Here is a 72089-nt window from a genome sequence, read left to right as displayed (position 1 = left end):
AGAAAGAAGAAAATAAAGAGAGGGGATAGGATGGAGGAACATACCGTTAGCAATAGTAACTGTGAAAAACTTGCACCAAGTTTCTCTGATAGAGGCCTCCCTTCTCAAACATATAGAGAACTGAGTCAAATTTATAAAAAATAAAAGCCATTCCTCAACTGATAAATTATCAAAAGATATGTTTTCAGACAGCTATCTAGAGTCATATGAAAAATACTCCAACTCACTATTGATTGAAGAAAAGCAAATTAAAACAATTCATACCTATTAGATTGGATAATTGGGCAGGAAAGGCAAATGACAAATGTTGGAGGGGATGTTGGAAAAAATGAGACAATGCACTGTTGGAGTTGTGAGCTAATTCAACCATTCTGTAGAGCAATTTCAACTATGCCCAAAGGACTATAAAATCATATATGCCCTTTGACCTAGAAATGTCACTATTACGTCTGTATCCTAAAAGAGATTTAAAAAAGCCTAAAGGACCTATACATACAAAAATATTTATAGCAGCTCTTTCTGGGTGTAAATAATTAGAAATTGAAGGGATGTCAATCAATTGGGGAATGACTGAACAAATTATGGTATGTGATTATGGTGGCATACTGTTTAACTAAAGGAAATGAGTAGGATGCTCTCAGAAAAACCTGGGAAGACTTGCTTGGGCTGATGCAAAGTGAGAAATGTACTGTATACAAAGTAACAGCAGTATTGTAAGATGATCATCTTATGAATGTCTTAATGATTCTCAGCAATGGAGTGATCCAATACAACTCTGAAGGACTTATAACGAAAAATGCTATCCATCCCTAGAGAAAGAACTGTTGGTGTCTGAATACAGACTGAAGCATAATTTTTTAACTTTATTTTTCTTGAGTTATTTTTGTTTATTTTTCTCCCACAACATGACTACTATGGATGTGTGTTCATCCTTCCTTGTTAAGGATACCATACCATCAGAGAAATAATGACATGACTTGCACTTGGTTTTGAGTGAGGGAGGTCTGTGCAGGCCAGCAGCCTCACTTCTTCTCCAGAGCCATCTGAATCCAGTGACCAGATATTCATCAAGATGACTGGAGATGACACAAGATGAGGCAATTGGGGTTAAGTGATTTGCCCAAGGTCACATAGCTAGTGAGTGTAAAGTGTCTGAGGTGAGATATAAACTCAGATCCTCCTGACTCCTGCACTGGTGCTTTATCCACTGCACCACCTAGCTGCCTTATTACTATGAATATGTTTTGCGTGAATACACAACTGTAATTTTAAGAAAAATGAGGTCAACTTCAGCCTTAATCACTTCCTATCTGTATGACCCTGGACAAATAACTCTAACCTTTGTTTACTTCAGTTTACTCAGCTATAAAATAGAGATGGTTAAAGCATTGACATCCCAGAGCTGTCGTGAGGGTCCAATAGGATGCCATTTGTAAAGCATTTAGCATGGTGGCTGATACATCACTGTTGCTTAATAAAATCCTTGTTCCTTTTTTTCAATTTTTCTTTTCTTTCTAATCTTTTTCTTCTCTTTCTTATATTTAGTATTGTCACACCAAAATGTGAATGTCGTTCTTCTATGTCAAATACCCTCATCCACTTACATATCTGGAATTTGGTTCAATGCATTGTAATGATAAAATGTAATTGATACTACTTATAAATTTATAGATGTGGAGATGGTTTCATGTAAACATTGACATGTTGTCATTTATGAATATTACTCCCCACTTCATGAAATTGCCTGTGACTTCACAAAGTTGTTCATAAAACCAAAAATCACAGAGAATAATGGAGATGTTATAATTTCCCTGCCTTTCTTATTCTGCTAGTTAAGCTGAGCACATACTTCTATTGAATTTACTCGTCCAGAATCAATGCTTTGGTCGCAATAAAGAGGATATTCCTGTTGTATTTTTTTTCAATCAAGTAAAATGGATAATAATGAAACAAGTGTTATATATGACCGGTCATCCCACTCTTAGTTTGAAAGGAAATGTCAGATGTTTAGAGTGGACCACAGATGATGACTGACAGGGGAAAAAGGATTGGAGGTGAGCTGAAGAGAAGTGGGAAATCATTGCCACCAATTAAAATGTATTTTCATGAGGTTTTCAGGAGAATAAAAAAGTGGAAGAGAATAGACAAGTAAGTAAGAATATACCGTTCTTTGTCACAATCTAATGGATTTCAAACAATTATCAAAGTATACTTTGATATACTTCTCACATATTTGAGAAAAATTGCATTGATTTCTGAGTATAAAATACCTCTTGTTCTCTTGGAATTTAGTCAATAAATGTGTGAGTGATTTGATTTTGGAACACAAATATAAATTCTGATTTTCTTTTCTCCTATCATTAATGTTAACATGAAAGCGTTTGCTACCAAGTTTAAGAATTATTTGCTGTGGAAAATTAATCAAGTTCCTTAAATAACATGATATTTTGATAAAGAAAATTAGGAGTATGGTGCTTAAAAACCTGATGATCTGTAGCATTTTTCTGCCAGTCACTAGGTAGTTCTTTTGCAAATGAAGTGTGATATTGATATTTAGGGTGATGAAACTTCAGAACTCCTGTCCAATGCAAGATCATCCAGTAATGGTCAAAAGATTATGATAACAGTAGAGTTGATTGCTGACTCTTTGCTTAGGTGTATTGAAGCTCTTATTTGAATTGTCATTTAAAATAGAAAATTTGTTGTCTTCTCTGGGAGTTTCTCCAGGATATGACAAAGAACCTTTTAAAACTTATCAAATCTAATGATTAGTACAGCCTTCTAGTGATCCATATAGGCATAAATGAAATTTTTGGAAGGAACTGAGGGAAAACAAACTATTAAGGATAATAAAATTTGCAGTCCGAACCTGAAATTCTCAAGGACACAGGTGGTATTTTCATCAAAGCATCTGAATGAAGACTAGGGCTCCAGAGGGGTAAAAGGAAATTGTACAAGTGAGAAGCTGGTTAAGAAAACAGTATTTGAGAAAAGATTTTGAATTTATGACTGCTTAAAATATAGAAGTGATGACCTTTTGGCTAGAAATAGAGGGGAGCTATGGAAGGTTCATAAAATATATTTTCTAAAACTTCTCCTAAAACAAAAGAGTGAGTGGTTACTTCCCAGCAAGTTTCTTGCCTTCAACATGCAAAAATAATAAAAGTAATTAAAGTAAAAAGAAAGTAATTACAATTATAACAAGATGATAGGAAATCTCTTCAACAAGATAATAGGAAAGGCCCTGAATAAAAGTACAAGATGTTGTGAAGCACCTACTTACATAATCAATAATAACTTATTAGCCACTTTCTATGTCTGATGAGCATAGATCCTAACCCACTCCTATGAGCACATGTACACAGATACACACATACGATCAAGCGTGAACCTGACTATACATAAAATGTGACTAATTAGAATAGTCATGCATTTTAATCTTTGGCTTTACTGTGACAAAGTCTGATCCTATCTACATAGCTTTTAAGCCTGGTGATCATAGTGAACTTGTCTTGGCCAACACTTCTTAACCCAGAGAAAGTTGGCAATGAAATAGAAGGAGAAACCAATCAGCACAAAGCAATAAATAAGTCATCTTCAAAATTTTGATAAAACCTAAGAACTTCTTCCCATCATAACGCTTATAAAATACATAGGAAATAGTGTTTGGAGGAATATAGGCATTTAATATCTGCTTATATTTTCAGATATTTCATTGGGACAGGGAGAAGAAATAAATATTTTCCCTCTGTTTCTTTTTCCATATGAATGATATATAGGTCTTTCTCCAGGTATGTTCCCAGCCATGAACATGACAACCTATAGTACTATAAAATAGGCCATTTTTATGGGAATAGATGAGTTATATTACATATGAGTACTGGAGAAAAAGAGGACAGGAAATTTCTAATGTATTTGAGAAAGGGAATGTCTTCAATGAGGAGGCATGAATAATTAAATTGCCTTCCAATACGATTCACTTTGAATTTGCAATCTCAGCTGGGACTTTGTAGCAGTGTTAATGACTAAAGCATATTCTAAATTCTCCACTGTAACCATCTATCACTTAAAAGAATAGAGCAATTATTGTTTTTAAACAATTTGGGAAATCTAGCCTACCTGCCCTATTCTTTGGATTCAGGTTGGGTGGGTGATGAATATTAACTATTATTTTTAGGTATTCATTCATTAAAGCTTAATTCACTCTATTCTTTACATGATTAATAATATGAAGTTGAGAATAAAACTCTCAAAGTGGGAGATAAATGATACAATTCTTAACCTCATATTTTGTTTTGTTGTTGTTGTTTTCAAATAAGTTTGTACCATCCTTAATTTAGGAGTTGCTTTTGTCAGTGCTGATGTCAAGCAGTTGCTGTGTATCCTTGGAGATTAAAGTAAGTTTACCTATTTATTTCAGCAACAAACAAATAGAAATTTCATGCAGGGAATAGTGTGGAGAAATGTAATTTTGTAATGAAATTTGATGTAATTTTGCAATATCCATTTTTTTAAACATGTAGTTATTTTATTGTTGGCTATTCAGAAAAAAAGGTGGCTTTGAGTTGATCAAGAACTATATTGGTGGAATTTTAAGAGGTCAAACCCAGGTCTATGTGTCAGCAATAGTAGCCTAAGTGGGTACCATATTTAAAATTACTATCTGCAGTAGGTGGAGGCAGTCTGATTCAAAATGAAGTAGATATGGATTTCAGGTTAATTGCTGCCAGCTCTTTTCATTTACCTTTCAAAGAAAAAAGACAGCAATCTCTAGCAAGTGATTATCTCATTTCTTTAAAGATGTTATGTGTGTTTGTTTAATAATAAGACTCCTAAAGCAATGGTACAGAAATGGCCGCTGGGCAGATGCACTGAGTTTAACTATAAACCACACAAAATTTACAAGAAAAAAATAGTCATTTTTTTTTTGTCGTTGTTGTTAAGTTGCTTCTAAGCAAAAGTCTTTGATTATGCCTTAGAGATTCTCAATTCCAACTTTTATCCTTCAATGACCACTTAAAGTATCTCTGACATTTGTAAGTAAAAGTTACAGGGAAGTATGGCCCAGATGGCACTGTGAAAACAGTGCTGGAGTTGGAGGCAGGAAGGCTTGAGTTCAAATAATACCTCATATGCTTACTAACCATCTGATTTTGGTTGTCACTTGACTTTTATTTAACTTATTTTGCTCATTTCTAAAACGGGAATTATAATAATGCCTACCACCTAGGGTGATAATGAAATGCAAATAGTTAATATTTCTAAAGCACTTAGTAATCCTTTAAAATGTTGTATAAATGCTAGCTACAGCAACTACTACTACTACTACTACTACTACTACTACTACTACTACTACTACTACTACTGTTGCCATTGTTGCTGCTATTGTTACTAGTACTAAAGAGTCTTCAAGCTGGTAGAAATTGATTGAGAGTATAATTTGTAAAACTGGGCTACTTCATTGACATTATTTCTTACCAGCCTTCATGTAGATGAAAAGTCAACAGTATTTCATTTGAACCCTTTAATTACTGAAAATATGCAATGTCTATATTGAAAACTTGACTTGTCTATATACTAGCTAAGTGATTCTGGTCAGTTTATTTAATTTTTCTGGCTACTAACTACATATGTAAAGTGAGGATGAAATTAGATCCAGAAAACTTTCTTACTCTAGATTTGATGAAACTTATGGGATAACTATTTACTTGAAGGTCTGGCAACACTTTTCACTAATTAGCTCAGTGATCAGGGAATATCAATTTTCTAACCACTGTTACTAAGCTATCCACTGAATCATGGGGCATTTGGTAAGACTGAGTCTGGATGCCTGATATAACTGGGTTCACCTTTGTGTTATGCCATTGTTTTGAGAGTGGCTATCTAGTCAATACGTGAACTCTACAAGAATTTTGGCAATTATTTTATTCACACATACATTACATACATATACATACATATGCATGCATGTTTGTATATATATTGTCTATATATAGCATATGTATATATTATGTATAAGTATATATAATCTGTGTATATATATGGTATGTATATACAACATATGTTTGTATATATGAATGTATGTATGCATGCATATGCATGTATATATGTATACATACATGTACATGTGTATATATACACAGAAACACACAAATATGTATATATATACATACATATGTTTATTGTGTATATATATACACATACATATTGTTATGAAGAAGATTAAAAAGCACGGATTACGCAAAAATGGTATCAGGAGGATTTATAAATGATTGGAAAGTCAGACTGAAAAAATACTTGTTAATTGCTCAATGTCAACATTTCAAGAGGTCTCTAAAAAGTACCTAGAGATCTATACTTGGAACTGCTTTGCACAATTAATTAGATAAAGGTATAGATCTTATAGTAATCAAATTTGTAGAAGAATCAAAGCTTGGGAGGATAACTAAAACAAATAAACAGAAAAATCCCAGAATATAAAGTCAAGATCAGAGATGACCTAGATAAAGGAGTATTGAATTGAATGTAATCATATGAAAATCAGTAGGGATGAATGTAAAATCTTACATTTGACTATAAAAACAACCATCTTAATGAATACAAGATGGTGGAGGCTTACTTATGCAGCAGTTATTTTGAATAAGTTCTGAGGGTTTTAGTGGCATTCATGTCCATTATGTTAGCAGTGTGATAACACAGTGGCCAAACTGCATTAAGAGAGACTTAACTTCCAGCATTAGGTTGGCAACAGTCCCACTCTCCTCTGTCCTTGTCAAACTCCATCTATAATAGTCTGTTTACTTCTGATAAACATGGTTTAATAGGGACACTAATAATCTGGAGAGTGTCTGGAGGAAGTCAACCAGGGTGGTGAAAAGCTTTGAGTCTTTGTCACAGCGGGATCAGTAGAAGGAGCTGTAGATATTTAGCCTTGAAAAATGAAGAAGACAGTGATGTGTAAAAGGAGTCTTTAGATATGTATGGATTGTGTTAATGAAATATTAGACTTGTTCTTTTTGACCCAAAAAGGCAAAATGAGAATTAAAGAGTAGAAATTTCAAAGAAGCAAATTTAAGCTTGATATTGGGCTATCCCAAGAGTTGGTGGGTTCCCTTTTCTTGGAAGTCTTGAAGTAGAGTTTGGGTGTACATTTGTCAAGTATGTTACAGTGGGATTCTTCTATGTGGGATAAACAAACCAGCTGCTGAGGTTTCTTACAATTATTCAATTGGTGGATTTGTGATTCAGGGATTCTTTTCTATTAATATAAGACTTTTTTTTAAGCCAAAGAAAACAAAGTTTATTAAAGATTCACCAAATTGGGTTGTCTCTTAAGGAGCCTAAGCATTTGTAACGCTTGTATTCACAAGCGGGCCAGATAGAATCCCAGCTAGAGAGAGTCTGAGCTGGATTGCATCTGAGTGCCTTCATGGAGGCAAGATGGAACTTAAATACAGAAAAGAGTATAGGAGGGATCTGGGGCGGGGGGTGGGGGTGGTCTTCTACTCCAGGGTGATGGGAGGAGGGGTTTAGGAAGGGTCTTGAGGAGAAGTCCAAGGAAGGAATCCAAGGACAGTCAAAGGCTGGAAACATCTGGAGCCTATCAGGAGATATCAGACTGGGGGTGCCTAGGTGGGAAGCAGGTGCGGCAATCAAGAGATAACAGACTATGGTCACAGATATGAGTATGAAAGGCCAGATTCTGTGAGGAGACACAAGGAGAGCTCAATTTGAGTATGAAAAGCCAGGTTAAGTGAGGAGATTCCAGGAGAGCTCAAGGAAGTTCCCAGAGTCTGAACCCTATCATCCCCACCTCAAACAGATTGAACGCAAATTCTTTTGGAGTAAAGGGTGAAGGTCTCAGCTTCTGAAACGTCTTCCTGCTGGCAAGGGGAGTAGAGCTGTCCCTGCCTCGATGGGTCCTGTTCAAGGGGTCAGACTTCAGAACCTGGGTGGTGCCAGGTCCAGTGGGCTGGAGACCTTGGATTCAGACGGAGGTTGGTATGGAGCATGGTCTGTCATCTGGAAGTTGATGGCTTGCACTCTAGAAAAGACAAACTTGGCAAGGAGGTTAGGAAAACACACACCAAGCAGGTACAAAAGGAGTATGAAGAAAAGACAATTTCCCTGGCATAAAAGATAATTTCTCTGGAGAGAATTAAAGATGACTGTGGCAAGGCCAAAACATAGAAGGGCATGTTTGATAGAGGAGTTTTTTTCCTATCAGATATCCCCTTTCTTTCCAGATTGCTCCATGGGTATGTAGAACAAGGAAAACATATTTTGAGTAAATAAAAACATCAACTGGCCTGGGATCAGGTCCTAAGGAATGGGTTAAGACTCCCGAAGGCTGTCCTCTCCTTTCATCAACATACAGAGTGAAAGGCTTTCCCAGATTGTGTAGGTCTAGTGATGGGTTGGTGGTCAAATTAGTTTTCAGAGTCTCAAAAACTTTAGCCTGGTCTGAGTCAGTACCCTGAGTAGGGTCAGAGAGGAGTTTAGCAATAAAACCAAAATTAGGAATCCAGAGTCTACAAAATTCAGCCATGCCTAAAGACACTCAAACTTGTTTCTCAGTGGCTGGAACAGGGATAGACAGGATTGTCCTTTTTCTCTCAGAGGTTAAGGAGAGAGAGGTGGGCTTGAGTTCATGGGTCAGATACTTTATGGACTGTTATTCCACTTGGACTTTGTTCAAAGAGACCCTCTAGACTGGAATGCCTGAGAAATTAAGGGCTTCTGTGGCAGCAGCCAAAGAACCTGCCTGGGTGGGGCTACAAATAAGACTATCATGCACATACTGATTTAAGCTACTGTCTGCTAGTTTCAGGTGCCTTAAATCCCTTCCCAAAGCCTGGCCAAATAAATGAGGGTTATCTGGAAAGCTTTGGGGCAAAACTGTCCATGTTAGTTGATATAGACTTAATTCCCCAGGAAAAGAACATTCAAAAGCAAAAATAAATTGTGAATATTCTCCATTAGGCCTTTTTGTGGGAAGGGCTGCAGTGTTCCAAGGCGATGAACAAGGGACAAAGATTCTATGCTTAAGGAACTTTTACACATTAAGGATTGATGCCCCTTCTATGGAGTCAGGATCCAAATTTGTATGCTTTATAATAGCTTCTACTAGCCAGTTTTGAAAAAAGGCAGGGTTTTCCTTTTCTCTCTGAGTATCCATTTTTCCTTTCAGAGGCAATATAATTGTAATTGTAAAAGGATATTACATTGTAAGGTCCCAAATATGGGCCACACTTCATTGTCCTCCAGATGATACTGAGGCCAAAGTGTGTTGCAAAACAATATCAACTTTTTCTTTTTAAGGTCTTTAGAGAAGTTAAATTTTTTCCAATTTTGTAAGAGACAGCCCAAAGGAAAATTCTTTGGAAATGATGAATTTTGACCCATTTCTTGCTGTGGGGCTGGAAGTCCCCCCCACCCCAAAGGAGGATGTGGAAGTAAGCCCTGAGGAAAAAAAAAAAACCACAAGAGGACAAAAATAACCGAGTTTTCCCTGATTTCCTTATGTCCAGGAAACCCAAAGAATTGGGCACCCACTTACCTGATGTTTCTCTAACCTTCTAGAGCCCAGAAAGTTCAGAGAATTGTTCTTTGGAGGGTATGCCCAGGTCCATGGCCTCAAACACAGCCACTGGAACCACAACTTGAGTCTCTAACTCTCTAGCGCCCAAAAAGTTCAGAGATTTTGCCTGATACTGGGATCTATAGCCAGGTCTGAAAATCTGCTTCCAAGGTGCTTGGAGAGCAAGTAGGGGATAGAGAGAGGGGGAGGCTTACATACCTTCCAGTTTGAGCAGAAGAACTTGAGATTAGCAGCTTTTCGGGATCAGGGAACCATAAATGAAGAGGTTCAGGGGTGATGGTGGACCCCAAAATACAGACAGTCCAGGTCGTGCTCGAATGAATTTGACTCAAGTCTTCTTAAAGCCAAAGAAAACAAAGTTTATTGAAGATTCACCAAATTGGGTTGCCTTTTAAGGAGCCTAAGCATTTGTAATGCTTGTATTCACAAGCTGGACAGATAGAATCCCAGCTAGACAGAGTCTGAGCTGGATTGCATTTGAGCCATAAGACTTTTCTTCTACCTCACTTATAGACAGTCTGAGTTACTATAAATGAATAGTGGTTCTTTAGGCCATGTTGACTCATTAGATGGGTTGTATTTGCAGAGAGGTTAACTAAACCCTATTCTTTCTTTTGGTTTCTCCCAGGCTTCATGATGAATTTCCTTTATGTGCCCCTACATGTTAGATTACTCTAAGACCATGTATTTGCTTTACTTCACATAGGAGAGCATAATTTGGAAAAATACAAGCAAAAATCATTAAGAGATATAATTAAGTATGATGGAAAGTAAGCAGGCCATAATCACAGAACTTTGACAAGAAGTTCTCTCTTTTAGGCAGTAAATCAATTCATCTTGTTTTTTCCACGCTTAATAGGTTTTCAATTACATGTAAAAATAGTTTTCAACATTAACTTTTATAAAATTTTGAGTTCCAAATTTTTCCCTTTCTCTTTTCTCCCCTCTGCAAGATGACAAATAATCCAATATAGGCTACACATGAACAATCATATTAAATATGTTTCCACGTTAGTCATGTTGTGAAAGAAAAATCAGAAGAAAAGGGAAAAAAACCACAAGAAAGAAAAAAAAAAACAACAAAAAAGAGAAAATAGTATGCTTCAATCTGCATTAAGACTCCAATATTTTTCATCATGAGTCTTTTGGAATTATCTTAGATCATTGTATTGTTGAGAAAAACAAAAACATGTCTTTCAAAGTTGGTCATCACACAATGTTGCTGTTGCTATGTATGATATTCCCCTGGTTGTACTTATTTCACTCACTATAAGTTCATATAAATCTTGAGTATTTTTTTTCTGAAATCCACCTCCTCATCATTTCTTATAGAACAATAGCATTGCATTATATTCATATAACACAAATTGTTGATCCATTTCATAATTATTGCACATCTCCTCAATTTCCAATTGTTTGCCTCCACAAAAAGGGGTACTATAAATATTAATATTTTTCTACATGTGCATCCCTTTCCCTTCTTTAGAATCTTTTTGTGGTACAGACCTAGTAGTGGTATTGCTGAGTTAATGAGTATGTACAGTTTTACAGACCTTTGGGTATATTTACAAATTGCTCTCCAGAACAGCTGAATCACTTTACAACTCCACCACCAATGCATTAGTTTTCCACTTTTCCACATCTCTAGTATTTATCATTTTCCTTTTCTTGCCACATTAGATAATCTTATAGGTGTAGTACAGTATCTCATAGTTGTTCTGATTTGCATTTTCCTAATCAATAGTGATTTAGAGCATGTTTACATGACTACAGATAGCTTTAATTTCTTCATCTGAAAACTGTGTTTTTATCCTTTGACCACTTATAAATCAGGGAATGTCTTGTATTCTTACAAATTTGACTTGATTCTCTATATATTTTTAAAATGAAACCTTTGTCAGAGACATTGGCTGCAAAAATTATTTATTAGCTTTCTGATTCCCTTCTGATCTTGGTTGCATTGGCTTTGTTTGTCCAAAAACTTTTTAATTTATTGTAGTCAGAATTATCTGTTTTGCATTTCATAATTTTTCCCTATCTCTTCTTAGGTCATAAATTCTTCCCTTCTCCATAGATATGCTTGTGATATCATCCCTTGTATCCAAATCATGTTCTCATTATTGAGTTTCAAAATGTGCTGTCATAAAACTCCAAGAATGCACTTATTATTTTAGCACCTTCCCACTCAACAAGGAACAAATACATCTTTATCAATACATTCTATCCTATCTATTCATTTCTTTCTTTTTATTTATTCATTCATTCTTTCTTTCTGTCATTCCTCCACACATAATGTAGGCTTCCTAGTTCCTTACCTCATACTATTTGCCAAAAAGAATGTGGTCCTGCAAAGTGACACTCACACTAATTGCTTTGTAGTGTATTCTGCTGAAGGGAGGTACCGAACTCTCCATGATGCTCATAGGGCAGTTAAGCACTTTTATAACCATTCTCTAAAGTATACTGTCACTGGCAGGAGCCTATGACTACTTTTTTGTCATCATTACATCATGTTTATGGGCAGAGGAAATGGGCTCACAGTAAGCTCCTAACAGAGAAATCCTCTGCCATATCATGTTGGGATCTCTGTGCTCCCCAAGTTCAGTTTCTGACCTCTAGCAAAATGGTTTATTATTGATCCCATTATACTGTTCCCTCTCCTCAGGTTTTTGCTTCATTGGAAGAGTCTGCTTGAAGTACAAAGATTAACTCAGGAGAGTAGAAATTTTCTCTATTTAGATATTTGTTTATTCATTTATGCATGCCCACGAACAGAGATAACTATGTATAAGATTTTTCTCTTTTATGGAAGCTTGTCTTCATTACTAGATGTTCACAAAGTGACGTTCTCTAGTTGCATGAATATAGACCAGAATACCAGACCTAAATTTTTTTTTATGTGTTCTCCTCTAACTTCTATTTCCTCTATTGCCATGCTGGTTTTCAGAGATTTTAACAAATAGAACATTAAGCAAACCTCATTATCCATTCTGGGATGACCCCATCTTTGAAAGGACTGCCCAGTCACCAAAACAAAAAGAATTTTGAATGTGATCATTATACGTAGGGCAAATGATTTCTAGAAATGCTAAGTTGTCATATAAATCATCTTAATAGACCTTCTATTCTTTGAATTGTAGAGTTAGATTATAAGGAATAAAATAAATCATTGTCTCTCTTAATCAAAGCCCTGAAAATCAAGTCTCAAAAGGCTAACTGGATTGCAATCAGAAATTTACAATGACTCAAAGTAGCTGAAGTATTTATATAAAATCATAGCTAAAACATTATAAATTTTCTTACTTCCAATTTCATTATCATAACTAGTATGGGAGGGGGAGTTGCTTCTGTTTATACAAAATGTGGTTGGGTGCATCTTCTTAGTTACACCATGATTTTATCTTAAAATTATCTCCCCATTTGAATCAGTTTTGACTCTCTGGATTCTTCACATTGATGCAACCAAATCAGATGATCTGTAATTAAATATGGATCACTTTTTACCTACCTTTGTCTTTCTGTTCTCTTCTGTGGTTCTCCCCTAATATGTGTCTGCCCTATCTTCTGTTACTGTTGTTGTTTTCATCTCAGGAAGATTAAGATGCCAATTTTAAGAATTTTAATGTCTGACCCTCATATTGAAATTGGGAGGAGATAATTGATTAGGTGACAAGTCTGTATATTGGGGGAAATTTTCTGCTTTGTTAAATAAGGAAATGATATTTACATTGGAGGTACAAAAGGACTGATTTTGTGATTGGTCTCTGTACTTCAGAATCTCTTGGGTATTCTGGGTTTGGTCTGGGATCAAAGACATAGATTAGTTCTGGGGACAGCAATAAAAATAATGTCCCCAAAACTGAAATGTCTGGATTCCTTTACTGTCTACATTTGCTGCAATCCCTTTACATCATGAAACAAAAGAAAGAGGTCATAGTCAGGGGTGAAACTTATAATTCTTGGGCTTGGAAAGAAGGTTATGAAATAGATTGTTCTTTTGATCTGAGATGTTCTTCAAGGAAAAAGTGACAATAAAAGTAATTAATGATCAACTTTTTCTGAGTGTAAAATGTTTTCAATTTTGGGAAAAATGTGATTTACAGGAATTTTAAGTAGCCATATACATAAAAATATTCAGCAAAGGTTGTTGAAAGTATTGAGACAGGCAGATTGTATTTGAGATTTTCCCAAAATCTAGAGGTACTGCATCAGAAGAAATGGTAGGCTTCACTTGGACTCACAAATACCTAGATTTAAATCCTCTATCTGATACTACTAGCTGAATAATGATGAACAACTCAAAATCTCTCAGATAGAACTGCACTTTCCAATCTTTTCATCTCTCCTCAAAGGTCGACATGCACAAACAATCCCATTTCGTCTCATTCTTCCATTAGACTCTGTTCTTTGACATCCATACTTTCTCACTTTTTTCAATTTCTTCCTGTCCACTGCTTTCTTTCCTACTGTCTAAAAACACAGTTATGTCTCCTCCATTCTAAAAAGAAAAATCTACACTTTATCCTATCATGCTATATTTCTCCTGCTTTTTGTGACCAAATACCCTGAGAAAGTCATCTACAGTAGGTGGCTCCATCTCATTTTCTCTTATTCTCTCCAACAGAATATTGTAACCTGATAGGAAATGAGGAGCTATGAAAATAAAGTGATGTGAATTCGGAAGTTAAATGCTTATTGATCAGCTGACCTAAGGGTTCTAACTATATTTGAAGTTCCCTACACTAATTAAATCATAGGTCTTGGCATAAATAAAAGAAAAAAAAAACACAATGGATATCAAGAAGGTTGTTTTTTGACTTACCTTTTAGTATGGTTTAGTGTTTTGCTCTAAACCCTCTCTCTCCACACTTTCCAACTCCTACTGAGAAGGCAAGAAATATGATACCTATTATACATAAGAAATCATTTTCATATTAACCATATTGAAGATAATATGTTCATCCATATTTCCTTTTGTACTTTCTCCAAGTGACCATTTTGTTCTCAGTGGTAAATACGGTATTTTGATATATTGGACCAGGTAAAACATGCAGTCAGTTACTCAGTCTGTTTCCTTGGAACCTTCAGTGGATCTCATCTATTTACAGTAAAATACCTCATAAACCCACCTTGAAGAAAACCTGTGGAGTAGCAATAGCATCCTGAGCTCTTGCCAGTTATCTTGATTTTTGTCCTGCCATTGGACCTTGATGATTTAGGAAAGGAGAGTGAGGTTGTTGACATTTTGCAACTCTGTCTCACTTAAATCTACTTCATGCACAAGTCAAGACATCACCCATGATGTCACTGGTCTTCTTCAAAAATAAAAGATGAAAAAGAATAACCAAGATTTGGTACCATATTTTATAGTGTCATTACTCAGAGATAGTCAGTGTCTTCCAGGGATAATTTCATACCTATCCCAATCTTTGAAATTTTTTTGAAAATTCTTTTTATTTCATTATTTCCTAATTGCACACAAAATTTTAATAACCTTTTTTTAATTTTTAATTTTAGATTCTCTTTTTTAACTTTAGCCTCCACTCACTCATTGAGAAGATAAACAATTTATTATTGATCGTAATATGATATGCGAAACATATTTCCTTATTAGCCATGGTGCAAAACAAAAGAAAAAAGTAAGCAATAAGGAAATTAGAAAAATTTGTTTCAATCTGAATTCAGGGTTATCTCTCTGAAGGTGAATAGTATTTTTCATAATACATTCACTGGAGATGTCTTAGATCATTGTCCTGTCCTGATTAGAGGAGCAAAGTCTTTCAGAGTTGATTGTCCTTATTACTATGTACGGTATTCTCTTCATTCTGCTTATTTAAATTTTCGTGAGGTCATTTGATCTTTCCAGGTTTTTCTGAAAACATCATGATTGTCATTTAATTTTTTAAAATCTATTTTTAACATTGTCTTCTATTGATATTTTGAGTTCCAGATTCTCCTTTTCCATCCTACCCATACACAGTCCGATGAGAAGGCAAGCAATACGATATTAATTACACGTCAGAATCCATCTCATTCCCAAATCATTATCTTATCATGATGTGGGGACTTGCTTATTAGCTTAATGACATTATGAGCTATGTCATGCAGGGTTAACCAAGACAGACAGGTCATAATGAAGAGTGATCCAATAGAAAAGGGAATGGCAAACCACCACAATATCCTTTCTAAGTATACCTCATGGACAGTACTAATAAAAAAAAAGAAAAAAGATGACATTGGAAGATGGACACTTCAAGTTGATAGGTATCCAATACATTGCTGGAGAAAAGTAGAGGATAGCTACAAGTAGTTCGAATGCTACTAAAGTAGTGGGACCAAAGTTAAAAGGAAGCTCAACTGTAGCTATGTGTGGTGATGAAACAATGATCTGATGCTATAAAGATTAGTATTGCACAGGAACCTGGAATGTAAGATCAGTGAACTAAAGTAATTCAGATGATCACTACATACACTACTATGGGCAAGGATCCCTTAGAAGAAATTGAGTTGTCTAGATAATAAAAGAATGATAAGGTATATAATACCAAAAGTGACAGACTGATATATTTTCAAATCCATGACAAACTATTCAATACCATAGAAAAAAAAATTGTGCTCCAACCACTGACACTGAAGAGACCAAAGTTGGTCACTTCTGTGAAAGATCTACCACATCTTCTGGAAAACCCCCACTCTACACACACACACACACACACACAACAACAACAACAACAACAACAACAACAACAACAGCAACATAAAGTGAACGATATCACATTTATCAAAGAGAATTGGAATGCTAAAGTAGGAACTTAAAAGATAGCTGTAATATTACCAAGTATATTCTTGGAATAAAAAGTGAAGCAGGACAGATAATACATTTTTGTCAATGGTACTTGCTGATCATAGAAAACACTCTTTTTCCATGACCTAAAAGGCAACTTTACACATCAACATCACCATATGGTCAATACGGAAATCAGATTGATTATATGCCTAAAAGAGAAATCATTCTTTCCTTCTGACACCTCCCATCTTCCAAAATTCCATATTACTGTCAGGGTCGTCACCATCCTCCCAGTTACTCAGGCTTACAATCTAGCTGTCATCCTCAATTACTCAATTGCACCCACTCCACAATTCCAATCTTTGTTGAGTCTGCTTGCTTCTAACTTCAATATTATCTATTAATATACTTTATTATTATTACCTTCTAGACATGATTACTCTATTCCCCCTTCTCTCCAATCTCACAACCATCACCTTGTCACAGGGCTTCATCTCCTTCTGTCTAGATTATTATAGTAGATTTCTACATCAAGTCCCTCCTTGCTCTAGTTCATTCTTCACTAATTTATAAATGTGATCTTCCTAAAATGAGGGCATCAAATGTCGTTCCCCATTCCGATGCACTTGAGTGGTTCTATATTAATCCTGGGATCAAATGTATCATTCTCTCTTTGTTTTAAATCCCCTTATAACCTGATCCCTTCCTCCCTTCCAGAGTTCTTACAAATTATTCTCTTTCAAATAGCCTTTGATTCAGTGATATTGGCTTTCTTATATGCCCTCCCAACTCTGTCCTTTCACTGTCCCTCATACTTGGAATGCTTTCCCTCCTCCCCAATCCCAGTCCCATGCCTCCTAGTTTCCTAGCTTCCTTCAAGAATCAACTCAATAGAAAATAAGGAAAATAGTGTAGTTTAGCTAACAGAGGGATAAGCTGGAAAAGAACTGAAGAAGTGGAGACAATGTAAGGCACATTGAGAACAATTTGATGTTTTCTTTTCAAAGGTACTGGAGTGGTATGCTCCTTCCTTCCCCAGCTCACTTTACAGATGAGGGACTGAGGTAAAAGGGTTAAATAATTTACCCAGAGTCACACAACTAGTAAATATCTGAGGCCAGATTTAAACCAATGGAAATGAGTCTTCCTAATCCCAAACCCAGTGTTTCATCCACTGAGCCATCTAGCTGCCCTTCCTCTTACTATATAAATTAATATTGGAATTTGTGCAAATATAGGTGAAATATTTGTGGGGAATGAAAAGGTTAAGGGTATGACCAAATTAGTCTATAGATGAAGTGAGTGAAAGTGTTAAGTCATGGGAACTGAACAGATTGAGGGATTTTACTGCAATTTGAGAGGTCATCAATATGTATTTTGTGAAGTACCTAATGTGAAGGTAGAAGAGGAAAATTAGGATTTTTCTTTGTGGATCTAGAGAACCAAGTCATAAAAAATACATTGAAGATGCAGAAAATGGAACATTTAGGTTAATTTTAAGGAAAATTTCCTAATACTTTGTTGTTGTTCACTCATGTCTCACTCTTTGGGACCACATTTGAGGTTTTCTTGGTAAAGATACTGGCACAATTTGCTATTTCCTTCTCCAGTTCATTTTACAATTGAGGAGTTGAGGTAAACCAAATTAAGTGACTTGCCCAGGGTCACTCATTATATAAGTGTTAGAAGTCAAATTTGAACTCATGAAGGTGAGTCTTCTTGATGCTAGGCCAGGTCTGCATAACCTATGTCCCACTAAAGGATTTAAGATGGCCTGAAAAAAATGTAGAGACCTGAAACCTGTTGGTGTGCTTGCAGGCCATAAGGAACCCATGGGCTACAGGTAATGCAGGCCTGTACTAGGCCCACTACTCTATTTGCTGCACCACTTAGCTGTACCTACTAATAACTGGGTCTGCCCAAAAGTAGAATAGGTTGCTTTGAAGGATAGAGACTCTTCCCTTTTCTGATGACTTTGTGCAACTCTGTCTCCCTTAAATCCAATTCACATGCAAGTCAAGACATCATTTCATCATGTCACTGGTACTATTCTAAAGGAAAAGATGAAAAAAAATAATAATGAGTAACTATCATTTTCCAACATAGGAATATAAACAGTTGAACCTCATTAAATTCCTTATGATTCCTCATTCCTGTTTACCTCTTTATGATTCTCTTGAGTCTTGTATTTGAAAAACAAATTTTCTATTCAGCTCTAGTCTTTTCAATAGAAATGCTTGAAAGTCTTCTATTTCATTAAACATCCCTTTTCCCCCTGAAGGATTACACCAAGTTTGGCTGGGTGGGTGATTCTTAATGATAATCTTAGCTTCTGTCTTCTGGAATATCATATTCTGAGCTGTTCATTCCTCTAGTGAAGAAGTTGCTAAATCTGATATTTTTCTGATGCTGGCTAAAAAATATTTAAATTGTTTCTGACTGCTTAAAATATATTCTCCTTGACCTAGAATATGCTCTGAAATATGGCTTATAGAACAAATTAGATACATACATTATATGAAATATATTGCTCTATAATAATCCTGAGAGTTTCCATTTGGGCATATTTTTCATGAGATGATCACTAAATTCTTTTCATTTTTATTTTACCTACTGGTCCTAGTATCAGGACAGTTTTCATTGGTAATTTCTTGAAGGATGATGTGCTCTTTTCTTGATCATGACTTTCAGATAGTCCAATAATCCTTAAGTTATCATTCCTGGATCTATTTTCCAAATTAGTTGTATTTTCAATGAAATATTTCACATTTTCTTCCAGTTTTTTTTTATTTTTTTGACTTTATTTTATTGTTTCTTCATGTGTTATGTAATAATTATCTTCCACTTGCCCCATTCCAACCATTAAGGAATTATTTTGTTCAATGAACTTTTGTACCTCTTTTTTTCCATTTGGCCAATTTTATTTTTAAGGAGATATTTTTATTAAAAATCTGTACATATTATTTTCCATTTGTTTAATTCTGATTTTAAGGTAATTCTGCTCTTCGCTCATTTTTGTGTTTTTTTTTACCATTTGGCCCATTTTAAAAATTGACTTTTTCTTCAGTATTTTTATGCCCCCTTTACCAAGTTATTGACTTATTTTTATGATTTTCTTACATCACACTCATTTATTTCCCCATTGCTCCTTCTGCCTCTTTTATTTGATTTTAAAAATCCTATTTGAGCTCTTCCAGAATTCTTTTTTAAACTTTAGATGAATTAACATTTTTCTTTAAGGCACTGCATTTAAGGCATCCTTTAAGGCATTGCTATTTTGACATTTTTGTCTTCTGTGTTTGTGTTTTGATCTTTGTCACCATAATAAATTTTTGTGGAGGGGTGGAGTCAAGATGGCAGAGTAGAAAGATGCATATACTCTAGCTTTTCCCCCACAGCACATAAAATACTTGTAAAGAATGACTCTCAACAAATTCTAGAGCAGCAGAAGCCACAGAAAGATGGAGTTAAGGAGATGTACAGCCCAAGGTGAGCAGAAGACCAAAGGGTAAAGTCTGTTGCACCATATGTGGTGTCTGTCTGCATGTATGCAGAATGGAGCCCAAGCCAGCCTTGACCACATGGGCAGGGAGGAGGACCCATGCAGGCCTGGAGGGTGGAATCCCCAGAGGCAGCAGCAGCAGTTTGCCAATCCCTCAACCCACAGGCGCCAAATGTCAGTGAGAGGGCTTTTACAGCTGCCTGACAAGGGAACAGGGTCCCCTCTATAGCTTCAACCTCAAGTGGTGGCAGCAGAGGCCTCAGCTTGCAGCAGCAGCTCCCAGGGAAGGCAGCAGCCAACATCCATTGTTGGAGGCCTCATAGTAAAGCCCCTGGGGGAATGGAGCAGCTGATCTGAATCTCAGCCCTGAGTGATGGCATGCAGAACTGGAGGTGAAGCTGTTGTGGAGAGGAAATTCTACTACTCACAGATTCTTGAAACAAAAGTTTCTGGTTGCTCCTAGATCAGTGTGCAGGCTTCATTGTGCCACCTTGGAGGAAGTGAGATCTTGAAGAGTATACCCAACACTTGAAAATGAATTCAAAAGTCAAGTAACTGGTTTGGAAAATGCCCAAAAAAGGGGAAAAAATAAGACTATAGGAGGTTACTTTCTTGTTGAACATGTATATTCTCCCAACCTTTCGGATGAGGAAGAACAATGCTTACCACCAGGGAAAGACATAAAAGTCAAGACTTCTGTATCCCAAACATCAAAAATAAATATTCAATAGGCTCAGGCCATGGAAGAGCTCAAAAAGGATTTTGAAAATTAAATAACAGAGGTGAAGGAAAATTTGAGAAGAGAAATGAGAGAGATGAAAGAAAAGCATGAAAAGCAGTCAACAGCTTGTTAAATGAGACCACCAAAAATGCTAAAGAAAATAACATCTTTAAAAATAGGCTAACTGAATTGGCAAAAGAGATTCAAAAAGCCAATGAGGAAAAGAATGTTTTAAAAAGCAGAATTAACCAAATGGAAAAGGAATTTCAAAAGCTTACTGAAGAAAATAATACTTTAAAAATTAGAATGGAACAGATGGAAGCTAATGACTTTATGAGAAACCAAGAAATTACAAAACAAAACCAAAAGAATGAAAAAATGGCAGATAATGAAATATGTCATTGGAAAACAAGTGACCTGGAAAACAGATTCAGGAGAGACAATTTAAAACTTATGAGACTACCTGAAAAACATGATCAAAAAAGAGCCTAGACATCATCTTTCGTGAAATTATCAAGGAAAACAGCCTTGATATTCTAGAATCAGAGGGCAAAACAAATATTAAAAGAATACAACTATAAACTAATGAAAGAGATGCAAAAAGAGAAGCTCCTAGGAATATTGTAGCCAAATTCCAGAGTTAACAGGCAAAGAAGAAAATATTGCAAGCAGCTAGAAAGAAACAATTCAGGTATTGTGGAAGTACAATCAAGATAACACAAGATCTAACAGCTTCTACATTAAGGGATCGAAGGGCGTGGAATATGATATTCCAGAAGTCAAAGGAACTAAGACTAAAACCAAGAATCACCTACCCAGCAAAACTGAGTATAATACTTCAGGGGAAAAAAATGATCTTTCAATGAAATAGAGGGGACAAATGGGGAGAAAATTTGGAACCCAAAGTTTTGTGAAAATGAATGTTAAAAGTTAAATAAATAAATTAAAAAAATAAAAAGAATGCTTGAAAGTGGGGGGTAGAGCCAAGATGACGGAGCGGAAAGACACACATATGCAGGGTCTCCCCACACAGCCCATAAAATACCTGTAGAGAGGGGCTCTCAACAAATTTAGGAGCAGCACAAGTGGACAACAGCAGAATGGAGCAGACTTTCAGCCCAGGGTGTCCTGAAAGGCCCACAGGAAATGTCTGTTGCACTGGATGTGGTGTGGAGTCCAGCCCAGTCCTGGATGGGCAGCGAGGCTAGTGAACAGCCCTTGGGAGCAGAATCTCTAGTTGTGGAATCCCCAGTCCTAGCAGTAGCAGGTTTGAAGATCCTTCAACCCACAGGTGTCAAAGGTCAGTGACGGGGTTTTCTCAGCTGGCCAGGAAGGGAGAAGGTCCTTCCATAGCTCTGGCCTTAGGTAGCTGCCACAGAGACCGCATAGGCAGGCGGCCACACAAGCAGGCAGACCATTATTAGAGCATAAAAACCCCTGAGGGCATTGAAGAGCTGAGTCTTGCCTCAGCCCTGTGTGGAGGCCCAGGGGGAGTTGATCTTTATACCACACTGAATGGAGGCCCTGCCCATCCAGCTTATCTGAAAATCAACCCCCAGTGCTGACTTGGTGGAACTGGAGGCCAGGTGGCTATGGAGGGGTAACTGCTAAGATTGCGGGCACAAAAATCCCTCAATCCCCACAGACCAGTACACGCTTGATTGTGCCACCTTGGGGGAACTGAGATCTTACAGATTCCCAGAGTATACCCTGCTCTTGAGAAAGGACCCAAAAAGGGACATAGGACCTTGACATAAAAGTCAAGTAACTGGTTGGGAAAAATGCCCAAAAAAGGGGAAAATAATAAGACTATAGAAGGTTACTTCTTGGTGAACAGATCTCTTTACCCATCCTTTTGGATGAGGAAGAACAATGCTTACCATCAGGGAAAGACATAAAAATCAAGGCTTCTGTGTCCCAAACATCCAAAATAAATATTCAATGGGCTCAGGCCATGGAAGAGTCAAAAAGGATTTTGAAAATCAAGTAAGAGAGATGGAGGAAAAACTGGGAAGAGAAATGAGAGAGATGCAAGAAAAGCATGAAAAGTGGATCAACACCTTACTAAAGTAGACCCAAAAAATGCTGAAGAAAATAACACCTTGAAAAATAGGCTAACTCAATTGACAAAAGAGGTTCAAAAAGCCAATGAGGAGAAGAATGCTTTAAAAAGCAGAATTAGTCAAATGGAAAAGGAGTTTCAAAAGCTCACTGAAGAAAATAGTTCTTTAAAAATTAGAACTGAACAGATGGATTCTAATGACTTTATGAGAAACCAAGATATCACAAAGGAAAACCAAAAGAATGAAAAAATGGAAGATGATGTGAAATATCTCACTGGAAAAACAACTGACCTGGAAAATAGATCCAGAAGAGACAATTTAAAAATTATGGGACTAAAAACCTTGTTCAAAAAAAGAGCCTAGACACCATCTTTCATTAAATTATCAAGGCAAACTGCCCTCATATTCTAGAACGAGGGGACAAAATAAATATTGAAAGAAACCACCTATCACCTCCTGAAAGAGATCCAAAAAGAGAAACTCCTAGGAACATTGTGGACAAATTCCAGAGTTCCCTGGTCAGGGGGAAAATATCGCAAACAGCTAAAGAGAAACAATTCAAGTATTGTGGAAGCACAATCAGGATAACACAAGATCTAGCAGCTTCCACATTAAGGGATCGAAGGGCATGGAATATGATATTCCAGAAGTCAAAGGAACTAGGACTAAAACCAAGAATCACCTACCCAGCAAAACTGAATATAATACTTCAGGGGAAAAAATGGTCTTTCAGTGAAAGAGAGGACTTTCAAGCATTCCTGATGAAAAGGCCAGAGCTGAAAAGAAAATTTGACTTTCAAGCACAAGAATCAAGTGAAGCATGAAAAGGTAAACAGCAAAGAGAAGTCACAAGGGACTTACTAAAGTTGAACTACTTACATTCCTACAGGGAAAGACAATATTTGTAACTCTTGAAACCTTTTTTAGTGACTGGGTAGTTGGTGGGATTACACACACACACACACACACACACACACACACACAGAGAGAGAGAGAGAGAGAGAGACAGAGACAGAGACAGAGACAGAGACAGAGACAGAGAGAAAGGCAGAGAGACACAGACACAGAGAGTACAGGTTGAATTGAATTGGATGGGATCATATCTTAAAATAATGAAATTAAGCAGTGAGAGAGAAATATATTGGGAGGAGAAAGGGAGAAATGGAATGGAGCAAATTATCTCTCATAAAATAGGCAAATAAAAGATTTTTCAGTGGAAGGAAAAAGGGAGGAGGTGAGAGAAAAAACATGAAGCTTACTCTCATCACATTTGATTAAAGGAAGGAATAAAACACACACTCATTTTAGTATGAAAACCCATCTTACAATACAGGATATTGGGGTTAGAAGGGGATAAGCAGGGTGGGGGGGATAATGGAAGGGAGGACAATGGGAGGAGGGAGCACTCTTGGTGAGGGATACGATCAAAAGAGAGAATAGAAGAAACGGGGGACAGGATAGGATGGAAGGAAATATAGTTAGTATTACACAACATGACTGTTATGGAAATCATCTGCAAAACTACACAAATATGGCTTATATTGAATTGCTTGCCTTCCCAAAGGTAATGGGTGAGGAGGGAGGGATGAAGAGAATCTGAAACTCAAAGTTTTAAGAATAGCTGTTGAGTATTGTTCTTGCAACCTAGGACATAAGAAGTACAGGTAATGGGGTATAGAAATTTATCTTGCCCTTCAGGACAAAACAGAAGATGGGGATAAGGGAAGGGAGGAATGTTAGAAGGGAGGACAGATTGGTGATAGGGGTAATTAGAATGCTTGGCATTTTGGGGTGGGGGGAGGGGAGAAATGGGAAGAAAATTTGCAACCCAAAATTTTGTGGAAATGAATGTTGAAAACTTAAATAAATAAATTTAAATATATATTAAAAAAGAGTGCTTGAAAGTCCTCTATTTCATTGAAAGATCATTTTTCCCCTGAAATACTATACCCGGTTTTGTTGGGTAGGTGATTCTTGCTTTTAATCCTAGTTCCTTTGACTTCTGGAATACCATATTCCAAGCCTTTTGATTCCTTAATGTAGATGCTGCTAGAACTTCTGTTATCCTGATTGTACTTCCACAATACCTGAATTGTTTCTTTCTAACTGCTTCCAATATTTTCTCCTTGACCAGGGAACTCTACTTTCAAACATTCTTGATGAAAAGAACAGAGCTGAAAAGTAAATTTGACTTTCAAACACAAGAATCAAGAGAAGCATGGAAAGGTAAACAGGAAAGAGAAATCATAAGGGATTTACTGAAGTTGAACTCTTTACATTCCTACATGGAAAGATAACATTTGTAACTCTTGAAGCTTTTCTCAGTTTCTGGGTAGTTGGTGGGATTATACACTCACACACACATACACACGTACACACACAGACACACACAGACACACAGACACACAGACACAGACACACACACACACACACACATATATATATATATATATATATATATATATATATATATATATATAGTGAGAGAGAGAGAGAGAGAGAGAGAGAGAGAGAGAGAGATAGCACAGGTTGAATTGAATAGGAAGGGATCATATCTAAAGAAATAAAATTAAGGTGTGAGAGAGGAACATATTGGGAGGAGAAATGGAGAAATGGAATGTGGTAAATTATCTCTCATAAAAGAGGCAAGAAAAAGTCTTTTCAATGGAAGGAAAAAGGGGAGAGGTGAGAGGGAGAAAATGAAGCTTACTCTCATCACATTTGGCTCCAGGAAGGAATAACATTCATGCTCAATTTGGTATGAAAACCTATCTTACTGTACAGAAAAGTAAGGGGGAAAGGGAGAAGCAGGGTGGGGAGAATGATGGAAGGAAGGGCAAATGGGATGAGGGAGCAATTAGAAGTAAACACCCTTGGGGAGGGACAAGGCAAAAAAGAGAGAATAGAAGAAATAAGGGACAGGATAGGATGAAGGGAAATATAGTTGGTCTTATACAACATGACTATTACGGAAGTCATTTGCAAAATTACAGATGCATAGCCTATATTGACTTGCTTGCCTTCTCAGTGGGGATGGGTGGGAAGGGAGGAAGGAAGAGAAGTCAGAACTCAAAGTTTTAGGAACAGATGTTGAGTATTGTTCCTGCATACAACTGAGAAATAAGAAATACAGGTAATGGGGTATAGAAATCTGTCTTGTCCTACAAGACAAAAGAAAAGATGGGCATAAGGGAAGGGAGGGATTTTAGGAGACCAGATTGGTGGAATGGGTAATCAGAATGCTCGGCATTTTGGGGTGGGGGAAGGGAGAAAAGGGCAGAAAATTTGGAACTCAAAATTTTGTTGAAATGATTGTTGAAAATTTAAATTAAATAAATAAATTAATAAGTTAAAAAATTTCTATGGCAGATTATATATTTTTGCTCATTTTAGTTTATTGCTTGGCTTTTAATATTATGTTAAAGTTTCTTTTCTGCTTTTGGCTTTGAGGAGGCACTGTCCCAAGCTTCAGGATTTCTGTGTAGCTATTTTCAGACCTAGTTTTGTGGGTTTGTATGTTTTTAATTATTCCGAGGTATTATGATCTAAAAAGAGATATAGTCATTCTTCTCCTGACCTGTATTCTGGTCTATGAGCTAGCACATTAATTTTTTTTTTTTGACCTTGTACTTTTAACTAGGGCCTTCACACTTGCTAGTTCTCCTCTTCACTCTGGGACTATGACCTGGACCTCCTTATGGGCAATGAAGCACAGTCTTGTACTTAATGCCAGAAAAGTGTTCTTTGTAATATCCTACTGACCAGCTTTCATTCCCCTTACTGTCTTTGGGCTGATTACTTCACAGGCTGACTCAGTCACCCCCCAAAACCTGCTGCTTGCTTGCCTATCACAACCTGTCCTAGATTGTGCTCCACTCTCACCAGTTCAACAGACCTTTCCTGCTGACCTTCCAAATTGTCTTGGACTGGAAAAATTATTTACTCTATCCTTTTCTGGGTTCTGCTGCTCTAGAATTTGTTTCGTAGTATTATTTTAAAGTTGTTTGGAGGGAAATTTGGCAGATTTTAGGGAAGTCCCTATCTTTACTTCTTACTTACTGTTGGTTCTGCCTCTTGTAGATGTTTTAAGAGAGGCTTTGTTTTAAAGTTTTATCACAACTTGAAAAACAAATGTGAATGGGAGTTATAATTACTTTGCACCTGATGAATTATGAATCCTATGTTTCAGGTTTACCCTGACAATAAAAAGAAAAACAGACTGGGAAGGGAAACAAAAATCAATGAACAAAGGAGTGAGGATTGTTCTGGGGTGTGTATGTGTGTGTGTGTGTGTGTGTGTATGTGTGCATGTGTGCATGTAAGTTTAAGAAATTGGTGTTATAGGTATAAAAATTGTAGACATATAGGCATAGATAGCACATGCAACTTGGGAGAGAAAAAATAGAGAATAAATCAAAGAAAAGGGACCATCAAATCAAAAAGATCCCACTTTGGCCCTACAGCTATCTTCCCAGAATAAAACTAGTGCCAAGATACACAACTGGCTAGCCAGTTGTGGTTCACAGGATAAGGAGCCTCACATGGAAGAGGATAGAGGCATGGCCAGAGGGGAATTACTGGTATGTAGAAAGAGAGGACAAAGGAGGAAACCTTTTTTACTTATGGTTGCCTCTAAGGAAGATGTAGACAGAGTGGAATAGTCTGGATACTGGGTTCTTCAAGTAACTTCATGGTGATCTTTCAGGAGTGTGTGAGTGGGAAAGTCACTGGGGAAACATACACTAGGAATGGGGAAATTTGGGTGATGTTTCATAAATTCATTATTTAGGAATACCTGTAACTCTAAGTGACAGAAACTAAGTCAAAGCTTTTGAACTTTGTTGGGGAACAGAGGGTTTGCTTAGTTCTTAGAGATTCTTGGATTCTGCTCTTTTTGGGACCCTACTAGTTTAGATTTGATTCTAGAACAAAATGATACTAGCAGGTTATTCAACAATCAACAAAGTGAAAATTTAGCTATAGCAAGAGGAGAGTCAACAAGGTTAGGCAATGATTCCCTCCTGAATTGATTCAGCTAGGCAAAACTCCCACTGATGTTTGCAAACCAATCATATTAGACCACTCTTGGCAAGTAACTTGATCTCTGCCTGCCTCAATTTCTTCATCTTTAAAATGGAGACATTAATAACCCTTTTTCTCTGCGTTATTATAATGATAAAATGATAAAATATTTGAAGAGCACTTTGCATACATTAAAGCATTATTTAAGTGCTACATATTATTTTTGCTCACATTATGAGGGAATGGTGAAAATACTCTGAGTTTTTAGTCTCCCCATCTAGCTGAGACTCGGGAATAACTCAATACTATTCAATAATTCTATTCCATATATGATGGAAAGGGTTAAGATCTTGCTCCTACCCACATGCATATTCTGTACAGTAGTTATATCTGTAAGTGTTTCATTTTATTCCATGGACTTGACATCTGTTTTTTCATTTCAAATAAAAAGATTATATACAAGTAGTCCATGTTTGTATGGTTTCCTCACTTCTGTCATACTCATGATTAAGGTTCACTGTAATACAGATTTTCAGGAAGTAATGCTGAATATAACGACTATGTTGTTTGAATTAGGATTCTAATTAGATAAATTCTCATGGTGCCCACATCTCTAAACTGACTAGGTGAGCAGAGAAGGGCACTATATATTAGATATAGTGACTCTCTTAAACCACAAAGTCTTGTTCTCTTGAACTATGGTGTGAGGTATCAAAAAAATAATCAGCACACGCACACGCACACACACACATATAGACCAAGAGTATAGTTTGAGTTGAGTCAGAAGAGATGATATTCATTAAAAAAAATAAAAATTAAGGGGTGAAGGAGGAAAATACTGGGAGGAGAAATGGAGAAATGGAATGGGGTGGGCTCTAACTCATAAAAGAGATAAGAAAAATCTTGTTCAATGGAGAAGAAAAGGGAGAAGGTGAGAGGGGAAAAGTGAAGCTTACACTTCACATATGGCTTAAGGAGAAAATAACATGCTTACTAAATTTGGTATGAAAATTCATCTTACACTACAGGAAAATAGGGGAGGAAGGGACAAGTGGAGTAAGGGGAATGATAGCAGGGAGGGCAAATGGGAGAAGGGAATAGCTAGAAGTAAACACTTTTGGGAAGGGACAAGGTCAAATGAGAGAATATAAAAGGGGAGACGTTAAAATAGAGGGCAATATAGTTAGTATTACATAACATGATTATTATGGAAGTGTTTTGCAAAAAGACACATATATAGCCTGTATTGCATTGCTTGCCTTCTCAGTGGGGATGGGTAGGAAGGGAGGGAAAGAAGTTGAAATTCAAAGTATTAGAAACAAATGTTGAGAATTATTTTTGCATACAACTGAGGGATAAGAAATGCAAGTAATGGGATATAGAAATTTACCTTGCCCTATAAGAAAAGAGAGAAGATGGGGATAAGGGAAGGGAGGGTACATTGAGGGAAGGGGTAATCAGAATGCAAAGTATTGTGAGTGGGGGGAGGGGAGAAATGGGGAGAAAAATTGGAACTCAAAATTTTGTGGAAATGAGTGTTGAAATCTAACAATAAATAAATAAATACAATAAAAAAGAAACATTTACTGAGAGGGGAGGGAGGGGGGAAAATTTAGAACCCAAAATCACATAGAAATGAATGTTGAAAACTAAAAATAAATTAATTAAAATTTTAAAAAAACTATCTTAAAAAATAATCACAAGCTGAGCATGGGATTGATAATATCTGAATCCTCATCATTTAAAAAGCCTACACAAGTAGAGAAATCACTCAATTAGTGATTGTGTAACAAAACAGCCCTAAAAATATGTGAGGGTAATTTCCCTATCACAGTAATGTCTATCATTAAATGTGTCTTTATGGGGAGAAAAAGCTACTAAATAACTGTAAGTTTCATACACCCCAAATAATTTTAACAGATTTCCAATTGTCTGTCGTATTCTGATCAAACAGTTTATAATGATTTTTGCAGCAAAGGTTAAAGTGATTCTCTTAAAAAAGCAATCTGGTATTTTATACATGAGTAATTAAACCCTTAGGATATTGAGGCAGGATACAAGAATAACTTATCATAGAAGGTAGTGATTTTTTTTTTTAACGGAAAGGTAATTAATCATATTTTAAGTCACGTGAAACAAAGAATGAAGTGTAGTGTGTACAGGAATATGGGTGCAGTTGGAAAGATCATTGAATTTTGCCACTCAGTTGGACAAGTCACACAGTCTTTTGAGGCTCACAGTCTATTCATTTAGAATATAAAGAGGTTCTGTAGCCATTCTCAAGTTGGGGTCCAGAGAATTGTTTTTTTTTTTTAATACTTTTATAATTACATATCAATAACTGGTTTTCTTTATAACATTAAATATCTTATGCATTTAAAAATAGTATTCTGAGGAGACTGTAAGCTTCACTAGAAAGCCAAAGGGATTCAGGATATGTAAGCAGTAATTGTGTCATGTATTATATCATTTTGTATTATGTTTGCATGTATGTGTAGCATATAAAAGTGATATAATTGTAGCAGTGAATCAGAAAAATAAATATTATGAGAAACAATTGGGAAGTGGGTAGTTCAGACTGAACATTCTCATCATTCCATTCTTTTCATATAATATCTCTCTCTCAGAGACAACTGGGGTAAAGTTACTTACCAAGGGTCACACAGTTAGTGATTGTCAAGCATCTGAGGTTGCATTTGAACTCAAGGTCTTCCCTAGCTGCTCCAAAATATCCTTCTCTCTTATTGTACGGAACTTCACCCTGTTGTTATTACACACTTTGATGACTAATATAGTCCTTATTATTATGTATTATGTGTATATATCATTTTTCATCCACTCTAACTCTATATAGATGTAGTGACGTGACTTACTGCAATATTGTCTTTATGTTTTTCATTTCAATGATTTTCTTTTAGTACAAAAGGGGAACGTCATTCATAAGATCAAATAAAGAATATTTTTTTACTATAAGAAAACTTTTTTGCAATGAATGGGACATTGAGTTGAAAATAATTTCCTATTACTTGAGTATTTCAAGATATTAAGACCTCTAGATGTGGGCTGAATCCATTCCTTTTCTCATTCACAGCAATGTGAACAAAGAGAAGATAATCTACCAATCAACTCTAAAGTAGTTTGCCAAGGTTAAAGGCACTATAGTGAAACAACAAAAGAGTCTAGAAAGTATGAATCCTATTATTTTTTACTAAGTATCACTCTGGAGTTGACTGCTGACACAACACTTTGATAATTGCTTTGGTACAATTCTACTTGATTCAGTGTTATATCCCATAACATTCCTCATTTTTGAAGTTTAAGCTTTCTGAGGCTAGAAAGGATTTAGTGATTTTATTTCTGTGATTCTCTTGCTCATCTTAATACACACCTACCAAATTGATATAGAGGTCTGAATGGTTGGAATTTCAAATGGAGATATTTATATAAACATTTAAGAAGAACAAATTATGGTATAGTAAGACAATTATCAACTTTAGCAAAAAAACTCTCCAAGGGATAATTCACTTTCAAAATACAGAATTTTGTCAACATCTACCTTTCTGAGTATTATCACTGTTATTTATATTTTTCAGACTAAGGTCATCTCTTTAAACATGATTAAGGTAGGAAGTTATTGGTACTGTCTCTGCTTGACCAAAAGTGGAACTCTTTGTTCATACTTGAGCACACTAACCACAATAACCTATTGAAACAGATAGTAGAGAGAACTACAGAGGCCACCACTAAAGGTACCTTGATGGGGGGGCAAGGGGCACTTTGAATGATACAAATGATAAGCTCCTTAGAAATCCTTGAAATTTTGCTTTTTGATATAGTATCAATTTTCAATTTACTGATAGGAGAACTGGTTTTCTAGTTTTCTCAGTTCTTAGTATTTGGACACTCCTCCAAATAAACCCTGCTACCAATTTTCTGTTTCATTGTTGCTGCAGTCTTGGCTTATACCTCTTATTCTATAGCCAAATCATACCTGCATTTCCTGCCCCAAGCTGGGATCATACTTTCCTTATTTGTTAGATCCTCCAGCTTTGCCAAAAATATTGGCCTTTGTCTACAGCCTTTGTCCACATTGGTTTGTTTTATCTCTCAGCTGCTGGATGTTGGCTCCCTCCTACCTGTCATCTCTCTGTTGGTGAACGTTTCCCTGACCAATGATTCTCCCTCAAGAAGGAATTGGCCTGGAAAAGTCAGAAGCTTACTCATTTTTCAAAATTCATTAAATTAGAAAACTAAAACCCTTGTATATTATTCAGTTTTGCCATAAATTGTCAAAGTTTTAATTTCTGGATCAGGGAAAAGAATTGACAAAATGCTTAACAATCTTTTATGAACAGATCACAATAACATCTTCCTTTTTTATAAATAGTGGGATAGAAGACATCTGAATCATAATTGCATATGTTTAATATATCTTTATACTTAAATGAACATATTTTTCTTAAAGGTCCTATTTTTTCCCCATGAGAATGGTATTACAATCCATGATTAGACCTGAGATGTTAGATATTCAAAAATTCAGTAATTAGATTTTTTTATAACTCTGGTTACTGAAGCATAATTATGATTCTTAAATTAAAAAAATATGCAAAACATTTTGATTAAGAGAACAGTATTTAAAAGCATAGAGCCAAACTATTTCCCTTAAAGAGCAAAATTCAAATCTGATTAGACATATAGTAATTATCACTCTCTCCAAATAAAATATTTGTTACAGATTCATGCAAATTTTACTTTCAACCCTTAGAGTTAAAACCATTTGCCTAGCTAGTAATAAAACAATCATCTGAATTCTAATACCTGTCCTTTTTATTAAAATTGGTATTTGGACAAACACAAGATGATGGGAGGTAACAAAATTAACCAAATGTTGGTATCATTCTCCACATTTTCACAGCTGATTGAGTATCTCCTTACAATCAGTACATTGAACTTTGATTTGGTTTGGCAACAGTATTTCACATATTTAGACTTAATTATTTAAACACTGTAGTAACTGATAAATGGCTATAAAAATAGTCCCAGTTTAAGCAAACTGTGACAGTTAACGATCCAGAACAATATTTTCCCCAAACTCTCAATGTGAAATAAAGACCTCTATTAGGAAGTTGATTTTAGTCCAATCTGAGAGTACAAACTCTCCAGTGAAAAGTGATAATGGAACACAGGTGTGTACCAAGAACATTACCAAGCTAGGAATGAAAACTGCTTTCTAAACAAGAATTCCTCATTTATGGAATTAAATCCCTTCTATGATACTGATTCATTATGTAACCTTGGACAAGTCACTTTCTGTTTATTTCCTATTCATAAACACAGGTAATAAGTAATTGCCTCTAATTTGTCAGCATTGTTCTTTGGAGTAGTGGAGGTAACCTGGGAATTAACATTTTAGAGAATCTCCTATCTTTGGAACTTTGGTGAAAGATTAACTTTTTAAAATCCACTAGTACTCTATAATATTTATAGCATAATTTATACAGGGAAATTTTTAGCTTTCTTGGATGCCCTATCCACATAATTAACAAGGAATGGTCCTTCTTTCTTTTATAAATAAATTTGAAGGATTTGAAGAAGGCAGAACCATAACTTATCATTGTTTCCCTGAGCATTCCTGCCCCTTGGACAAGCAAAATGAAATGTGGCGGTCAAACTAACTTCTTATGACAAACTCAGTTGCTGGAGAGTTTGGAAAGGGACCTCAGAGGACAAAATGAAGGGTTGCTCTGAGATAACTGCTGAGGAAGGCATCTTTGGACAGCAGAGTTAGCCACTGAGGAAGAATGTTGCATAGCCTAGACCACTGGAAAATGGGGGAAGGGGTACTTCTAATTTTAACTAATTGTTCTTCTTAAATAAATACAATTCATTTGTATCTTTATAAGGAGTAGGAGAGCTCTTGGCACTCTGAATTTCCCTAGTTATGGCTATTGGAGAAGGGATGCTCCATTGTCAGTAAAGAAACTGAAAACATTGAGTTGTTTCTCAGAGTTTGATATGGACAGATGTTTTTGCTTACTCTATTATAAACATACCTTTTTGCTGAACTAAAATTTGAACTTTCATCAAAAATTTGCCCCTATCTTGATGGGGAATGAAACCCATTTGGAAAATTTAAGGGGATATTTCAAGCCTCCCTCAAGAGAGTCATTTATAAACATTGAAATTATCTTGAAATGGCTTACTTACAGGTATAAAAGAGTTTGATATTTATCCAAGAAATGTTCTGGCAAAGAAATATATGCCACTTGTTTTTTCTACTGACAAACAGGGGCAAAATATCCACTTTGCCACACAATTAGCCACTTTCACTTACTTTCTGTGTGATACATTCTTCGTCATCTTCTTTTATAACACAAGTAGCACCTTTGAATTGGAGATATTTAGCTATTGAAAAGAACATAAACACTCACACATAGAGGGACCAGCAGCAATTAGAGCTAATCAACAACAAACAATAAGTGGGTATTTTAAAGCAGAAGAGTTGAACTTTGCTGGAATCCGTGCAGCCAGATTTCACTGCTTGTGACAGCCAAAGTCAGATTTGTTTTAGTCTCAATTTCAAATTAATTTAAGCGACTGGGCTTATCAGTATCTACTACACCTGATGAAAAATGCATTCATTAGTTGCTGGGTAAAGACATTATTAATAACCACATGCAGTATCCTTGTGTGATGAGAGGAAAAATGTTTCCACAATATTAAAAAGAATACAACTACACAGTAAGTGAGTGCTTAGGGAACAAAGACAAAAGGGACAAAGTATCACTGCAGCGTCTCATATGGTATTCAAACCTAGGTTTATGTTTTACAACTAAGACTGAAAACTTAAATGATTATTTGTGAAATAAATCTGTATCTGGTGACTTATGCGTTTCTCTTCATGGACCATAACTTCTAGATTTAGGGAACAAGTGAGTGTATGATTCCCAAAGGTAACTGTCCAAATATTTTTGGACTTTGAAGGCACAGATGAAAGAGACAGAGATGCAAAAATATGAACAAAATGGACAGAGCAGGGGTTTTTGACATTCTATTTACAAAAATCATCAAACATGAGCAGCATGGAGGTTAGCCAGATCTTAACAAGCACAGCAGAGTAAGCAACATTCTGTCCAGCCAAGCAGATGAAGGAACAGCATGAAGAACATGTGAGACAATCAGATATTGGGAGACCTACTTGGGTCAGAGGGAATGATTCCAGATGCTGTGGGTTGCTGTAAGTGACTGAAACCAAGCCCTTTGGGAACCAAACTAGAACTTTACTTTTCCTTTTTCTTTAAACAGAGGAGTCAGTAAAAGTGAGAAACTTTCCTGGGGGTAAGGGAATTGAGACAGATTTCTTTTGGTAAGTATAGCTGTTTCTTGCATTTTATTTAATCTTCTTAAAATGCTTAGTAAAGTATGCTTTTGTAACACTTGATCAAGATATGTACTAGGAAAGTAAGAAATGGTTATAACAAGCAGATGCGGGCTACTATTTAAATACAATGAGATTCCATGTAATACCATGAGGAACAGCACATTTGAATGGCATTCTTTTGCTAATTGACTGGACTGCTAATAGAGAGCAAGGCACTGGTCAGAAATATTTAATCTGTACCATAAAATAGAATTCAGATTCCTCTACCTTCAAGAAAGATCTCTGATAACCTTATCAACAAATCTTAGCATTGTAACTGAGGAACGTCGAAAGAAAGTCAACTGTATCATGTGAGGACATTACATCGAAATGGGATGCGCAATTAGCTTGAAATCAGTTGGTCAATCCAAAAGCATTAGGAACCCTTTCTGTGTGCCAAACAATATATTGAAAACTGTCTATTCTTTTAAGCTATGTAAATTCTAAGGGGAAGATGACATGTGAATAAGAATAGAAGATATCTAGAGTAAATTAAGATAATCTGAAAGAGGAATATATTAGTCACTGAGAGGGAATAAAAAGGTCTTTTTCACTGATCCATTATGAACTGAAAGTTGAATGAAACTAGAGAATCAGACAAAGATGAGAAGACAGGATATTCAATTTAAAGTGGACAGTCAATGAAAATTACAGAGAAACTGGATATGAACTTGTATCTGGAAATCCTTTTTTATTTGGTCACCCTATCTCTCTTCATAGACAGAAAATTGAGTGTGTACTGACTGATGATTCTATGCTCTTTTTGCCTACTTTTTGTGATGACTTTTGCATAGATTAAATTTCACTAGTAAATAATACCATTTGTTCCTTTCTTTTAGTTTCAGCAATTAAATTAAATACATCAAGTTGTATATGTTATAATCAAATTCAACAGGCTCATTTCATCTATACCCCTTTAAAAAACTTTTTTCTAATTAATTGATTATCTGACTATGCACAGAAAGTTAGCTGGATAATGACTTCCACTTTTGCAAGCAGATGAACTCTGTTATCAGTTTAATCTTTCAAAATTCTAAATATTGTTACTAACCATATCCAGAATGTTCCAACTTTGTCCTTAAACAAAGTATAGGTAAAATAAAGTTACAAAGCTTCCAAGTATTAAGAATTAGACCTGTGGTCCATATTTTTTGACTCCTCCTAGATTTATGTATCAAGAGTGAAAGAATATTCAGCCATGAAAATGGTAACAAGAAATATATTCTCATTAAATGAAACAAAAGTATTATTCAGTTGAAATATATGCACATATATACATATCTGCATACATGTTAAATTTAGATAAATAAATATGTCTAATAAATCTATTCATGCCTATGTAAATTTAGTATATGATATTTACCATGTGTAAGACAGATTGCTAGGCACTATGATTATAAATCAAAATTAAAAAGAAATAATCCTTGCTTTCAGAGATCTTGCAGCCTCCTGGGGAAATTCATCTATACGTACATATCATGCATGTACGTATTGAGCTAGATAGCACAATGGATAAAACACTGCACTTGGAATCAGGAAGACTCATTTTCACAAGATAAAATCTGGCCTCAGACACTTACTAGCTATGTAACTCTGGACAAGTCATTTAACTCTGTTTCCCTCAGTTTCCTCATCTTTAAAATGAGCTGGAGTAAGACATGGCAAACTACCTCAATAGCTTTGCTGAAAATATTTCAAATGTGTTCACAGAGTCAGACATGATTAAAATGACTCAACAACAAGATTAAGTAAATCATCGATGAATTATATCTTTACCTATGAAATAGAAGGGGGAAAACCTGTGTTAAGCACATACTATGTGCCAGACCCTTGGCTAAGTGCTTAAGAACTATAATGTCATTTACTCCTCCCAACAACCCTATGGAGTAAGTGATATTATTACCATTTTATAATTGAGGAAAATGGGATGGACAGAAGTGGCATGATTTGCCGAGGGTAACAAATGTCATAACTGTCTAGGTAAGATTTGAACTCATATTTTCTGACCACTGATCCAATGTTCTATCCACTATGCTATCATTATGCCAAAAATGTAGGAGAGGTTAAAGGGATGTAGGTGTAAGAAATCATGGGAAGTCTGTAGGAAAGCAGGAAATGTCATAGCATTGAGGAGAAAGAGACATTATTCTCTGCCTCCTTTTCTACCACAGTATGGAAAGGTGTGCAAAGACCTCATGGAGGTAAGGGAGAGTTTACATTTGAAATGGTTTAATTGGGTATTGTAATAGAAAAAGAGAGATAATCATCTGTTTGGCTGACCTTCTGGACTCAGCCTCTTTACACTTGACTTCCTACACTGGCCTTCAGAGTAGAGACATCTGTCTGTGCCTGATCTTGTATCAGACATCTTGGTAGCACTTACCAAATCTTGTTTTCTGCTCATAAAACAACAATAGGTGAAAATATATAACACTTAGATGATGACATCTAATTGGACAAATGACTAATTAAGTCTGTCAATATGTATTTTTTAATAAGTCATATACAGATGGATAATGGACTGATACCCCAATTGAATGGGAAGAGAAGAACAGGCTGAATTGCATTAGGGAAAATTCCCCAGAGTTTTAATCTCAAATGATTTATTGCTGCGATTGCCAATCTTAACAATACTAACACTTTACCAGTGATACTTTATGCGTGTGACTCATGAAACACCTTGATCTCCAAAGAGTGAGAATAGGAATACACATGGTGATCATTTTCCAGAAATAGCATATTATGACATCTAATTTCATGACAGAAATTAGATTTAATATATTCCTTTGGTATAATGGGGGGAAATTTGGCTCTGGAGTCAGAGGAAGCTTGTTTACAATCTCAGATGTGACACTTACTGCTTGGGGTGATTCTGGTCAAGTCATGTAATGTCACTCAGCCTCAATTTCCGCATCTTTAAAATGGGAGAGGGAAGATTGAGGGTTTCTGAGGTTGCTTCTACCACTAAGTCTATGATGCTCTGATTCTATGTGCACATAAAATGAAAAGGTGATCAAATGGTGTTGAGAAAAACTAAGTAGAAAGCCTCAGTGCCACAATGTTATGTCCAAGGTTCTAGTATCTTAGATCTGTTGGTTATTTCCAGTTTATCCTCTCGGTATCTTGTTTTCACACAGTTGTTTGCCAGTTTTCATTCTCATTAGGCTCAGTTTCTGGAAAACAGATATTGTCTTTTGCCTTTCTTCAGTTTTTCCCCTTTTGTTTCTGCAATGCTTAGCACAGTTCCTGGTACATAGTGTCCACTCAATAAATGCTTATTTATTGAATGAGGTGCTGAAATAACACCAAGAGGCAGTCCTCTAATATGTTGAGTATATTTTTTGCTGACAATTTTTAAAAAATTAGCAAAAAACATATAGGATGAAAAGGTAACAACATAGAAATTATTCATACCATTTATAGCTTTGAAAGTATCAATAATTTTGGCAGATGATAATTAAAGGTAACTGCATATTCATCGACTGCTCTTTCTTGGACAAGGCAGTTAGGCTCTCTGTACTTTGTTTTTTTAATCTTAAATTTAACAAGTTGGACGCCTAGGATCTGTTTGAGTTCTAATATTCTGTAATTTAGGAATACTTCCAATTACTTATCAAAGCAAAGTCTCCTAGATGATTTCAGTAGAGTGGCATTAGCTGCATGAATTTAGGGAATACAAAACCTTAATGTAGCATCCTTTAACTCACGGAATTGGCATTTATCCTTTATTCTCTATGTCATATTATTAAGGGCATTTCACTACCATTATCCTTTTGGGAAAATTTCTTAAATAGCTAAATAGATGGATCTCATCTTAGAGAGATAAATAATTAGGAAAGTTGAATAAAAAAATGTATACATACATATATATGTATATGTGTATGTGTGTTTATATGTATTTATATTTGGAGATAAATGATAACCATATAGACTCTCATTCAAATGGTCAATTATATTTTAACTGCCCCAGTAGGAATTCATTATTAATGATGTCAGTATGGATAAGGAGAAGTAGGTTAGCTGAGCACAGACTATTGAAATACCTACAAATAACTTGTTAAATATTAACAATCCACTCAAAAGTCTTGTACATGATAGGATTGGGTTTGGAATACAATTTTTAAATAAAAGTTTTAATGATTATCTTATGCCACTTCTTTTTAACTATTTTTTAATATTAGAAGATAGTAGAAGTCATGGAGTAAGTTTATTTATACTTATGAAAATAAAGTAGGGAGAATTATTGGAAAACAATTATTTTTGGCCAAGTCATTTGCTATTAAAAATACAGGCATGTTGATTTTTCATATACATGTAAATGACGATAAAATGTTATATCATTAAGCTGAGTCAATTTGAGCTGTGCCCAATACCACTAGAATCTAGCAATCGTGTGTGTGTTTGTGTTTGTGTGTGTGTGCGTGTGGGCGTGTGTGTGTTCTAAGAGGGATGACTGAACAAGGAAAGATCTAAAATAAATCATGTTCAATTGACACTGGAATGGGACAAAGCCTCCAGTAAGTAGGGCACAGGAAGAATTTAAGCACTGAGTTTTATAGGCCTATTAAAAACCATCTGTCTTAAGTCATGTGAAGGACATAGTAGAAGTTGGTCTGGAAGATTCTCTTTCTGTACTTCTGAGAACTGAATTGCATTAGTAATATTTTCACAGCTTCTTGACACAATTACATTCAAAGATATGACTTCTCTTTGAAGTTGAGGTAAGAGCAATATATCTGAGACAGTCAGAGCACTATTCCATAGTGGTCAGAGAACTACTCCATTATGGTCTATATTCTAGCCTTGCCTCCAGGATTTACATTCTTATGTGACTTTAGGGGAATGACTACTTGACAGCTTGTGTGTTCTGTTGTCAATGATTCTGATCATTTAGCCTCATAGTGCCACATTGGGGTATATGAAATAACTAGATACCATCTTATAGCTTTCAAATTTTTGGCACAAATTACCTCATTTGCTACTGAAGTTCAATCCAATTTAATTCCATTCATATCAATATCATCACTGAAAATTCTTGGAACTTTCTTGTGAGACAGAGCTGTGATGTATATACCTTTTTTTTTTTTTAATCTGAGAAGACTGACACCAAGAGAATGAATGGAAGGCCTCCAGTTCATTGTGACAACAGCACATGGTAAAATTATTGGAAGATTTGGACAAAATTTGTATAGAATAACCAGGTCTCATAGGTAATTCATATCATTGGGTGGTATGCCTGCTTTCATGAGGTCGTAGGCACAATTAAATATAGGAGTGACATTAACAACTTCACCCAACCTTTCTCAGTTTTAATTTTCTCAAATGTAACATGGCCATGAACATATTTCCTTTCACTGCCACACAAGGTAATGCAATGATATTCACCAAAAGTTTGTTGATATGAGTAGAATTCAATTTATGCCAAAGAATTTTCAAAAGAGGCTGAGTCAGAGTCCATTAATATTGACTAAGCACTTAACATGTATAAAGCATTGTACTAAGCACCGAGGATATGAAGAAAGACATAGAAACCTCTGCCCTCAAGAAATTCATAATCTAATGTGGGAAATAACACACAGAAAGGAACTTTAAAAGAAGGAGAAGGTCTTTAGGTGAGCTGTGATGAAGACTTATCTCTGCTTTGGAAAAAGATCTAAGAAATAATGAGTTATAGAGCTAATTTCATTTTTTTTAATTTTATTTTTACTTTATGGAATAAAAACATCATTTCTATAACATAGTACAGTAAAAAAAAAGGTGATTGTACATTGTAACAGTAAGCACCCTGACAAACAAAGGATGGCCTGCTGTCACAGTTTATTTGATCTGCTTTTCTAAAAGGAAAGCAACTTGAGGGGTTGTTGAGGGTCATCAATCACTTCAGTCAAGCACACGTATCATTCACTTAGTTTAGGGGAAAAAATCAGCACCCTGAACTTCAGAGAAAATACAAACAGAGAACCAAAGATCAACAGACATGGCTTCCAACTGTCTGACATAAGCAATACATGCATCATAGATCAACAGAGAGATCTAACTGTCTGACCATTATATACATACATAGTTACCAGAGAGAGAAGTACCAACATCTGGGTTTTCAAAGCCAGGGGACTCCTTAATGGCTACCCAGAGTCTCTGTCTGGCCAAACAAACACTTCCAATCAGTAAGCTCCAAAGTAAAACCTCACCGCAGAGTGCTTATTTATTTTTTAGAGTCAGAGGGCATCACAGCTCTTGAGAACTAGTGCCTTATTAACAAAAGGTGTGGACCTTCCTACAAATCTTCCTTAATGAAACTCCCCTTAATGGGCAAGCCCATTAATGGGTGGGAAAGATCTTCTTTAATCTCATTAACATTACATACATGAAACTAGAATTCTACTATTCATAACTTTCTATTCCTTTCAAGAATTCTAAGGGCAGTCAGATGGGAAATGAGGAGAATGCCTTGTGCATGGTCCTTAAAATGGTAGAAAATTTGTAGTTCTCTCATATCCACCATCATAGTCTCTAAGCAGAGGGACGGAGAGAAAGCTGAGGCAGAAGTTTCTGAGGAGATATGATTTTTAGAACTGATTTCATCTTGTACAATGATGCTTTTCTGTAATTCAAAAAGACCAGGAAAACAGTTACATGGGAAATAATTGGATCTTGAAGCAATTATTTCATACACCAAAGAGTAGCTCCATGATGCTAAATGGTCAGAGCCATTTCACATTTTACCAGAGAAGGAAAAAAATAAAACTTTCAGTGACTATCTCCTGCAAAAATATCCTAGAGATTTTGTTTTTCCCTTTTGATAAGCTCATAGCATGGCTACACTGGTAATGAAACAGCTGAACCATGCCAGTCCTTTGCTCCTCAGAATGAAGACTATGCTTTGCAAAGACAAGGATAATTTTTTTATTGGATGGTCCCCACCAATTCCAAGAACATTAGAGTTACCATAATACCTAGAGAGGATGGCATTTGGGTCAGAATTCACTGATGATTTCGTTATAACAAATTTTCATTTAATAACAAATAAGCATTTTGATTAATGGATTTGTATTTGCTTAACATAAGCTAAAAACTAGAGCCATCTCCCATGTGCTCAGTTAGTCCTGAAACCAAGCCTTGAAATATTTAACCTTGTGTATCCAAATATCCCGTACTAGGATTCTGGTGTTCTGACTAGTAGATGACTTAGTCACATTTAGTCTGAGATCACCTTGCTCTCTGGTTATCATTCCACTGCCTTCAAAGTATATTTCCTCTGCCTTTCTCCACTGCACTTAGCATTGGGTAAGTACTTAATAGATACTTGTTGACATTCAGAATGGTAATTGTGAAATCATAATATCATTGTCCTTCAAAATGGTACATTAGTCTGCTCTCCTAACTTCTCAATCAAAAATCTACCTCCATGGCTACTATTCCCCTATAGTCTCTCTCTCTGTGTGTCTCCCTGTCTCTGTCTCTGCCTCTGTCTCTCTGTCTCTCTGTCTCTCTCTGTCTCTGTCTCTGTGTCTGTCTGTCTGTCTGTCTCTCTCTCTCTCCTCTCTAATACTTTAATTTCCAAATTGAATGTAGAAACAATTTATAATATTCTTTTTTTTTTTTAGAATTAGGTGATGCAAATTCTCTCCTTTCGTCCCCCTCTCTGAGATGGTAAGCAATTTTATAAAGGTTATGTATATTCACCTGTGCAAAACATGTTTTCATATTACTCATGTTATGAAAGAAACACAAAATAAAAAAAAAAATGAAGGATATCAAAAGTTGTATCCTTTCATCTGCAATCAGACTCCATCAGTCCCTTCTCTGAAGGTGGATAGTATTTTTCATCATTAGTCCTTCGGAATTATCTTAGATCATTTCATTGCTGATAATGGCTAAATCATTCAGAGTTGATTACTTTACAATATTACTGTTACTGTGCATAAAGTTCTCCCGTTTCTGCTAACTTCATTATGCATCAGTTCATCTAAATCGTTCCAGGTTTTTTTTCTGAAATGATGAATCTTATTAGAATGTAACCTCCTTATTAATAGGGCTACCTTTGCCTTTTGTATTCTCAGAACTTAGTACCCTGATTGACATGTAGTAACTACTTAATAAATGTTTTTTTTTTCATTGATTTGTTCATATCTCAAAGAATATTTCCTGTTTTTGTTGGTTGTTTGGTTGCATTTTTTGTTTTGTTTTGTTGTTATCAAGAGAATTCCTGCCAACTGCTTTGTAATTTCTCTGGGAGTATCTGTGTTTTAAGGTTATTGTTCCAGGAAGGAAAGAATAAACAATTCTTAATTGTGTTAGGCAAAGAAGCTTTAACTGTGTCTTCTCCTTTTTAGGTGACAACTCAGAACATAGTGTTCATTCAGCATGTTGTGCGTCCTTTGGAATCTCTTATGACCTTTCTGAGCTGATATAAAAGACAACAGTATCATCTGATGAGTCAGATCTAATGTTTGTCCTTGGAAGACAGGCACTTTCTTTTGTCAAGAGTAACAAGAAAGGAAAAGCATCCCTGGGAAGGTAAAAAGGCATATTAGTGATTTTTTTTATTCCTTTCCTTTTTTTATTCAGAACATCAAGGAGATTTTCTCCTTTATTGTTCAATGCTACCTTGTTTTTGCTTTGAAAATGACTTTATCCATGTTGATCAAAATACATTTGCCCTCCAAGGTACCTTTTTATATACATGCCAAAGATTCAAAGATTTAAAAACACTTGGAGTGCTACTTACAAGTACATATATCTAGGATGCCATAAATGATATGAGAATTGTCATTCTTCCAAGTCAAATCAATCATTTCAGTGATAAATTTGTCAACTGAGAAAGCTTTTTTTGCTCATCTGAAATCATTCAGGTTCATTGACTCATTATTTTAACCTATGTTTGTAAATAATAGAGAAAAAAAACTATCAGCCCAAATAAATATTTGGCATTGCATTCTGTATGCGATGGTTACACTAGAATAAAAATGAATGAAATAGGCACTCTCCTTTTCTAAGTAAGCAGTTTCTCATTGTGGGAAATTGGAAGACCTATTTCCATTATATTTTAACCATGTAATCTAGCCAAATATTATTGGGAAACAATGCCCATTGATATATTTTTTATCTGAATTGCACTCCTTCCTTACCACTGACACTTAGAATTCCAAACTTTTTTTCAAAGCAGGGGTCAGTGGCTACTTTCTAGACCAGGCATCACCCCTATTCCTCCATCAATGTCCCAGACACTTATGTGTTGTTTTCTAGAACGATTGCTGCATATTTTTATGCAAAGAAACTAAGATGAAGTAGACAGAAAGCTGTGTTTGGAATCAGAAGGACCTGGACTCCTAACCTACTTCTGATAAGACAGCTGTGTGACTATACACAAGAAAAATCAGTAATTATTTTGAACTATAGGTGGCAGAACAGTTGCATTTCTGTAACTTACCATTGGTCAAACTCTCCTAATTGTTCTATTCTATGTTAATCTATTTGTATATATGTTGTGTCTATAGCCAAGAGAAGCAGATAATAGAATTTTTGGTAAACTTCAAATTTCTTTTTTTTTAAAATTAATTAATTTTATTTATTTTCAGTGTTCTACAATAACTACTATATAATTTAGATTATTATTTCCCCTCCTTCTCTGAGACAGCATACAATTTTCTATAGGTTCTACACATACGTTCCTTTTAAATACATTTTCACTGCAGTCATGCTGTGTTGAAGAATTAAAATGAGTGGAAAAAATCATCTTACAAACCAAACGCAACACACGCACATGCACACACACACACACACACACACACACACACACACACACACACACACAAAGGATCTGCTACATTCTGTGATTGAATTAAGGCATTTTGCCTTAGAAGACCATTGGGAATTTCTTTAAGTCCTTGCATTGCAATGAAGTTCCAAGTGTACCAGAAAAAACCTCTCGCACAGTGTGGTCGTTGCTGTGCACAAAGTTCTCCTGGTTCTGCTCCTTTCGCTCAGCATCAGATCATGTCTTGCCAGGTCTCTCTGATAACTTCAAATTTAACATCAGACAATGAATGACTCTAGGAAAGTTTATTGATACTTTTGTTTAGTACTTTCTGTTTCCACAGTTATATTTAAAATAATTTTTAATATTCATTTTTAAAACTTTGAGTTCTAAATTTCCTCCATTCATGGCTCTGCACACACCCTCATTGAAAAGGCAAGTAATTCAATATGGGTTATACATGTGTAGTCATGAAAAACATATCCATAATAGTCATGTTGTTAAATAAAATATAGGCAAAAAACCCAGGAAAAGTAAAAGGAAAAAAGAAGAATACTTCAATCTGTATTTGGACATCATCAGTTCTTTCTTTTGGGTGGATAGCATTTTTTGTTATAAGTACTTCAGAGTTGTCTTGGACCATTGTATTGCTGAGAACAGTTAGGTCATTCACAGCTGATCATCTTACAATATTTCTGTTATTTTGTACACAGTACATCTCACTTTGCATCCGGCCATGAAAGTCATTCTGGGTTTTCCTGAAAGCATCCTGCTCATCAGTTTTTACAGTATAATAGTCTTCCATCATAATCACATAGCACAATTTGTTTAACTATTTCCCATTTTATGGGTATCCCCTCAGTTTCTATGTGTTTGCCCCAGAAATGAAATGCTACAAATATTTTATGCATATAGATCCTTTTGTACTTTTTAAACATCACGTTGGGGATGCAGATGTAGTAGGGGTATTGCTAGGTCAAAGGGTATGCATAGCTTTATAATCCTTTGGACATAATTCCAAATTGCTTAATAGAATGGTTGAATCAATGCACAAGTCCACCAATAGTGTATTGTTGCCACATTTTTCCCACATCCCCTCCAACAATTGTCATTTATCTTTCCTTCTTATTAGCTAATCAAATAGGCAAGAGGTAGTACCTCAGAATTATTTTAATTTGCATTTCTCCAATGAATAGTGAATTAGAGTATGTTTTCAAATGGTTAGTGAGCATATCTTATGATCAATTACCAATTGGGAAATGGCTTTTACTTTTATGAATTTGACTCTCTTCTCTATAAGATAAAGAAATGATATCTGTATCAGAGAAAATTGCTTCAAAGTTTTTTCACAGTTAATATTGCAAATGGTATTTCCCTCCATCCTATTCCCTGGTGTATTCTATTTTCTCTCTCTCCTTTCACCCTGTCCCACCTCAAAGGTATTTTGCTTTGAAATAATACCTTCCCTAATCTGCCCTCCCTTTTATCACCCCTCCCCTTCTCTTATTCCCTTCCCCTTCCTACTTTCCTATAAGGTAAGAGATTTCTTTACCGAATTGAATGTGTGTGTTATTCTCTCTTTGAGCCAATTCTGATGAGAGTAAGGGTCACGTACTCACCTCGTATCCTCCTCCTTCTTCTCCACAGTAAAAAGTTTCTCTTTCCACTTTTATATGACATGATTTCCCCCATTATCTTTCCCTATCTGCCAGTACATTACTTTCTCACTTCTCAGTTTTATTTTTATACATCATCTCTTCATATTCTTTGTCTATATATATATATATATATATATATATATATATATATATATATATATATATATATATATATATATATATATATATATATATATATATATATATATATATATATATACTCTTTCTAATTAGCCTTGTAATGAGAATGGTCTTATGAGTTGCAAGTGTCATCCTTCTGTGTAGGAATGTAAACACTTTAACCATATTAGTTCCTTTATGATTTTCCTTTCTCTTTATAATTTTTTTGGCTTCTCTTAAGGTTTGGATTTGAAAGTCACATTTTCTATTCAGCTATAGTCATGAAGAATGCTTGAAAGTTCGCTATTTCATTGAAAATCCATTTTTCCCCTGAAGATTTATATTCAATTTTTCTGGGTGATTCTTCGTTCTAATGCTAGCTCTTTTGCCCTCTGGAATGTCATATATTCCAAGCCCTCCAGTTAATGTAGGAGCTGTTAAATCTTATGTTTTCCTGACTATGGCTCCATGATACTTGATTTGTTTCTTTCTGGCTGCTTCTAATATTCTCCCTTTGACCTGGGAACTCTGGGATTTGGCTAAAATATTTCTGGAAGTTTCAATTTTGGGATCTCTTTCTGGAGTTGATTGGTGGATTCCTTCAGTTTCTATTTTTTGCCCTCTGATACTAGAATATCTGAGTAGTTTTCTTCGATAATTTTTGGAAGATGATATTTAGGCTCTTTTTTTTTTTTTTTTGATAATGGCTTCCAAGTAGTCCAGTATTCTTTCTTAAAATATCTCACCTGGATATATTTTTCTAGGTCAGTTTTTTTCTTAATGAGGTATTTTACATTGCCTTCTTTTATTTTTCATTCTCTGTGGTTTATTTTATTGTTTCTTTGTTTCTCATGAAATAATTAGCTCCCATTTCCTTAATTCTAATTTTTAAGGAGTTATTTTCATCTATAAGCTTTTGGACCCTCTTTTCCATTTCTGTAATTCTAATTTTGATCATATTCTTCTCATTGGCTTTTTTACCATTTGAACTAGTATGTTTTTAAGGTGTTATTTTTTTCAGTGTTTTTCTAATGTCTCCTCTACCAAGCTCTTGACTTTTTCTTCATGATTTTCTTCGATTACTCTCATTTCTCTTTCCACTTTTTCCTCGATCTCTCTTACTTGATTTTCAATATCCTTTTTGAACTTTTCCTTGACCTGAGACCAATTCATATATTTCTTGGAGGCTTTGAATATAGGAGTTTTGACTTTGTTGTCTTCCTCTGTGTGTTTTAATCTTCTCTGTCACCATAGTAACTTTCTGTAGTCAGAACTTTTATTTTTTCTGTTGTTTGCTTATTTTCCCATCCTATTACTTAACTTGGTTACTTTTATTAAAGTAGGGCTCTGCTTCCAAGGTGATGAGCACACTGTCACAAGCTTCAAGGTTTTTGAGCAGCTATTTTCAGAGATACTTCTAGGAACCTGTAAGTTTTCAGTTGTTTCTAGTGGTATGATCTAAGGAGAGGTGTTTACTACTGTCTTGGCCTGTGTTCTTGTCTGTGAGAAAGCACAAGTACTCTTTTCTGCCCTGGAATGGTGAGGAATGTTCCCCCCCACACACACACTCCAATGTGGTTACAGGCTCTGGTGTGCAAGTGTTTCTCCTGGGAACTGCCACCCAGGACAGTGACCCAGTTCTGGGTATGGGCAAAACAACAGAGTTCTGCCTCAGTGATAGCAAAAAGATCCCTGAAATCTCCTTCTCATTAGTTATTTGGCCCCTTTGCAGTCTGTGAGCTGAGAGTCCCAGAAACAGGTTCTGCAGCTGCTGATTCAGTAACTCCCAAGCCCTGTTCCTGGTTTGTTGGTACTAGGGCTATGTTGGTGCAGATTGTACTGAATTGTGCTCCACTATCACCTATGTGCAAAGGACCTTTCCTGCTAACCTTCTAAGTTGTCATTAGAGTCTATGGATTGAGAGGTGTATGGAAGCCACCACTGCTACCATTGATTCAGTTGTTCTGATGTCTGCTTCCAGTTTGCTGGGTCCTGGTCTGTGCTGGCATGGCCTGGCTGTACTGTGATTCTCTCTAACCCTGGTGTAATACATTTTCTTGCTGACATTCCCAGTTGTTGTGGACTGGAAATTTGTTTCACTTCATCTTTTTGTGGGTTCTACTGCTCTAGAATTTGTCTAGAGTAATTTTTAAAGGCATTTGGAGGGGTTTGGGGGGAGAGAGTTCAGCATAGTCCCTTCCTTTACTATGCCATCTTGGCTCTACCTCCTTGATATCTTTTAAAAATATTATTTCTTTAAATATTTCTCAATTCCATGAAATCAGTTACTCCTAATTCCAATAAATTATAATATTTATATATTAAGTATATATATATATTACAATGAAAATAATATAGTAAAAACAATTTTTTTTGATTTTTTGGAAATCTCTCCCTCCTCCCTGCTCTTTCTTCTTCCTTAAGAAGGTGGGCATTTTGATTTCAACTATTCATGTGAGGTCATCTAAACATATTTCCATATTAGCCATCTTGTACAAAAAACACAAATAGAAAATTAATAAAAACAAATAAAATTAAAATAAATACTTTAGTTTGCTTTCAGAGTTAATCAGTTCTCTTTCTGGAGGTAAATAGATTTTTTTTTTTAAATCATGGATCCTCTGGAAGTATCTGGCATCATTGTACTGCAGATAATTGCAAAGTCATCGACAGAAAACTTAGGACCAAGGAAGCAAAAGAATTTTTCCATGGTCACAAATATCATAATTAGCAGAAATGATAATGAAAATAAGGTCTTGATTTCAGATCTATCCTCTTTCACCCTCCCCACACACACATAACATCGAGCCATTTTACATTGGTTTCTACTATTGAAGAATTATTTTTCTCTCCATTAGAGAAGTATAGAACAGGCAACTCCACCTCTAGAGAGATCTTTATCTGCATTATATCTAGGAACAAAACAATTTGCTTCCCATTCAATTGCATAGGCACTTCCTAATTTCTTGTGTTTAATTTCACAACCATTTATTTGGCTCCTGATTTGTGTCTAGGAATCTGGTTCTGTGCATAAAAAGACTGAAAGGCAACAGCTTCTGCCCTCTAACTAGATGGTCCAGGGTATAGAGCATCAGGCCTGGAATCAGAAAGACCTGAGCTGAAGTTGCTTCAGCCATTTTCTATCGTTGGGAAAGTCAATTAGCTATGTTTTCCTCAGTTTCTTTAACTGTAAAATTGAGATAATCACACCACCTGATTCCTAGGGCTGATCAAATGAGATAACATTTTTAAAGTGCTAAACACTGTGGCTGGTATGCAGTAGGCACTTAATATATGCTTATTTCTTTCTTTCTTCTAGGAACTTCCATTGTATCAGAATATAAGTAAGCTTCTGTGCTAAGAGATCCTGCTGAGTAATGTAAAAAAATCGAGGATACATAGTACCTGTCCATGAGAGAGTTTAACAATCCAGCAGCTGGGACTAAGGTGCATAATCACATAAATGTAACACTGAGTATGAAAGTAAAAGAAGAAGAAAAAAGATGGAATTCACAAAGAATGAGAATTCACATGACTGAAGAATTATTTTTATTTTGGGAGTAGATGGGTTGACTATCAGAGAAATCTACATAAAGGAAGTGATATTTAAACTGGTACAAAAATCTAAGTAATACTTCAACTGACTGAGGTATTGGGAGAGTATTTTATACTTAGGAAAAATGTGAGTAAAGGTGTAGAGACAGAGAAAAGACATTGTTAACACTTTCTTAAGTATAGACCATCAAGAAAACAATAAATCAAGTGCTGATCTGTATCACTTGATTTCTAGGTTTAAATATTAAAAGCAAAAATTTAACACTAAGCTCTGAGGAGCCTGTGCAAGTTAACTCTTCACATCTATCATTTCAATCCTTTAACAAGACTGCTGTACTCTTCACATAGGTCTACCCCTCACCACATATGTATTTGCTTATTTATAAATCATATGTAGATGTCATGCTAATGCATATGGGCATAAAAGAGCATGTAAAACAGAACTTTCCTAAAGGAAGAGAGAAAAATGAATTAATATTTGATCATAGAGTTAATAAAGGACAAGTGGATTTTATTTACAGATTAGTGTAATGGTGGTCACTTATCTTTAAGAAAATCAATTTGCCACTTATTTGGAAGATAGTTTAGAGAGAGAACACAAAACCAACAGGTAGCTACTGCAATATTCTAGATGAGAGATGATGAGAGCTCTGTACTGTATGAGCAAAGTAGATGGAAGAGATCTGAATGTATAAAAAGATAAACTTTGGCAGCTGATTAGGTATTTGGGGTGAGGAAAAAGAAAAACTGGAAGATGATAATGAACCAATGAACTTGGGTGACTAGATGGAAGGGAGGTACTGCCCTTGACAGTTTTATAATACACCTTGGTCTTTAGCTAACTTAACTCTCTTGGTAACAGGACTTCTCCTTCCCACCCTAGGAAACCAGTGGTAGAGACTATATAAAATGATGATCACCTTTAGTCCATCATCACCCACAACATCTTGTACTCTTCAGTTTTAACTGATTTGAAGAAAGTAGCATGTGGGGAATAAATACACATTGTGACATTTTAAAAATACATTGATAGAGGAGCCAAGATGGTGGAGTAGAAAGATATATAGACCCTTAGCTCTTACCCCATATCCCATAAAATACCTGTAAAGAAGAACTCTCAAAAAATTCTAGAGCAGCAGAAGCCACAGAACAACCAAGTGGAGGAGATTTCTCTTCCAGAGAGACCTGAAAAGCTGACGGGAAAGATCTGTCATACACTGGACTTGGAGTAGAGCCCAGCCCTTCCTTGGCCATGTGGCACCGAGAGGAGCAGATCCCAGCAGGCTTCAGGTATGGAATTTCCAGCAGCAGTGCAGATCCCTCAACCCACAGGCACCAAAGGTCAGTGAGAGGGTCTTTCCAGCTGGCCAAGAAGGGAGCGGAGTGTCCCCATAACTCAGGCCCTCTTAGGAGACAGCAGTGGAAGTGGTGGCAGACAGGGGCTCCCAAAGCAGGTAGTGGCCTGCATCCATTATTGAAGGTCTCTGAGTAAACCCCCTGAGAGAACTGAACCCAGTGTGGCAGCCCTGCCCCAATCTGAGCCACTGAACTTAATCTCACACTGAATAACCACCCCCTCCCCCCCCCCCCCCCATCAAAAGCCCTGGAAGCTTGGGAGCAGCATTTGAATCTCAGCCCCCAAGGCACTGGAAGCCAGGTGGTTGTGGAGAGGAAACTCAGAAGTCAAGTAACTGGCTGGGAAAATGCCCAGAAAAGGGAAAAAAATAAGACCATAGAAGTTTACTTTCTTGGGGAACAGGTGTCTCCCCCCATCCTTTCAGATGAAGAATAACAAGGCATACTGTCAGAGGAAGTCAAGGCCTCTGCCTCCAAAGGGGACTTAAACTTGACTCAGGCAATAGAAGACCTAAAAAACAAGTTAGCAGCTCACTAAAGGAGAACCAAAAAAATGCTGAGGAAAATAATAACTTTAAAAAGAGGCTAACTCAATTGGAAAAAGAAGTCCAAAAAGCCAACGAGGAAAAAGAGGTTTTAAAAAGCAGAATTAGCCAATGGAGGAGAAGGTTCAAAAGCTCACTGAATAAAATAATTCATTGAAAGAGATAATTGAGTCCAGGGAAATGAATGACTATGAGTCAAACCAAGAACCTAGCAAACAAAACCAAAAATTTGAAAAAATAGAAGATAAGGTGAAACGACTCATTGGAAAAACAGCTGATCTAGAAAAATAGATCCAGAAGAAATAATTTAAAAATTATTGGACTACCTGAAAGCCATGATGAAAAAAAGAGCCTAGACATTATCTTCCATGAAATTATCAAGGAAATCTGCCCTGATATTATAGAATCAGAGGGCAAAATGGATATTGAAAGAGTTCATCGTTCACCTCCTGAAAGAAACCCGAACAGAGAGACTCCTAGGAATATTGTGGCCAAATTTCAGAGTTCCCAGATCAAGGAGGAAATACTGCAAGCAGCTAGAAAGAAACAATTTGAGTATTATGGAAATACAGTCAGGATAACACAGGATCTGGCAGCTTCAACATTAAGCGATCAAAGGACTTGCAGTGAGATATTTCAGAAGTCAAAGGAACTGGGATTGAAGCCAAGAATCACCTACCCAGCAAATCTGAATATAATATTTCAAGGGAAAAAATGGTAATTCAGTGATATAGACAAATTTCAAGATTTCATGTTGAGGAAAAGACCAGATCTGTATTAAAAAATTTGACTTCCCAAGACAAGAATCAAGAGAAGCATGAAAAGGTGCTGGATCAAACAGTCGCTGGAGTTGCTTGTATCTCCATTAGGTATAAAATGACAAAGTGGACAGAATTCTAAATAAACAGAAAAGGCAATATTTGGAAATGAAATAGCCATTTGTGCAAGGCTTGAGAAACATGAAACTCTCTAACAAAATGTACTTTAATTCTGAGCCTATTTTGGGATCACTTTATTTATGATTTTTGACATCAGAACAGCATGTCCATTTCAGTTATGCCTCAATGAATGTCACACTTAATCCACCCCACCATGGGCAGTTAGCAAGTGATGACGGAGAGACGAAGGAGTGAAGAGTTCATATCTGAAAATACTGTAACAGAAAGGTTTTCTGGTTCTAAACAAAAATAGATAGGTGTCCTATAAGATAGAGATAATAAAATTTCTACTACTTACCTCAGAGGAGTGTGTGGGAAAAAAAAAAAACACTTTGCAAATCTTAAAACACTTCCTAAATTCAAGTTGTTATTATAACTTCAAGTTGCCTTTCCTTTGAACATTTGACAACAAAAGAATAAAACTCAAATTTGCTAATTTTTTTTTTTTTTGATGGTGAGGGGTTGAGGGAATGGACAACAAAACTCCTGGTAGGTTAGATTAGTATTTCAGAAAAATGTTATGTACATCTTGCCTCTCTGCCACCCACTTCTGTCTCCTTGCCTCCCTATTCTATCTCTCCTCTTTTCCTACCTTCTTTTCATTTTATTTTCATAACATTCTTCTCTTGCTCTTTTTCTCTTTATGTCTTTCTTCTCTTCTTTTTCCTCTTTTCTTTCAGGTTCTTTCAGAAAGCCTTTCATTTTGCTACTTTTTTACCTACAGGTACCTGAATTTCCAACTCCATTTGGCTATTGTTTTTCCTCCTGGGTATGTACTTGTTTTGCCTTCTTTCAACTCTTACTCTAGGCCACACATTTTTAATGTAATGAACTTGTTTGTTTTTTCCCCAAGTAAAGGCATTTATTTCAGGTAACACAACAACCAGGATCCTTCTTAAAGGAGGTGGCGGTCTCTTAAAGGAGGAAACCCCCTAACCATCAGGGTCTCCTAAGGGAGAGTTTACTGAGTAGGAGAGAAGAAATTGTCAGTCCTGATTAACCCTTCAGCAGGTTCTAAAATAGCAATTCTATGACATCAATGAAGATTCCAGGGAGAAGAACATATTAACTCTGCTTATAGAAAGTAGATGAGAGTGTAGTTACACTGACGGGGCATGATGAAATGACATTGACTCTTGGAGAATCTATTGACAACTTCTTACAGCTGATCTGTTCTAATGATATGGCATAAATACCTGGGACACTAGTGTCTAGTGATGCTAATCCTATCATTATTGTGGTAGATTTGAATCACCTCCACATAATGATTAAAAGAAACTTGTTTGTGAACCATATTGAACATTTTCATCTAAATTTAAAGCACTGTCAAGAAATATTGGAGGGGCTAGGTTTTAATCATTAACAATGTATTATAGATTCAATAAATTTGGTAACAGACCCTATGAAAAAAATAAAATAAAAAATGAATTGATAGAATAGACCTTTTAGTTGTCTTTAGCTAGATTTTGTTATTTGAAACTGAAAGAATGAATATATTCTTAAATTGGAGGAGCAGATTAACATTTTTGATGTAAAATACTTTAGTTAAAACTTTTAAATGTTTTTTTTTCCTCTAATATCTTTTCTGCATTTAAAATGTCAGTATATGATGATATTGGAAAAGTATATAAAGAAGAAAGTGTGTGTGTGTGTGTGTGTGTGTGTGTATGTGTTTATGTGTTTCCAATGGACCTTTAATTTCTCTGTTATGGGGAACTCTTTGGTGTGAAAAGTCTCTTTACCGATTCCAACCTTTAGTTAGTTCCTAATCTAAAAAATTTAGGAATTTGCCTGGAAACAATCAGAATTTAAATGACTATCTCTTAATCACATGTCAGATTCACAGAAATTGTGACTCCAAAGTTGGCCTTGGATCTCTACTCATAGTGACATCTGTCTAGAAATTGAAAAAAAGCAAGACAATTTTTTTTTTTTTTAATGAGGAAAGTCATGAGATAAATTCTCATGTTGCATATCTCCTGTTTTCATTCTTGGTAACTATAACAGAAGTGTGATACTAGTCAGTCAACTTACACTGAGTTCTGGCTATGTGCAAATTCCTGTGGTAGGCACTGAGGACAGTTACTAATGTTTTCATAAAGTGAAAAGATCACATTTGAATTTTACATTACACAATGAAATTAGGCAATTTTATTTGAATGAAATGACTAATGTGACCAGAGTGAACAATATGCCAATAATAACACTTAAGTTTTATGGAATAGGAGCAATAAAATGAACTTGAAATTTTGATACAAGGCAAATACTGTGTATTTCCATGTAGGTACTGGCTAGACAGGTGATACACAGCGAAGCCATATCTATGACCCTAGAAACCCTATTAATGAGAGAAATGAAAGGAGAAAAATACTGAAGCAGTGCTAAAAAAATTATAAAATTCATCCGGAAGACCAAAAGGTCCAGAATATCAAAGGAATTATTGAAAAGAAATCCAGGGGAAAGTGGCCTAGTAAGAGCAGATCTAAAACTCAATTATAAAGTAGCAATCATCAAAACAACTTGATAGTGGCTAAGAAATATAGTGGTGGATCAATAGGTTAAACACACAAAATACAGTGGTCAATGACTATAGTAATCTACTGTGTGTTAAACCTAAGGATGCCAGCTTCTGGGGTAAGAATTCACTACTTGACAAAATTACCAGGAAAAGGAAAACATTATGGAAGAGAATAGACATAGACCAACATCTTACACTGTGTACAAGATAAGATCAAAATGGGTAAATGATTTAGATATAAAAGGTTATGCCACAAGCAAATTAGAAGAACAAGGAATAGCTTACCTGGGAGATCTGTGAAGAAGAGCAGAATTTATGACCAAAGAAGAAATAGAGAACATTATGATATGCAAAATGGATAATTTTTATTACATTAAATTAAAAAAAAATTTACACAAAGTCAGTCCAACTAAAATTAGAAGGAAAGCAAAAAACTGAAAAAAAAACTGGGAAAGGCAGCATCTTTGATAAAGGCCTCATTTCTAAAATATATAGAGAACTGAGTCAAATTTATAAGAATACAAGTCATTCCCCAGTTGGTAAATGGTCAAAGGACATAAGTAAGTAGTGTTCAGATAAAGAAATTAAAGCTGTCTATAGTCATAAGAAAAAATACTCTAAATCACCATTGATTAGAGAAATTCACATTAAAAGCTAACATAATAAAATAGGAAAATTATAAATGCTGGAGAGGATGTTGGAAAATTGTAACACTAATGCATTGCTGGTTGATTTAGAATACAACTATTCTGGAGAGAAATTTGGAACAATGCATACATTTGATCCAACAATACCACTGCTCAGTCTGTATCCCAAAGAGATCATTAAGAAGGGAAGAAGACTCACATGTACAAAAATATTTTAGCAGCTTGTGGTGGTGAAAAATTGGAAATTGAAGGATGCCCATCATTTGGGGAATGGCTAAACAAGTTGTGGCAAATGGTTGCAAAGGAATACTCTTGTACTATAAGAAATGGTGAGCAGGCAAATTTCAGAAAAAAAGAAAAACCTGGAAAGACTTGAATGAACTGATGCTGAATGAATTGAGCAGAGCCATAAGAACATTTTACTCAGTAACATCAACTTTGTGTGATGACTGACTTGGATAAGACTCAACTCTCCTGAGCAATGCAACAATATAAGACAGTTCCAAAACTCACATGAGAAAATGCTATGCATGTGTGGAGAAAGAACTATGAAATCTCAATGCAGATCAAAGCATACCATTGTCTCTTTTTGTTGTTTTTTGTTTTTTCTCTCTTATGTTTTTCACTTTTGTTCTGATTTTTCTTTCACAACATGTATAATATGGAAATATGTTTAATATAATTGCACATATGTAGCCTATATCACATTGCCTGTTATCTTGGAAAGGGGGAAGTGGAGGGAAGGGGAGACTCAAAATCTTATAAAAATGAATGTTGAAAACTAAAATTAATTAATTCATTAAAATAATTTAAAAAATAGAAAAATACTGAAGAACACAAATTTGAAAACTTTTCCCAAGGCAGGGTCTGGGAAGAAAAATATTAAACATCAACAAATCCTGGAAAGTCAGGGCAATTAACATATTGTGTCAGGGTGCTTCAGACCACCAGGCTAGATGGAAGGAATTGATGATGAATGATTCAGATTGCTAACATAGCAGAGAGGAAAGATATCATTGTGATGAGTGCCCATAACTTTCCATATATGTACCAGAAGGCTATGTAGGAAAAATAGACAAACTGATAAATTCTTGACTTACTTCATTGACAGTGTCATTCCACAAAAGGTAAAATAAACAACAGGGAACACTTGCTACTCTGGACATTATTCTAATCAACAAGAATATTCGTTCAAGTGGAAATAATGGAAAACTTCAGAGAAAATGATCATGTCCCTGAAACAACTGTGATACCCAAAAAGAAGACACTAATGTATAATTTTATGTATGTTGTGAAAGGAACATGGTCCTGCTAGAGTAATATCAAGAAGCCTTCAATTTGGAGTTTAAGCTAAGGACCAGAGTAGCAGGGAAAAGTGGAACAAGCAAAGGGTAGGCTGAGCAGTGGTGACAGATATTGACATATGATTTCCTATTCTCATTAATCAAAAGAATGATTATGTGCAGAATTTCTATTTTGTTCCTATCTTCTCTCATGGTACAGGATATTAAAGATTTTGAAGTAGAGGAAGGTAAATGAATTGAATGGAATTGAAAAGCCACTCTAAGGAAGAAGTTTGTAAGAGAGCCCTTTACTACTCTATACAAGTGCAAATCAAAAATGATCCAGATGAAATGCATTCCAATAAACATACAGATTTAATTGGCAAACCGGTATTGTTGATGTTAGAAGAACTGCAACATGAAAAATCATATGGAACTGGATTGGACAAATACCAACATGTATTCACCAAAAAGAATCCAACATTTTGGTGGATACAAATAACTATCTTCATTCTCAGGTTTTTGTCTACTCTTCCCCAAGATGTTGCATGCAGTTGTAGCAAACTGTGTTCCAGATTTTCATTATGGAGTGGGGTTATTGTGTAGCTTATTGCTCATACTAAAGCATCTTAGTAATTCCTTTTGTTAAGAGCTAATTGTTTCTACTATTTGTTACTGGGGAACACTCAAGGGGAACCAGTGAATTATCTTAGTATGATTTAAAACTCCTAGTATACAACATAGAACCTGAGAGCAAAAAACCACCTTCTCCACACTCAATCTTTGAATCAAAGCATCAATTCAGGGAAGCAGACTAAAGGGCATAGTATACTTGGAAACTTTGAAAGATCTATGATTTCATCCATGTGGATACTCACTTCACTAATGAAAGTCCCAACCTTTATAATATTTCTCTTCCTATTAAATTCTTGTCCACTACCAACAAAAATATAAAGGTTAAAATCTAATGTACTGAAGCAATACCTGTTCAGGTATTATTTTAGGCAAGTCAATACACCAGTATCTTCTCCTTATGTAAAATTCTCACCGTGACCAGTCTTTATTTTTCCCCATTTTTGATCATATGAATGAAGAGTAACAGTGTTGCAAAACAGAGAGGCAATTTTTTAAAAATGAGGAAGACTTTTCCAAGTTTTGCTTCTGGTTCATAATATTTATATAACATTGGACCTGTCACTGATTCAGAAATTCAGAACATGGAGGCATTTGATTTGGAAGAGGAAGTTTCATTATACATTTTCTATGTCAACGAAATGAGAGGTTGAGGCCATATATTCTGGGTTTTTTTTCCTTTTTTTAATTTAGTATTTTATTTTTCCCCAGTTACATTAATATTCATTTTTAAACTTTGAGTTCCAAATTCTCTTCTTTCCTCCCTCCCCCCCCCCATTAAGAAAGGCAAACAATTAGATATTGGTTATGCTTGTGTAGTCAAGCAAAACATATCCATAATAGTCATATTGTGAAAGAAAACATGCAAAAAAGTCCAAGAAAAGATAAAATTAAAAAGTAAGATTCATCAGTATTCAGATACCATCACATCTTTCTCTGGGGATGGATAGCATTTTTGGTCATAAGTCCTTCAGCATTGTCTTGTATCATAGTACTGGTGAGAATAGCTAAGTCATTCATCATCTTTTGTAAGATCATCTTACAATATTACTGTTACTTTCTACACAGTACATTTCACTTTGCATCAGATCACGTAAGTCTTTCTAGGTTTTTCTGAATGTTTCCTGCTCATCATTTATTCCATCACAATCACATAGCACAATTTGTTCAGCCATGCCCTAGTTGATTGGTGTCCCCTCAATTTCTAATTATTTGCCTCTAGAAAAGAACTTCTATAAATATTTTTGTACATATAGGTCCTTTACCTTTTCCTGCTTTTTTTTTTTTATCACTTTTGGGATGCAGTTGCAAATTGCTCTACAGAATGGTTGAGTCAGTGCACAGCTCCACCAATATCATATTAATGCCTCGTTTTCCCCACATACCCACCAAAATCTGTCATTTACCTTTTCTGTCTTATGTTAGTCAAGTAAGAAATAGTACCTCAGAATTGTTTTAATTGGCATTTCTTCAATCAATATTGAGTTAGCATATTTTCTTTCTCATATGGCTATAGAAAACTTTCGTTATATGAAAACATCTTTTGATATTTCATTTATTTATCAACTGGCAAATGACTTTTTTAAAATAAATTTGAGTTAATCTTCTATATATTTGAGAAATGCTTTTATCAGATAAACTTGCTTCATTTCTTTTCACAATTATTATTGCTAACTCTATTTCCTCTTCATCCTATTTCTCCTCCCACTCCCATTTCTTCTATTTTTTTCTTTCCTTTCACCCTGTCCCTTTTGCTTCTGACTACTTCCTCCCCTAATCTGTCCTCCCTTATATCACTGTCATCCTTCTCTTATTCCCTTCCCCCTCTACTTTCCTATATGGTAAGATAGGTTTCCATACCCAATTAAGCATGTACATTATTCCCTCTGTGAGTCAATTCTAATGAGTAAGGTTCACTCACTTCCCTTCACCTCTCCCCTCCTCCATTCCACAGTAAAATATTTTTCTTGCCTCTTTAATGTGAATTAATTTACCCTATTCTACCTCTCACTTTCCCTTTCTCCCAGAACATTCCTTTCTTGCTCCTTAATTTTATTTTTGCATATCATCCTTCATATTCAACTCACACCTGTGCCCTCTACTTATATACACACCTTCTAATTACCCTAACAATGAGAAAGGTCTTATGAGTTACAAGTATTGCCTTCCCATGTAGGAATGTAAACAGTTTAACGTTATTAGTTTTTTCATGATTTCCCATTCCTGTTTACCTTTTTAAGCTTCTCTTCAGTCTTATATTTGAAAGTCAAATTTTCTCTTTAGCTCTTGTCTTTTCATCAAGAATGCTTGAAAGACATAAATCTCATTGATTGGCTATTTTTCCCCCTTAAGGATTATATTCAGCTTTTTTTCTGGACAGATGATTATTCTTAATTGTAATCCTAGATCCTTTTCAGTCTAGGATGTTATATTCCAAGACCTCTGATCCTTTAATATAGAAAGTGCTAAATCTTCTGTTTTTCTGACTGTGGACCCACAATAATTATTTTTTTTCTGGCTGCTTGCAATATTGCAAAATATACTCCTAGTACATTCCATGAAACCTACCTACTCTATAATTAGGTATTCTCCCTTCATATTCAACTCAGCCTGGGCCCTCCTGTCTATGTACACATATTATATACACACACATATACTATATATATATATATATATATATATATATATATATATATATATATATATATATACACACAAACACATATGTGTATATACATAAATATGCATATTCATATATATGTGTGCATATACCCATGCACATATACATACCTACACAAATATAATATGCACATACATACATATCCATACACACCTACATATACATATTCTTTCTAAGTAATCTAATAATGATTAAGGTCTCATGAGTTACAAATAATATCTTTCCATGCAGGAAGGTAAGCAGTTCAACTTTGATGAGTTCCTTAAGACTTCTCTTTCCTGTTTACCTTTTCATGTTTCTCTTGATTCTTGTATTTGAAAGTTAAATTTTCTATTCAGCTCTGGTCTTTTCAAAAAGAATGCTGGAAAGCCCTCAATTTCATTGAAATTAAATTTTTTTCCTGAAGTATTATACTCAGTTTTTCTGGGTATGTGATTCTTGGTTTTAATCTTATCTGCTTTGAACTCTGGAATATCATATTCCAAGCCCTTCAGTCCCTTAGTATAGAAATTGCTAAATCTTGTGTCATCCTGATTGTATTCCACAATATGGAATTGTTTCTTTCTGGGTACTTGTAATATTTTTTCTTGACTTGGGCACTCTGAAATTTGACTGAAATAATCCTGGGAGTTTAACTTTTGGGATCTCTTTCAGGAGGTGATCAGTGAATTCTTTCTATTTCTATTTTATCCACTGGTTCTATAATATCAGGGTAGTTTTCCTTGATAATTTCTTGCAAGTTGATGTCTAGGCTCTTTTTGTGATCACAGTATTCAGGTAGACTAACATTTTTTAAATTATCTCTCCTGGATCTATTTTCTAGGTCAATTGTTCTTCCAATGAGGTATTTCACATTGTTGTCTATTTTTTCATTCTATTGGGTTTCTTTTATAATTTCTTGGTGTCTAAGAGAGTGATTAGTTTCCATCTGCTCCATTCTGATTTTTAAAGAACTATTCTCTTCAGTGAGCTTTTGAACCTCCTTTTATATTTGGCAAATTCTGCTTTTTACAGCATTCTTTCCCTCATTGGATTTTTGGGTCTCTTTTGTCATCTGTGTTAGTCTATTTTTTTAATTTTATTTATTTTCAGTGTTCCAATATCACTACTATATAACTTAGATTTTTCCTTCCCTCCCCATCCTTTCTGCCTCCTTTGTCCCTCCCTTCTTGGGATGGCATACAATTTTATATAGGTTCTACACATACATTATTATTAAATACAATTTCACCATAGTCATGTTGTATAGAAGAATCAAAATGAATGGGAGCAATCACATAATAAACCAAAATGTAATGCAAAAGAAAATTATCTACTACAATCTGCAGTTGAATTCCATAGTTCTATCTCTGTATGTGGAAGGCATTTTGCCTTAAAAGACCGTTGGGAATTTTTTAAGTCCTTGAATTGCAATGAAGTTTTAAGTCTACCAGAAAAAATCCTCACACACTGAGGTTGTTGCTGTGTACAAAGTTCTCTTGGTTCTGCTCCTTTCACTCAGCATTAGATCATATAAGTCTTTCTAGGTCTCTCTGAAGTCTTCCTGTTCATCATTTCCTATAGCACAATATTATTCCATTACATTCATACACCACAACTTATTCAGCCATTCCCCAATTGATGGGCATCCCTTTGATTTCCAGATTTTGGCCACCACAAAGAGTGCTGCTATAAATACTTTTGTACATGTGGGATCCTTTACCATTTTTACGATCTCTTGGGGATACAGTCCTAGAAGCAGTATTGCTGGGTCAAAGGGTATGCACGTTTATTATCTTCCTGTTTTGTCACATTAGAGAATCCAATAGGTGTGATGTGGTATCTCAGAGTTGTTTTGACTTTCATCTCTCTAATCAATAGTGATTTAGAGCATTTTTTTCATGTGACTGTAGATATCTTTAATTTCTTCTTCTGAAAACTGCCTCTTCATATCCTTTGACCATTTGTCATTTGGGGAATAACTTGTAATCTTGTACGTTCAACTCAGTTCTCTATATAGTCTAGAAATGAAGCCTCCATCACAGACAGTAGTTGCACAAATTCTTTCCCAGTTTTCTGCTTTCTTCCTAATCTTGGTTTAATTAGGTTTGGTTGTGCATAAGTTTTTCAGTTTAATGTAATAAAAATTATCCATTTCACACTTCATAGTGCATTCTATCTCTTCTTTAGTCAAAAATTCTTCCCTTCTCCATAAATCTGATAAATACACTGTTCTTTGCTTGACTATTTTTTTATAGTATCAATCTTTATACCTAGATCATGTACCCATGTGGACTTTATTATTGTGTACAGTGTTGGGCATTGGTTGGTCTGTCCCTAGTTTCTGCCACACTGTTATCCAGCTTTCCCAGCAATTTTTGTTAAACAGTGAGTTCTTATCCCAGAAGCTGGGGTCCTTGGGTTTATCAAACAGTAGATTGCTATATTCAGTGCCTTCTGCGTCTTGAGTGTATAATGTATTCCACTTGTCTACCCTTCTGTTTCTTAGCCAGTACCAAGTGGTTTTGATAAATACTACGTTATAATTCAATTTGAGATCTGGTAGAGCTCAGGACCCTTCCCTAACATTTCTTTTCATTCGTTCCCTTGATACTCTGGACCTTTTGTTTTTCCAGATGAATTTTGAAATCATTTTTTCAGCTCTAGAAAATAATTATCTGATAACTTGATTCAAATGGCACAAAATAAGTAAATTAATTTAGGTAGAATTGCCATTTTTATTATATTGGCCCAGCCTACCCAGGAGCAACTGATGTTTTTCCACTTGCTTACATCTGACTTTATTTGTGCAAAAAGTGTCTTGTAATTGTGTTCATTTACTCCCTGAATTTGTTGTACAGGTAGACTATTTTAGAGTGTCTACCCTAGCTTTAAATAGGATTTCTCTTTCTATTTTTTTGCTGTTGGGCTTTGTTACTAATATATAGAAATGGAGAAAACTTGTGTGGGTTTATTTTGTCACCTGGAACTTTGCCAAAATTGTTTATTATTTCAAGTAGCTTTTTACTTGAATCTCTGGGATTCTCTAAGTATATCATCATATCATCTCAAAGAGTGATTATTTAGTTTCTTCTTTGCCTATTCTAATTCCTTCAATTTCTTTATCTTCTCTAATTGCTACAGCTAACATATCTAGTAGCATATTGAATATTAGTGGTAATAACGGACATCTTTATTTCACCCCTGATCTTATTGAAAATGAGTATAGCTTATCTCCATTGCATATAATGCTTGTTGAAAGTTTTAGGTAGATATTTTATGGAAAGTTCCATTCATTCCTGTGCTCTCCAGTGTTTTAATAGGAACGGGTGCTATATTTTGTCAAAAGCTTTTTTTCCATATATTGAGATAATCATGTGATTTCTATTAGATTTGTTGTTGATGTGATAAATAATGCTCATTGTCTTCTAAATATTGAACCAGCCCTGATTTCCTGGTACGAATCCTACCTGATCATAATGTATTATTCTTGTGATAAGTTCCTGTATTCTTTATCCTAAAATCTTATTTAAAATTTGTGCATGTACATTCATTACATAAATTGGTCTATAATTTTCCTTCTCTGTTTTGGCTCTTCCTGGTTTAGGTATCAAAACCATATTTGTATCATACAAAGAATTTTGGAGGACTCCTCCTTCCCCAATTTCCCCAAAGAGTCTACATAGTATTGGAATTTAAAGAACAGTTGTTCTTTAAATGTGTGATAGAATTCACTTGAAAATCCATCCAGTCAAGGATATTTTTCTTTAGGGAGTTCGTTGATGGATGTTTAATTTATTTTTCTGAGATGGAGTTGTTTAAGTTTTCAGATTCCTCTTCTGTTAATCTAGGTATTTATATTTTTTTAATATACTCATCCATCTCATTTGGATTGTTTAATTTATAAAGTAGAGTTGGGCAAAGTAATTTATAATTATTGTTTTAATTTCATCCTCATTGGAGGTGAGTTCACCCCTTTCATTTTTGATATTGGTGGCTTGGTTTTCTTTTCTTTTTCTTAATTTATTTATTTAAGTTTTCAACATTCATTTCTACAAAATTTTCTCCCCATTTCTCCCCTCCCCCCACCCCAAAACGCCGGAGCATTCTAATTACCCTTATCACCAATCTGCCCTCCCTTCTAAAATCCCTCCCTTCCCTTATCCCCATCTTCTCATTTGTCCTGTAGGGCAAGATAAATTTCTACACCGCATTACCTGTATTTCTTATTTCCTAGTTGTATGCAAGAACAGTACTGAACAGTTGTTCCTAAAACTCTGAGTTCCGCCTTGTCTTCCTCCCTCCCTCTCCACTCATCCCCATTGGGAAGGCAAGCAATTCAACATAGGCTGTATATTTGTAGTTTTGCAAATGACTCCAATAACAGCCTGTTGTGTAAGACAAACTATATTTCCCTCCATCCTAATCTACCCCCTATTTCTTCTGTCCTCTCTTCTGACCCTGTCCCTCCCCAAGAGTGTTGACTTCTAATTGCTCCCTCTTCCCATTGCCTTCCTTCCATTATCCCCCCCACACCCTGCTTATACCCTTCTCTCCCACTTTCCTGTATTATTAGATAGGTTTTCATACCAAAATGCATGTGCATTTTATTCCTTCCTTTACTCGAATATGATGAGAGTAAGCTTTATGTTTTTTCTCTCACCTCCCCCCTTTTCCCCTCCACTGAAAAGTCTTTTACTTGCCTCTTTTATGAGATTATTTTCCCCATTCCATTTCTCCCTTTCTCCTCCCAATATATTTCTCTCTCGCCCCTTAATTTCATTTTTTAAGATATGATCCCATCCTATTCAACTTACCCTGTGCTCTCTGTCTCCCTGACTCTCTCTCTCTCTCTCTCTGTCTCTCTCTGTGTGTGTGTGTGTGTGTGTGTGTGTGTATGTGTAATCCCACCAACTACCCAGATACTGAAAAAAGTTTCAAGGGTTACAAATATTGTCTTTCCATATAGGAATATAAACAGTTCAACTTTGGTAAGTCCCTTATGATTTCTCGTTGCTGTTTACATTTCCATGCTGCTCTTGATTCTTGTGTTTGAAAGTCAAATTGTCTTGTTAGCTCTGGTCTTTTCGTCAAGAATGCTTGAAAGCCCTCTATTTCATTGAAAGACCATTTTTTCCCCTGAAGTATTATACTCAATTTTGCTGGTTACATGATTCTTGGTTTTAGTCTTAGTTCCTTTGACTTCTGGAATGTCATATTCCATGCCCTTCAATCCCCTAATGTAGAAGATGCTAGATCTTGTGTTATCCTGATTGTATTTCCACAATACTTGAATTGTTTCTTTCTAGCTGCTTGCAATATTTTCTCCTTGACCAGGGAACTCTGGAATTTGGCCACAGTGTTCCTAGGAGTTTCTTTCTTTAAATCTCTTTAGGGAGGTGAGGCTCCTGGAAACTCAAGTATGTTACTTACCAGCATTTAATGTGCTAGTTGATAGTCTTAGGAGCAGTTGTTGCTGATAACTGGGGCTCTGCAGCTCTTACTCACTTCTGCTGGACTCCCACCCTGTGCCGCTATTCTGTCATGCTGCTGCTACCTCTAGGTTACTATATTTTTAAAGGTCTTATTTTCTTCAGCATTTTTTGGGTGTTCATTACCAGGCTGTTGACTGGATTTTCATGATTTTCTTGCATCACTTTCATTTCTCTTCCCAGTTTTTCTTTCACCTATTTTACTAGATTTTCAACATCCTTTTTGAGCTCTTCCATGGAATGATTCCATTCCATATTTATTTTAGAGATTTCAGATGTAGAAGCCTTGACTATTATGTCTTCCTCTGATGATATGCTTTGTTCTTCTTCATTTGAAAGTATTGAAGAAAATACCTTTTCACCAAGAAAATAATCTTCCATAGTCTTATTTCTCCACTTTTGGGGGGCATTTTCATAGCCAGTTACTTGACTTTTGATACCTTTGTCAAGGGGAGGGTATACTCTAGGGATCTGTAAGTTCTCAGTTCCTCCAAGGTGGCACAATCTGGGGAGAGGAGTTATTTCTCTCCTGGTCTGTGCTCTGGTCTATGAGTAACCACAAGCATTGTGTTCCACCCAGGATATGCAAGGAGGATTCCCTCTCCACTATCACCACCAGCTCCACCATGCCAGCACTCCTCACCCCAGGACTGCCACTCAGAACTGTGATCCACATCAGGTGCTCTATTTCCTCAGAGTCTTTAGGCCAAGAACTCCAAAATTGGAAGCTGCTGCCACCAGACCACACTCCCTTCTCATCCATGTGAAAGAGCTTTCTCACTGACCTTTGAAGTTGTCTTTGATATTTGTAAGTTGTGAAATCTGGGAATTGCAGCTGCTACCCATGATTCTGCACCCTGAAGCCTGCTCCAATCCTGTCTGTGCCACAAGGTCCAGGTTAGACTGTGCTCTGCTCTGAACCTGGTGTGATAAGCTTTTCCTGTCACCCTTCCAAGGTTTTCTGTACTGGAAATCTCTTTAACTCTTTTGTTTTGTTACTTCTGCTGCTCTAGAATTTCTTTAGAGTCATTTTACAGGTACTTTATGGAGTATGGGGGGAGAGCTAAAGCAAGTCTGTCTTACTACTCCACCTCCTGGGCTTTGCACCTCCTCCTTAATTCTATTTTTAAGGACTCATTTTCTTCAGTGAACTTTTGGAACTTTTTCATTTATAAAATTTTGCTTTTGATGTCATTCTTCTCCTGGCTTTTTGAACCTCTTTTACATTTGGCCTAATCTGTTTTTAAGGTGTTATGTTCTTCAGTAGTTTTTTGTCTCCTTTGCAAAGCTGTTGACTCATTTTAAAAATTATTTTCCTGCATCACAGTCACTTTTTCTTCCCAAGTTTTCCTCTACCTCTCTTAATTGATTTTCAAAATCCTTTGTGACCTCTTCCATGGCCTGAGACCAAATTATATCTTTCTTGAACGCTTTTGATGGAGGAACTTTGATTTTGTTGTTTACTTTTGAGTGTGTAGTTTGATCTTCCTTGTCCCTATAATAACTTTCTATGATAAAAGCTTTTTTTTCTGTTGTTTGCTCATTGTTCTATCCTATTATTTAACTTTTAACTCTTTGATAAAATAAAACTTTTCTTTCATTGTGGATGTCCCAATGTCCCAATCATCAGGGGCATTGTGCAACTCTTTTCAGAGATACTTTTGGGAACCTGTAAATTTTTAGTTCTTCCTAGGTGTTATAATCTCTTGGCCTGTACTTCCATCTATAAGTGACTACAAGCACTCTTTTCTGCCTAAGAGAGAGGGTCTCCTCTCACACTGTGGTCACAAGCTCTTCTGTGCTGATGCTCCTCATCAGCCTGGGTCTGTCACCCAGGACTGTGACCTGAATCTGAATACGATCAAAGATAGAGTCCTTCCTCAATGCTAGCAAAGAATCCCTTGCAATCTTCTTTTGTCTGGTTATTCAACACTCTTGCTATCTGTGAGCTGAGTGCTCCAGAAGTAGCTGTTGGTGCTAGTGATTCAGTGACTCCAAAGTCACGTTCCTGGTTTGCTGAGGCTAGGGCTGTGCTATCCCGCCCTGTGCTAGACTGAGCTCCATTCTCACCGAGGTGCAAAAGAGCTTTCCTGCTGACATAAGTTGTCTTAGGCATCTATGGACTGCGAAGTCTGTAAACCATCATTGTTGCCAGGAATTCAGTTGCCTTTTGGCCTGTTCTAGTTTCCTGGGGCTTGGGCTGTGCTCCTCTAACACTCTGATGCAACAAATCTTTCCTTCCCACATTTTAAGTTGTCTTGGGCTAGAAATTTGATTCACTCTGTCTTTTGGTAGATTCTGTTGCTCTAGAGTTTGTTAAGAGTCATTTTTTAATGGTATTTGGAGCGGTTTGGGGGAAACCTCAAGTGAATCCCTTCCTTTACTCTGCCCTCTTGGCTCTACCTCCCAGGCCATATATTCTTAACATTATCTTTATATCACTTTCCTATTCAACAAAATCCAATTCTTTAAATATTCTTTAAGTGCCCTGGACTACATAGGCACACATAAAACAGTTCCTGCCCTTGAGGAACATGTTCTACTGAAAGAATAAAATTATGAAGGATGTTAACTAATTTTATGAGAGAACAAGCTATAACAATTGGAGACATGGGGGGCAGTTTCAGGGATTAAATAATTATTGAGTTGAAGCCTAGAGGAAAGAAAGAAAAATGCTGAGTGTCAGAAACAGGAAGGCCATGCATTTCACAAATGCCAAATGAATATCTCCAATGCCGAGAGGAAGAAGACAGAATATTATGTCTAAGGAACAATTACTACTATAGCTCAGCTAAATATAGAATGAATAAAAGGGGCAACATGCTCTAAAGTTGGGAAGGTGGGATAATATGAGACTGTGTTGGTCTTTAAATACCGTGTAGTAGAATTTGCTAAAGATAGTAGGAAGACATGGAAGGATTTTGTACTGAGTACTTAGATGTTTACTCCTATTTCTTTAAGAATATAGAAAGAGAGAAAGAAAGAAAGAAAGAAAGAAAGAAAGAAAGAAAGAAAGAAAGAAAGAAAGAAAGAAAGAAAGAAAGAAAGGAAGGAAGGAAGGAAGGAAGGAAGGAAGGAAGGAAGGAAGGAAGGAAGGAAGGAAGGAAGGAAGAAACAAAGAAAGAAAGAAAGAAAGAAAGAAAGAAAGAAAGAAAGAAAGAAAGAAAGAAAGAGAGAGAGAGAGAGAAAGAAAGAAAGAAAGAAAGAAAGAGAGAAAGAAAGAAAGGAAAATAGAGACAGGAAGACAGAGAGAGAGAGAGAGAGATGCCTACATATATACCTATATCTTCATAAAAGCCAAGCAGAGTAGAAGAAAGGAAACCAATAAGTGGGGAATCACAATAGTTCAGTCAAAAGTAATAAGGTGAATGCCAATGAATGTGGAGATGTAAAATATGTTATGCATGCAGAAATTATATCTATATGTGTGTATGTATATATATACATGTATATATGTATGCACATATACATATATACATACATATATGTGTATAGACAGATAGATATAGATAGACACAGATATAGATATAGATAGATATAAATATATATATAGATTAGATATAGATATAGATATAGATATAGATGTAGATATAGATATAGATGTAGATGTAGATATAGTCTGTTCAGGTATGTTGGTAACATTATTCAGGTTCCTTACACTTATTCTGACATTTTTCCATTGTCTTTTAGGTTATTTGTAATTTTAATTCTTCAGGGATCCTGCTGCTGTGATTCACAGGCAGTTATGCATAATCGCTAGAATATGATTTGTATTAAAGAGAGAATATTTTTCAGGGAAAGCAATTTAGGATCTCTGAAAGCATTTTCCAATTTCACAAATGCAATCTAGCATCATCTCCTCCTCCTATTTAATGCAGTCTCATTTTTTTAGGCAGCTCCCCCTTTTTGTCCTCCTAGAAATTGTTGCTGTTTATGTTGTATGTCGTTGTAGCTGGTGATTCCATGTTGCTTTTTTCACCTCTTTGGAGATTGTGGGTACAAGGAAATCCTCCACAATACTATGAAGATGGAGTAGAATTTATGAGGCCCACTACCAGGGATGAGGCTCTACTAACCTTTAATAGGACAGCAAGATGAGAGCAGAAGCTGTCCTACCCTAAACATTCTCTTGGGAAGAAAGGCACTCCTTAATATAAAGTGGTGCTATTTATACTTTAAGGCACTCTCTTTTTATATCTTCTCATCCTTCTTTTGTCCCTGCTAATAAGAATTCTTAGAGAGAAAATATTAAGGAACAGCTGATAAACCAGATGGAGAGGTGCAGATATCATAACAGTTTCTGGACAGGAGATGTAGAAGTATGGGGAGGAATTTTGAACCTGAAGCATAGAACTGGAGGAAGTTATAAACTGAAAAGTTAAAGAGTTGCTTTGACTATCAACTATTTGGAGTTCAATTTATTTTGTTCAACTAGGTAATTTGATTATCAGTAGTTAAACAGGAATTTTGACCCTTCTTCCCATGCCTTTGTGTGAGTTGCAAGTAGGTACAGGGGAGATTCTTTACCTCTGCACCCAAGAGTCTGAGAAGGACTTAGGGGGAAGGTTGACTGACGAATTACTCCATACAAAAATGTTGGCATTAGTTTCCTTTTTCACATTCTTCTATGTGTAACAACCTATATAATCACAGTATACTGTCTTTCAATTTATGAATGAATAAGGGAAGGATGTAAGAGAATAGGGTTCAATACAGGATGGGGCTCTCAGCCTTTCAATATGATTAATATTCTAATATTTTCAACAATATCCCATTCTCTAATATAGACTAAATTTGTACGGAGATTAATAAGTGATTAAAGCCCTTTTAGAAATGGCTGAATGAGCTTAACTGTGGAAGAGAAACTTAGCAAGGATCTTGTAGACTTATAGGAAAGAGTTCTCTTGGGCATGTCCCAGAGAAAGTAATTTACAAAATATGTACTGAAGTTTCAAGTAGATTACAACCTGATGGACAGTTCAAATATTATTGCACCTTGATAATGTAGCTTAGCTGGATAGAGGACAGAGTTACTACTCACCATTCTTAAGGAAGTGCTGAAATTGAAATAAACAATAAAAGGGCCTCATATTGGGACTAGAGTCATGATTACTAAGAATTTTCTTCATCTTTCCATCTGAATTCCCTTGTAGAATATTAGAATATTTGTTCTTATTTATCTTAATATTTTTTCAAATATGCAAAAGATTTTTTAATTCTTTTAATATCTGCCTTTCTCAAATCTAGGGTGCATGTCAAATATGTCTAATTTTCTTCTTTTTTATTACAAAGTCTTTAATGAAGTAGTCACTCTTCCCCTAAGTTTCTCCTCACTTCTGCTTCACTAACCGGTTTTTATCCATTGGATAGAATAACATATAGAATTCCATATCCTGGGGGTAGAGTCAAGTTCTCAGAGAAAAGGTAAAAATTTGCCTGAGTTCTTCTAAAAACTTTTCTAAACACCTTTAAGCAATGCCATAGAACAATTATTGGAGCAGCAGAACCCACAAAAAGGATAAGGTGAAAGTATTCTCCAGTCAAAGACAACTAAGAACTAGGTCAGTAGGAAAGGTCTGTTCTACCTGGGTGAGAGTGGAGCACAGTCATTGCACATTGGGCCATCATAGATCCAGCCCCCAAAAAGCAGGAGGAAGTCTTGGGAGCCACTAAATCAGCAGCAGCAACAGTTATTTCTGGATTTTTCAACCCACATACAAAAAAGGGGTCAAACAACTCATCAGAAGAAGATTGCAGGAATCTCTTTGCTAACATTAAGGCAGGATTCAATTATTTGCTCATAATTGGGTAT

At 35.7% G+C, this 72089-nt stretch overlaps 1 long non-coding RNA gene across 1 annotated transcript; it reads left to right on the top strand.

Annotated features, from left to right (window-relative positions):
* The first annotated feature begins 34919 nt into the window (after nucleotides 1-34919).
* LOC140524657 (uncharacterized) lies at nucleotides 34920-51741 on the top strand. Its single transcript, XR_011973791.1, has 4 exons — nucleotides 34920-35062; nucleotides 42721-42766; nucleotides 43450-43633; nucleotides 49971-51741. It is a non-coding gene; the product is annotated as an uncharacterized lncRNA (long non-coding RNA).
* The last annotated feature ends 20348 nt before the right edge of the window (nucleotides 51742-72089 follow it).

This window comes from Notamacropus eugenii, chromosome 1 (assembly GCF_028372415.1).
Source record: "Notamacropus eugenii isolate mMacEug1 chromosome 1, mMacEug1.pri_v2, whole genome shotgun sequence".
Classification (NCBI taxonomy): domain Eukaryota; kingdom Metazoa; phylum Chordata; class Mammalia; order Diprotodontia; family Macropodidae; genus Notamacropus; species Notamacropus eugenii.
Note: the sequence above shows the minus strand (reverse complement) of the source record. Positions and strands in the feature narration are given on the sequence as shown.